This window comes from Carya illinoinensis, chromosome 8 (assembly GCF_018687715.1).
Source record: "Carya illinoinensis cultivar Pawnee chromosome 8, C.illinoinensisPawnee_v1, whole genome shotgun sequence".
NCBI lineage: Eukaryota > Viridiplantae > Streptophyta > Magnoliopsida > Fagales > Juglandaceae > Carya > Carya illinoinensis.
The window spans coordinates 7,771,791-7,843,879 of NC_056759.1; the positions used below are offsets into that span (position 1 = coordinate 7,771,791).

Genomic DNA, 72,089 nt, shown 5'->3' on the forward strand with positions numbered 1-72,089 from the left:
CAGATTAAAAGGAAAAATATAAAAAGAAGAAAAGTCAAAGTTTAGATTCTCTACTCTTTAGTAATTGATTTTTTATTTTAATAAATCACGTGGCATCACATGGTGGTATCACGTCAAGAATGTAATCTAAGCAGTAAATTTTAAATAACAAAATATGATTATTCTTTTAAATTATACTTTTCTCATTTGAATTATAATTTTTATATGTTATATATCATATTATTATATCAAAAAATGTAAATTGGGTACTATTGGCGTTGATATTTTCACCTCTATTGATTTTGATATAACATTGGAAACAAAAAAATATATATTTTGACCTCTTAACTATAACTCATTTTATAACATGATCATTAAAGTATCGTAATTTCATTTTATAATCATAATTTATGGTTCATTTTGAAGCTCATCATTTAATTCGAGCAAGGAAAAAGTAAATAAAAAAACGCATACAAATGGTTGGAAGAGATTACTCAATAACTCAGCTAATTTGATATTAGAGTAGTGGATTTTGATGTTCTATACATGGAAACTTTTTGTTTTTTTGGAGGGGAGGCAAGAGTCCGAAGCCCACCACAGTGGCTGTAGTGGGCCCTTTAAGTCCATAAAAGCAAGGCTTATAAATATTTATAGAATGATCGATAAAGGTCTCGACAACACAAATTGGATAGGCCTGCTAGGCTGCTATCGTTAGTAAAGCATGCACAATTTCATTGAGTGCTAGCTGTAGGATGGTCATCAAGTAAGCAATAAAACCGGTGTTAAATTTTAATTTGTCTTTTGCTTACCACAGTTATTTAGAAAAATCAGCAAATTTATAGAGTTCTATGCCAAATTTCTCTCTCATTATTGTACCTTTGTTTAGATATATATATATATATATATAAAAGTAATATTATATATCATACTTCTTTTTTATTTTTATCACACTATATAAAATGATAAATGTGTCACATCTTATATATTGTAATGAAAATAAGATGATAGTATAGTATATATAATTTTTATTTTATTTCAAAAAAATACACAAATGTCAAATCCAACTAAACTATTAAGCATTAATAATCGATTTACAATTGTCCCAAAACTATTAGATTTGGTATTCACCTCCAAATTGTTAATCAATTGCATGAATGTTAAGGACGTGTTTTACCCCACCAATTACATGGATGATCTGCAACAAATAAAGCGGCGGCACAAAGTGCCCAATGGGACTCCTATACTTAAATTAGATGTAAGTAATCTCAAAATCCGTATGTCAATGAATCAATTATGTGTTATAAGTATTATTTAAGGTAATAATAAGTACTGCCATCTGAGTCTATCTTTGATTATTTCGAATAAACTAGTAGGACAACTTCCTGATAAGATGGAGGTGCTGTCTATTCACCATATTATTTATCCTTCACGCGTCTGTTGGTTGAATCCCTAGACTTGCAGCCCTCGTTTCAAACAACTAAGCTTGACTCTTGAGGCTTCAAATTTGGACCTTCCAACATATGGGCTTATCTCTTTGGCCCTAAATATAGTTCCTCTCGTTATCTTTCTGTCCCTACCAAAACCGAGCTATCATGGCCTCCAACTCATCACATAAGCTTGAAGGAAGAAAAAAACAACTCATAGAATATGATGGAATTGAAAGCGCCACTGCCTTTAACAAGATTTCCTTTCCCCCTTGAGAAAGCAACTTTTCTTTCCACATTTACAGTTTCTGCCATACTCTATGTTTAATGACTTGGAATGCTCAGTTCTTTGATCTTCCCACAAAAGGTGGTAACCCCAGATACTTGTCATATTGCTGAATTTCAGAATTATCCCATAAATTTTTAATCTCTTCTCGGGTTTCACTCGGCACATTATCACTAAAAACCATGGATGTTTTCTCTTTATTAATCCTTTGACCAGAAAACTACCTCATATTTTTCCAGAATTGCTTGAACCCTCCTATTCTCTTCAGATTCAGCCTTACAAAACACCAAACTATCATCCGCAAACAGTAAGTGAGTGATATTCGAAGCCCCTCTGCAAATTTTAATTCCTGAAAGTTGCTTCCTCAATCCAGCTTCCTTTAATAAACTGGTTAAGCCCTCAGAACATAAGAGAAAAAGATAGGGAGACAATGGATCCCCCTGTCTAAGACCTCTTGAAGGGGTTATAGGACCCTTTGGTTCACCATTAATAAGCACCGAAAAGAAAATTGAACTAACACACAGCATAATCAGCTTTACAAACTCATCATGGAAACCCAACACCTCCATGATAGATTTTAAAAAACCTCACTCCACCCCGATCATACGCTTTACTCATATCCAATTTCAAAGACATAAAACCCTGTTTTCCTGACCTCTTTTGCCTCAAGTAATGAATTAATTCATAAGCTATAAGAACATTATCCGTAATTAAACGTCCCGGCACAAAAGCACTTTGACATTTCCCAATAATACTAGGTAACACCAATTTCAGCCTATTTGCAATAACTTTAGCAATCAACTTATAGGCCACATTACCTAAACTAATCGGCCTATAATCCGTTACTCTAGTTGGAGACTTTTGCTTTAGGATCAAAGAAATAAAGATATGATTAAGAGATGATGGAAAAGAACCTGAGTTGAGGGCATTCAAAACAACTACAGTCACTGATCCACCCACCGCATGCCAATATTTTTAGAAAAAAATTGGCGACATGCCATCTGGACTCGGAGCCTTTGAAGGGTGCATCTAATGTAGCACCGCCTTAACCTCATCTTCAGTATATGTTCTTCTTAAATCATCATTCATGTGAGGAGTCACTCTTCTCCTTAAAACATGCAGAAACTCTAGAGAAACATTTGGACTTGAAGAAGTAAACAACTCTCTAAAGTAATCAAGAATTACATTATCCATGCTGGACCGCTCATTCCACTGCCCCTGCTCATCTTGAATTCTTCTCAATCTATTCTTTTTCCTCCTTTGAGATGCTTTCATGTGAAAATACCTTGAATTTTGATCCCCTTCTCTTAGCCATAGAACCTTTGAATGCTGTCTCCACATCACTTCATCCCTCTCCATCCAAATCTGAACCTCCTTTCTAGCAACATTTAATGCTGAAATATCAAGCCCTCTAACATCCTCATAAACATGTTTCAATTGCAAATTGGCTTGTTGAAGCTTTTTCTGGACATTCCCAAAACTATTTCTGTTCCATAACTATAGCTTAACACCACTCTCCCGAATCATCCCCTCCACATCCTCCATAGTTGATTGAGAAGTGCCCATCCTCCATTGATCTTGAATAATGGCTTCACACTCTATATTTCCAACCCACATTTCCTCAAATCGAAACAATTTTTTCTTTTGAATTACAAACTCGGACTCACCTTCCAAATCTATCCAAATTGGTAAATGATCAGAATAGGCCACTAGCCCGTGATTAACCTTTGCATTAGGATAAAAATTCCGCCAAGTGTAATTGGCAAGGAACCTATCTAAACGTTCGTTAACACAGGAATGACCTTCCCTTCTATTCGACCATGTAAATTTATAACCATGGAACCCCATATCACATAGCTCACAATCTTCCACCACATCGCGAAAAGCAGCAAGTTGACTTTCTGGCTTAGGATTTCCCCCCTGTTTTTCGTGGTGAAACATAGTCTCATTTAGATCACCCATAACCAACCATGCCTCCCCATCCAAACGTCTAAGACTCCTAAGAAGACCCCAAGTTCTATGACGCAATTGAGTTTTAGGGAACCCATATATGGCCGTTAAATGCCAAGAACCCCCAACAACCGAATCATCGCTAACTACAGCATCAATGTGATATGCAGAATAGTTAACAATTGAAAGACCTACATCCCTTCCCCAAAACAAAGCAATACCCCCTTTTCTACCATTTGTACCCACTGCTAAACAATTCGAAAAACCTAATTTGAACTTACAGTTTTCAGCATCACGAACACTAAGCCGAGTCTCTTGAAGAAACAAAACATCGGGAGCTTCCCTCTTCGTTAAGTCGCAGGGGTGACGAATGCCATGTGGGTTCCCAAGCCCACGGGCATTCCAAGCTAAGATTTTCATGGCTGCCGGCGGTGTTGTTCAACAGCCACCGCCGATAGCTTAGAAGTTTCTGCCACCTTCGTTTTTCCGAAACCAAGTTCATCTTCGCTCCTCAGAGGATCACTCTTCCTTCGCACTTGCCGCACAGCTTCAGTCTTAGCAGTCCCTGTTTTCTCTTCTTCATTTCTTTCAAAAGTACAGCTTCAATTGTAAATTTAGGGCTGGTCGTTTCAGAGCAAAACGACATTTGACGACGCCATCTACGTGCACCCGATAAATCAGGCTTCCTCAGCATTTCATTACTTTTCATGAGCTTAGGCCCAGATATGACCTGGACCTCAACAAGCCCATTCTCAAAAGCCTCTCTATTAACCCCATTAGCCTCCCCCCTTCCTCCATGCACCCCATTATCACTTCCCATAACCGTTTCCGTTTTAGCCACATCACAAGTTTTAATATGTAACGGACTTGCCTGGAAATCAGCCGGCCTCGCCGCTATACTTCCTTCAAGAGATTCGCCGCACTGTGGACTCGTTCGCTGTTGTTGGAGCAGGGTCTTTCGACGAACTAGACGGGACAAAGGATTGTTTTGCAGAGTCCTTCTTCATGACCCCTGAGGAACGACCCCACATTGTAATCTTCCTATCACTGAAACTTCCTGCCTATAACCATATCCCATATGGTTGAATCGCCTCCTGATTTTCCATCCCAGGACTGACCTCCCTACAATGACACTCTTTGTCTATGTGGCCCATCCTTCCACACCAGTAGCAAAAATTTGACAATCGTTTGTAAGAAAATCGGATCTAGACAGACTCTCCATCTCCAATAAATAACTTGGACCCTCGTAAAAGAGGGTCATAGACATTGAGGTTAACCCTCACTCGGAGATACTCACCCCATTCCACTTCACCCTTATCCAAATCCACCTCTTCAACGACCCAATCTTTTCCCCAAGTTTCCGACCAACATGAATGTTGCGAGCCATAATCGGAAGGTCATGGAGTCTGACCCATAATGATGCAATTTCCATTTTGATCTGTTGAACTTGAAGCCGTCCATCTGCCTCTGCTAGCAAAATCAGATGCTTATCAAAAGTCCATGGCCCCTCCCACAAGACCTTCTCTGTCTCTGTTGTCCTCAAATTCTGCAAGAAATAACGTTGCCGAGAGGTCTCAGAAACGAACACCCTTGACGGTTCGCCAAGCTTTACGCATCATACCCTTAAGCGCTTCCCTATTAAAGTATTTCTCCGTAAAGAGTTTTATAAACAAACACTTTCCTCCTCTAGGAAACACTTCCTCCAGATTTTCGGGCTCTATACACACATCTTCACTTTCCTTCTATGTTAAAGAAACCTTTGTATAAAGAACTGGAAGATCATCTTCCGTAATCATCTTGGCCGATAAGAAACAGAAAACTGCACTAGGCAGTAGAAAAACCTCTACAAAGGAAACTCTAGGAGAGGAGCACTGTTTATTTCCTTCTTGATCTAAATATAGTTCCAATGTACCCAATTTTCCCCTTAAAATGAAAAAGAAAAAAAAAAACTAATTTAGAATAGTAGTTACAAATAATAATAATAATAATAGAGAGATTTATATATATATATATATATTTTAAAAACCACTTTCTTTTTACATTTTCGTAAGAATGTTTTCCCCGAGTTGCATGGGTACTGGATGATAATAGTATACTGCATCACGGCGAATAGTTGGGGGGAAAGAAATATTTCGCAACTAACAATTATGAAAAATTCTACTCAAACTCTTACTATTCATACAACCTCCATACATTATATTTTTTTTAATTTTATTTTTTTTTCTTTTATTAAATATTTAATATATGAATAATGATTAATCACAATCTGACTTCTCTGTGTTTATATCATAATAAAATAGCTTTGATTACCAATACCGACCTCATCTTTGTCATGAACCAATATAACAACAACCTCGGTTAGTAACGAGTACAACCAGGTTTAAAATAATAAGACCATTGAAAAATGTTATAGGTTTCGATTTCTCGTAATTTAATATTGTAATTTTAGAAAAATAGACAAATTTTTTTTAAATTCAACAATATTACACCTCATATTTTTTTTTTATTTTTTTATATCTTTTTATAATAGGTGTATAGCATAGGTTGCTGAGCAGAATAACTCTTTTATATTATTAATATAATAGAATTTGATTATTAGTAATATTCGATTTAAATTTTTGATAAATCAAATCTTATTATATCAATTATACAAATTATAGGTCCTCCACATCCCTTTTTTAGTAGAAGGACTCTAATAAGTTTAAAACGCTGGTTTAATAATGGCTATTTGGATTATAACCATTTTTCTTTCTATTTATCAAACGAGTTGTATCCTCTGACTGAGTCTAACATACATGAGGACTTAGATATACTACAATTCAGTTTCAATTTTCATTAATTTTGCCCACAACCCTTAAAATATAGGATACTAACTAGTAAAGAAAATGCTACTCTTCTTGCTCGTAGCTCCCGTTGGAAGTTTGACTTTCGAATAAGATATTTCATTGATTAAGGTTAAGTTAAAGTTGCCTAGATTGTTACTACTACCCTTCGGCCGCTAGAGAGAGAACCTCTAGCTTCTCTCTAGAAAACCAGTAAATCCAGCAACGAGTCCGGGGGCAGGGGGGGGGATGGGAGCCTCGGCTCCATCCTCCCTTCCTTCCTCCCTCTTTCTTTCTTTTCCTTTTTTGGTTTCTTAGTTTAGATTTGGGAGGATGCTCTTGTTTTGATGTTGAATAAGCTCTCGGGTGAAGACCGAAGGTGAGCTGTATCGCCGTGACTCAAGTACCGTGGCCGAGCCCTTATTTTCACCCCTCTTCGGATGTATATGGCGACGTGTGGTGGTCGGTTTGGCATCTGGTTTTGGGGTGAGTGGCAGAGCGGTGGTTCTGGTCTATTGGGATGGTCCCTCGCGGACGTGCAACCCGCTGTGGGGTGGTTGGGTGATTAGCGTTTGCTCTGTTTTTTTGGCTTAAAACAGGGGTGGCGTGGGTTGGGGTTGTATCACAGAGGGCTGCTCCCGTGGTGGTCAGCCGCTGGGGTGCTGGGGTGGTCTTGGGTGGTTAGCGGATGTGCAACCCGCTGTGGGGTGGTTGGATGGTTAGCGGTAGCTCTGTTTTTTGGCTTAAAACAGGGGTGGCGTGGGTTGGGGTTGTATCACAGAGGGCTGCTCTCGTGGTGGTCAGCCGCTTGGGTGCTGGAGGGGGAGGTACGTGAGAGGTCCGGAAGTGAGGGCCGACCAGTATACCGGGGCACGACTGAGCAGAAACTCATCGGTGTGGCGTGGAGGATGCGGTGTGGGCTGATCTGAAATCTTCTATCATGAGAGCAGTGTTTTGCTCGTGTGCTATTGGACGGTTTCTGGATGATGAATCTTCAGTGATGAAGACGGGCGGCGGCAGTAGATGGAAGAGATGAACCCTAACGGGTTGGGCCCCCACGTGCTAGCTGGGCCTTCGGCTTAGGCTGGGCCTTTAGTTTATTAGACCAGTCCAGTTTGTTTTGTTTTTCTGTTTTTTCTTTTATTGGTTTGTTTTAGTTTTATAATAAATAAAAAATAGACTAGTGTCCCATTTTCTCTTTTAGAGGAATATGGGTGTTTGTCCTACTCCTCTTTTGGAGGAATGTAGGTGGTAGTACTCTTCCTCATTGGGAGGAGAGAGTGTGGTTGTACTCCTCCTCTTTGGGAGGATGGAGCTTGGGTGTACCTTTCTTCTTTGGAAGAAAGGTCGTTTTATCTCTGCTTAGACAGAGTGCTTTCTCTTTTGACTGCTGTCAGGAGAGGAGGTGTAGAAGTTTTAGACAATATCCGTCACAAAGTAATTTGTTGGCGGGGGAGCCCCTAACAGTTGAGTAGTTTTGACTGATAATATGGTTTGTCCTGTATTGATTAGTCACAGATGTAACTTCGGTTTCAGTGAATGAAATTAAAGTCTATTATCAAAAAAAAAAAAAAAAAAAAAAAAAAAAGTTGCCTAGATTGTTACAAATTAAGAAATATTTTCGCGTCTGAAATCTTTTAATTATTAATTTTGCTCAAGAAGAGTTAATTAAAAATGACAAATAATGTATTATAATCTCTTAAATTTTAATTTAGTTGGAACTTAATTTAAAGTTTCAGACAGAAAATCCCCAAAAAAATATATAAATGCCAATAGCAAAACCCAAATACTAATTAATTTGAGTGCCCCTCGTGAGAATGGTTCTTGTTGTTGAATTCTTCATCAAATAAGATTTTGCAGGATGATTATAATCACGTTCTCTCGTGAGAAGAAAAACTGGTTTTAAGTTTAAAAGTCTTAGCTTTTGCCATGGATACAAATTATATGAGAAATTAGAAAAAATAAAGAAATAAATAAATCAATTTTGAAGCCTTTCAAAACTCGAGGTAGTTTTCTCCGAGTAATTGGGTAGATTACAGACCAACCCAAACTAGAAGTCAAGTCCAAGTCCCAATACTTGCTAATATTATATTGCTTACTTTTATTATTACATGTTTATAATGTTTTTGTTTTTTTTTTTTTTTGGTGGGATACGTTTATCATGTTTTGCGTATTGGCTGGTTCGACGCTGTAATTATAAAGTAGATAGAAGGAGAGTGGGTGGGGATCATGTCCTACGCCTCGTTATATATAATTCTTGCAGCAGCTAAAAAACAAAACACAACCTGTTATCCTTGTTCCGAGTACACCGTGTTAAATATGTTTTGTCACGTACAGTTGTTAAGATGTATTTGAATATATAAAATATATGAAATAAGTTAAAAATATATTTAATTTTTTTATAAAAAATTAAAAATAATTAATTTAAAATAAATTAACATCGATTTGACACTTCATAGATATGACGGATAACAACAATTAGGATAGTGCAAATAACCATTTTAATCCATTTAAGAAAGGAAAACACTAAGGTCATCTTTGGCCAATTTTTTTTTTAATAATTAAAAAAAATTGTTTAATATTATTATAAATTTTTTAAATATTTTTAAAATATTAAAAAATAATTTGATAAAACAAAAAAAAAAAAAAAATTTATCTAACGGTGGCGACCACCAATAGTGTCCTTTAAAGAGAAGCAAGAACATAATGGGATCTTTAGAGTCAAAACGAAAAAGGTCGCCACGTCACAGTTTCAGATCCGTGACCCACTCCACTTCATCTACACACACAAAATCGAAAATTTTGGTCATTTCCACTTGAGCCCTTCGTCTACCTCGATCCTGATCTCACTTCCGTTGCCCTACCTCGATCCCTCGATCTCGATCTCACTTCCGTTGCTCCCTCTCCCTCTCTTCTCCTGCATGCAGGGAAGCCGCCCCTCTCTCGTATGAGCCTCGAGCCCTCTCTCCCTCTCTCACTTCCATAGCCCGCTCTCCCTCTCTCACTCTCTCAATTTTATAGCTGTCTCTCACTCTAAACCCGTTCTGAAATCTGTGATTCGAAAACATACGTACGTGCGTGCGCGTTTAGCTCATCTCCAAAACCCTACATCACGGTAAGTTTTCGCACAACCTCAATCTCTTTGGTTACCCATTACATAAAATCTGTGTTTAAGTTTGGCTTTTCAGGGTAGAAGAGAGACATTGAGATGGGGTTTCAGTTGTTTAATATTTTATGTATGGAAGTTGTTTTCTCTTAATCATTTATTGAATGTAACTAAGTTTTTTGATTCTGCCCACTAATTGTTTGATGGAAATATTGAGCGAAATAGACATTATGTGTGTCCATAGTTGTGCCAATCACTATATGTGTTCTGGTTTGGTAACCGTAGGAAATAAGTGTATGGAATTTCTCAACCTTCGAAACTATATGGAATTTGTCCCAAATACTTTTTTTCTGGGTACTTTCCATAGCATGGAATTTGTTGAACACGAAAGCATATTGAATCTATTAATACTTTATGGATTTTTGTTTCTCATTCTGACATATGCAAAGCAGATTTTATTTATAAATTTTGGTCTTTCTCATATTAAAGGATTGAACATTTTTTCCTAATGTTTTTCAACTTCCAACTTTACGTTACTTTCTTGTATTTGTTTATGTTACTTTGTTGTATTTGTTGCTTTTCTTTACATGTTTTTCCTTAGATTTGATAACTAAAGCTCTTGGTCGAAGGTTTATTGTTATCCCCAAGTGGTAGTTTATCTTATAAAGTGTTTCCACTTGAATGTTCTTATTAGTGCCAAAGCACTAATCTATTGCTGGCTCTTAAGTTCCCATCAGTAATAATGATATCTATTCACTAACAAATTGGCGATTCCATATATTAGTTAGTTTATATATCCTAGTTTGATCTAAATCTTAGCTACTGGTGTTGGCAACACTAACTAACTTAAGAGTACTAGTTTGCTACAAACATAAAATATTCATATATGTTGTTTTGAATCCTAGTTTATCCTTAGTAGATAGCCCATAAAGTTTAGATATGTGAAACAAATACTTTCATATGATTTTTCAGAGGATCATTTATTTTTTTGACTGGGCCCAAGTATCTAAAAGGTGAGAAAGGTTTTTTGGAAAATTCTTGTTGCAGGCAAAATGGTGCACCCATGCGCACTAACACTGACCTGGTATGGGACTAGTTTAATGACAGTTCATTTTCACCCTTCTTCTTCTTCCCCACTTACCCCTCCCTCCTAAATGTGGTGAAGCAGAAAATCATCATTCTGCGACCAAAATGGAAATGAAAGTTAGTAATGAAGACAAAAACTTAATTATCAAAATAAAGAGGAAGAGGAGCCAAAGCTCTATATGTAAAAGTTTAAAACCGTTGATGCTATATGAAAACCCAAAGACAAAGCTCCATATCATATAAATTGACATAATTTGAAAAAAGGATAGTAATCCAAGCAAAACAGACAAAGAAATTGAAAAAAAAAAAATTTCTGATAATCAAAACCCCATTATTTCCATTTTCATGCTAGAGCTCAAACCAATCAGTTTTTCATTTTCTCATTTATTCCTATTAGAACAACATAATCAGTACCCATATTTTGGTATCCAACATTGTTCTCGGCTCTCTTCTTCCGGACCTCCATGGACCTTTGCTTTTCCAACCTTAAAGTGAAGGTATTTTTTTGGTTTGAATTTTTAGATTTTGTGGCTACTATTGAATACAGTTGGCTTTCTTGATATAAAGAAAACCTTGTATGTGGTTGGAATATGAGCACAGTTGGCTTTGTTGATATAAATTCAATCTTCTTCTTTCATTTTTTTTTTTTTTTTTTTTGCAATGACTACTTAGGAATGTAACTGGTACTTAGGGATGTAAACCTGTGATTGAATAAAGCTGTGACATAGAATGTAACTACCTGGTTATTGCTTTCTCGCAATTATTCTGCATGAACACAGTGTTATGGTCATTTTACTTACTTTCATGAACTGATTTAACATTTGTGTGCACTAGTTTGAGATAGATCACCTATGGCATCGAGCGCATCATCATGTGTAGTTGATGATGATTTCGAATCACCAACCTGTTGGTGTAGCTTGAAAGCCCCATTAAAGACATTTCAAACTAACAAAAATCCTAGTAGAAAATTTTACGCATGTCCGAAGTACAAGTACAACACGGTAAAACATCTACTTTTTAACCTCATTTGTGTATTGCTTTTTAACATGTCATACTTAGGAATGTCAAATTGACCTTTTGTACTACAAGGAGAAGCAAACTGCCAATTCTTCATATGGGCAGATATATTTCAACTCCTAGAGGAGAAAACTCGCACAAGAGATAATGCAGTTCGAAAAAGGGAGGACGATGTGTTGTTATGCAAGTATAAAATTCAGAAAAAAGAAAATAAACTAATTGAGAGAGAGCGTGTGCTTGACAAGCAAGAGGAGAAAATTATGCACATGGTCTTACAGAATAGATGTGCATGCATATCTTTGTGTATATATTGGGAAATCTCGATTGTAATAATTTTGGTTGGCTTAGACCATAAATGTATTTAAGTCCAAGTTAATTGTATAAAAAGATAGTTCGGATTAATTAGTTGTAAACTTTTGGTTGTTAATAGAGATATCAAACGGGTACTAGATTGAGATCATTTTGGTATGTAAGATATGGATTGATCAATATCTTGGGATCGATCTTGGATGTTGAACATCACCCAATGTATTTTGGAATTAATTAGTTGTAAACTTTTAGTATGTAAAATAGATGGTTATTGGATGTTGGACATGCAAGATATTCATCTGTACATGGTACTTTATTGGCAAACACCTGGTTTAGAAACAACCTGATATAACAAATAAATCACAACAGCATATTTTTGAACCAAAATAATCATTGCTTTCACAACAAACAACCTGATATAACAAATAAATCACAACCATATATCTTTGAACCAAATAACTCATTGCTCTCACAACAAACAACCTGATATAACAATTAAATCACAACCACATATCTTCAATATATAAATTTCTCCAAGCCATGGGAAATTTTAAACATCCAAAATAATAGTCGACATACATCACACCACCCAAAATTCTCTAAAATACATCACACCCCCTTCATGCCAAAACATTACCCCATCAGTGCAAAAAATAAAAAATTTACATTACATTTCGCCCCCTATCAAAAAATGTACTAACAAAATTACATCACAACCTTCCAAAGTTTAGACAACCATTATCTAAAATAAATTCTTAGTAAAAATTACATCACAAGTTGAAATTGTTGTCAAAATACGTAACGAAACCCCCATCATCCATGCACTTGCTTGCAACGAAAACCTCACTTATCCTCATTGTCCGATGCCGTTGGGTGTGCAAAAGTATTGCACTGTGTTAGAACAACCAGACAATCATCCTTAGTTGCACTAAGTACCTAAAGAAATGTATTTTAAAGAAATACACACCCATTAGGAAAAAATGATCAAGAGCGGCATAAGCAATATAGAACTAATGCATCAACCCAAAATGTACTACCTAATCAGTTTCTGAAACTTCTGATATCTCGCCTTCCTGTGATGCATCATCAAATATTTTTCTCTTCATCTAAATAAATTTCAAATAAAAAAAATACACATCCGTTAGAAATAAATATACTTTCAGTCAGAGAAAAAAAAGTATTAACATTATATATAATTTATTACTGGTTGCTTCTTTTGCTTTATTGCTGCCTTCTCCACAGGTGGAACTTTCCTTTTCATTGGTGGCCTCACTTTCCCTCGAACAACATGCGGACTTAAGATTTTCTTACTCTTGTCCGTGACTATAGTCTCTTTTATTTTACTTGAACCGGACTCAAGTGTTAATCCTTTAAATTTATTCTCAAACTCATCCATGTGGCTTTTTTTGCAGTAACATGGTCATCAGTAGTGCAAACACGGGTAGCTAATTTTAGACATCGTTTAACCACGAACTCATACCTCCGTGAGTCCGCATTCGATCACAAGTCATCGTAGCTACTTTTTACCACAGTATATCTCCTCTTTAAATCTTTCCTCCATCGATCCAAAATGTACTTATCCAACAATGCATGAATCTTATTCATCTGGCAAATGTTCAATGTATGTCTACACAAGATCTCCCTCATCTCGAACAACGTACATGTGCATTTGACATCAACCTCCTCCTCGTTAAAGTAAACAGTATACCTGACGCTCTTGACATGGTCATCATCAGTGGTAATTTCATCCAAAACATCGTAGGTGGAAATGCTCCCCTCCTTGCTAATGAGTATGCAGTTACATAAAATCATTCTCCACACCTTTTTTTGGACCTCTTTAAATTTTACACTCATATAGACCGCTTGAAACTGCTTCTCAATGCTGAATGCAGATGAACATGGGATGGTTTGGTTTGAGGAGTTGAAATCAGCTGTCGTCTCGAGCTCCACCTTCTTCCTGAGAGTATTGTCAAATTGGTCAACAAATTCTTTCAACGTCGTACCAGAATGCACAAACCCATCGAAGAAAGCGTTCATACTTTTTGACCTCTGAGTTGTGCTCATGTCAGCCCAAAATACTCCCTTAAGGTACGCCGGTACCCAGAACAACCTCTCATTGTACAACCCTTGCAGCCATGCATTATCACTAAATTCATACTTCTCAATAAGTTGCCCCCACTTCATCTCAAGTTCTAAGCATGTCTGTGAATCATATAGTGCACTCTGGATGGAAGTCTTCAATCCAAAATTGAAGGCAGCGTGAGATCCCAATTTTTCAGGTAACTTTCGCATTATATGCCATTGACAATATCTATGACGAGTATCTGGGAATACAAGAGCAATAGCATTTTTCATTGCTTGGTCTTAGTCTGTAATGATCGCTTTTGGAGCCCGATCATCCATGCACTCCAACTATGCTTAAAACAACCAGACAAAAGTACTTGTATCCTCACTTGAAAGCAACAAAGCCCCTGAGTTGGTGGAATTGGTGTAGAAGGCCTGGGTGGCCTTTTATCTTCTTCTTTGTCCATAACACTATTAACAACTTTAATTTTTATATCGACATTACAAGAAATAAATTAGAATAACTAATTAATACATGCATCACAAAAACGTAGCTCCACATATAGTTAGAATAAGTATTTCATAGTAATGTGAAGTCCTAAACATTAATTAGTTAGGTCTACAATAATTAGAATTTAGTAATTTATTTTACAGGCTGCAAAGTACAACTTTAGATATGTATTTTTTATTTTTTGCTTGATTTTTGGTTTTTAGCATTACATACTCCTGGCTAAATTTCTCAAATTACCTTCAGAGCATTAATTTTTATAACTAATTAAGTCATATTACACCACAATCTTAGCCATAATATTACAATCTGAAACTTGAATTAACATAATTGAAGCCATATCTCAGAAGAATTCAAGCCATAATTTGACCCCACAATCAACATATTATAACACGGTAATATCAGAATTCATGCAACATTATCAGAATCTACTTCATAATCTCACATCACAATCTCAAGCTCAATCAAAATTGTTGAATCCAATGTTTCAAGTTTCATGTGATTATAAATCTACACATGGATTTTGATAATAACAAATGAATTCAAAGAATAAAAGAGTTTCAAGCTCAAGTTGTTCACACAATGGAATCAAGCACATCAAAGAACCAAGCATGAGCAAGAAGGAAACAAGTCTACATTAAAGTCATAGAATAATGTTGTAAATCTCTTAAAATTTGAAATTAGGATTAATGCTCAAAATTAATATTTTATTATAAAGCATTAAAATACATTTTCCACATGTGCATGAATATTTTTGAAAATTAAATTTAAAAATTTTGAAAGATGATTGATTGTCATCTTTTGCATGTGCATGCCTTGATTAAAGGGTTGAACTTTGAAAATATTAAAGATGATTGATCGTCATCTTTCACATGTGCATGTTTTATTTGAATATTTTCAAAAGTGATTGATACTTTTTTAGACTTATACAAAAGGTAGATGATTTTGTTTGAAAAATTTGAAAAGTAAAGTGTGCTCATTTTGTCATATGCAAAAAATAAAAGATTAGGTTTGAATTTTTTGAAAAATGAAAGTGTGCTTCTTTTTTCATATGCTAAAAGTAAAAGATTAGGTTTGATTTTTTAAAAAGTGAATAATGTTGTCTTTGACAATTGAAAAAGAAGAACATTTTATTTGAATTTTTTTGAAAAAGTGAATGATGTTGTCTTTGATATGTGAATCTTTTTAAATTTGAATATGAAGTCTCATATGCCTATAAATAGATCATTTGAGAGCTTCACATTCACAACACCAAGAGCATACAACATTCATTCAAAACTTTCATTCTCTCTTATCTAAACATTGAGCACTAATTCTTGTTCATTTTGAGAGATATAGTTTGCGCTGTATTGTTCTTATTTCACTCATTGATGAGTGTTTTCTGATAACCTACCCACTATCAGCTTTTGTATCAGAAAAAAGGGTGTGTATAACCCTTGTGCTTGTAGAAAGTATTCTACACGGGGAATAGTTGAATCACCATGTGTAAGGTGATTGCAAGTGTAGAGGGTGTTCTACACGGATCCTTTGTAGCGGTGTTGTTCAAAAGTGTAATAGGTTTCTATCTCCACTTGAAGGAGGTTGAATAGTGAATTTGGGAATCCTCAAGGGGTAGCTTGAGGCGAGGACGTAGGCAGTGGGGCTGAACCTCGTTAACATACTGAGTTTGCTTCTCTCTTACCCTTACTCTTTATATTTATTGTTATTTCATATTTTGTTTATATTTTATATTATATATTTGATTTATAATTGTTATTTTTTTAATACAACTCAATTTACCCCTCTCTTGTGTTAGTCATCTGGGCAACAAAAATTGATAACCATATTACTTTTGTCTTAGTTTAGTTTTGAGTTGATAATATAGCAAATTCAAGGAACACCCAAACAGAAGTAAATCACTCTCGGAATCCAGGAGAAAAAAAAATTACATAACAATAAAAAATACTCTCCAATAAAAAATCCACCACCACTATCAACCATCACTACACTTTTCCTATCAACCATCATCAGAATCCATCAGAAACCAAATCCAATTGAGGATGGTTAAACACGGCACGACTAGTTAGCATAATTACCTCACAGAATCGGTGACCTCGAGCGCAGCTAGTAGACGGTAGATCAAACAGCAGCCGGCAGACCAAATGGTAGCCAATACGATCAACTTGAGACCACAGACAATTTTGGGTTGGGCGACCGGGAGGGGCGACGCGTTGGTGGGACCTCGAGCTCAGCCAGTAGATGGCAGACCAGACGACAGCCGGTACGATCAACTTGAGATAATGGACAATTTGGGTTCGGCGAGCGGGAAGGATGACGCGTTGGAGGGAGCACACAAATTCAAAGATTTGGGGGGATTACGTTCATTTTATCTTACTTGGGTTAAACGACAATATTTTACTGTAGCATTTTTGAAAAAAAAAAGTCTAGGCTGACAGAGTGTGATGTAAGTTTAAGAGCATAACTCTCTTTTTAAAGATCATAGGCCCATAAGTCAAATGGTATGGTATGGTGTGTGTACTGTTTACATGTGCGGATATATAGTGGCGTGCGAAGACCACGTGTGACTTTGAGCGGCTTAGGTGCTGCATCGTATTAAATTTTATTCGACGAGGTTGTAAATCTACACGTTTTGAATCTAGTGGTGGCGCACATTTATCACATGGGTAGAGATCCATAACTCTGACACCAACTAGGAAAAATAGAGGGAAAAAAAGACAAATGAAAAACAACTAAAATACTGATACAATATAATAGGTAATGATATACCATTAAATCATTTACAATTTATAAATAATTTTAAATATAATAATATTTTTAAATTATATTTTAACATATTAAATCATCAATAAAATCAAAATAAAATTTAAAATAATATTATTTTTCTACATAATTATATATAAATTATAAATAAAAATAGGTTTATCATTTTTTCAATACAATAGGAGAGAATAGGGAAGACCGGAGGAGGAGAAGCTGAGTTTTCTTTCTTTAGAGACAAAGGGAGAGAGGCTTCCCTCGGTATTATAGAAAGATTTTACAGACTGTTCTTGTAGTGCTGCTTTTATTTCACTATGATGACATTGATGAGGCAATCTTATCCTACTTTTATTTTTTTATTTTATTATGATAATACGAAATAACACATTAATATTTAAATATTTTAAAAATATATATAAAAAATGATCTAATGGTAATTAAAGTTTTAAACAAATAAAAGAATTATCCAATGTAATTAAAATGTCACATTTTGCTACAAAACCGATGACACTAAATCCTGCACCCTAGGCTCTAGCATCCTACAATACTCGAACACTATCTCTCTAATTCTAGTGATTTGACATGTTACTAACTGAATATAATTTTTGATTTAAAAATAGCCTTAGGCGTTACATTAATCTTATTTTGATTTTATATTATGGTACACTTACAATTTTACTAGAACCATTACATATATGATACCATGTATCTCTTTCTCATCAAATTCTAATTTCGCCCCTGCCTACACTATACGGCTAACAGATAATAGTATGATTTGTACTTTGTAGTAATTAACTTTTGGGTCAATTAATAATGTCATCTCTACGCCTCCCTAAATTATATATGAAAATGATAAAAATGTCTCCCTCGTAGGCATCGAAATCGAAGTGACACCACTGATATAAACCATATGTATGAATATGACGATTTCATGTAACAGTAAACCGATCAATGATTCTGAGTTTGACATTGGCAAATGATATATTTTCTCATATCAATATCAAGTCATCGTTTAGTTATAATTCAGTGGAAGGTGGCTAAGAATTTCTAGGAAACAGAAGATTTCGTTTGACAAGAATTCCTAGACGTAAGGAGGCGTAGAGATGACATTTGGGTAGAAAACGGCTAGGAATTTTTAAGAATAAGAGTTTTACTACATATAAATATAGTTTATCACTAATCTGTGTACGAATATTGATTTATTCATATTTAAAATTTAAATTAATATTATTTTTAATAAAATATACTTTTTGACCAATCACATCACATTGGTGCACAGATTAGTGTATAACTCAATTATATTTTTCCTAAACTTATATTAGTAATTATAATTTCAAGAGTAATATTAGATACGGACAATTTTAAAGTGTTAATTTCAGCACACTCTTTTAAAAAAATTAGGTTTATTGTTGAGAAAATAATTTTTTATGTAAATTTTAAATTTAATTACTTTTTTTTTTCAGAAAAAATATAAAAAACTATCCCATACTAAAAAAATAAATAGAGAGGTATTATAATCATAAAAAGATTTTATAAAAATAAATTTATAAATTGATATATATCTTTTTACAATATATTAAATATATTTTATAATAAAAATAATTTTATAATTTAAAATATTAAATCACTCTAACATTGTATATCTCGATCTGTTCATGTTTTTAGAATCTAGAATTTTTAAACGGGAATATCGTTTCTCTATGGATTGTGGTGACGGGTTGCCCAGCAGGCATACGACTAACACAAATCTGAAGATTCTTTATTTTATCATTTTTTTATAAAGATTTTTTTCACATATTTAATTATTAAAAATAAAATAATATATATAATTTTTAATTATTTTTTTATTTATTAAATAAAAAATAAATTAAAAAATTAAAATCATGAGCATTGTGCAGTAAGAACGAGGCCTCGCCTAATATTTTTTTTCTCGAATCCAAATATTATGAGCTGGTTTAGATTCAGATATAATATGAAATAATTTTATATAAAAGATAAAAATTAAATATAATATTATTATAATATTATTTTTTAATATTATTATTATTTTAAAATTTAAAAAAATTGAATTAATATTTTAAAAAATTAAATTATTTATTATATTTTATGTAAAAATTTAAAAAAATAATAATGATAAGAGGAACGAGCGGAGATTATTTTTCGGGACAACGATACATACAATCCATAAAATTGGACTCATTTGCAATCCAAACATTGGAAAGATGGAATCGCCCCCATTTTATAATAAACTTGACCCAAATACCATTATTAACAAATCAAAAACTCTCAAAATCCGGAATGCGTTGGTTCCCTCGCCCTCTCTGTGCCGTGCATCTAGTCCTCACCATCGACGACTCCTTCATGAGTAATAACATTCATCAATAATCTGAAAGCAAGTGGAAAAACTTAAATGCGTTCATGCGGAAGTATAACTAGGGTTTCAAACGGATAGAGCTGCCCGTAAATAATTTGAGATCGACTCATATAAACTCAACTCAGACTCAGTTAATTTAATAAATGAGTTGTTCGTGAATATTAATATTGGTTCGAACATTAAATAAGCAAAACTCGTATAATCTCAACTAGATTCGATTTAAGCTTGTGAACAACATTCATATAATCTCGATTTGACTCGTTTTGAGCTCGTCACAATACTCATAATATTTATATATATTTACATTTATACTTACATATATTCTTTTATTATATATATTTTATATGCTATATATATAATTTTTGATCTTTCATATAAGTAATATATGTTATTATTTTTAGTTTATGTATAAGTAACATGTTTTATTATTTTATAATAATAATGTACTAAATTCATAAAAGAATTATTGAGTCAAATATAAAATGTTTATACAAATAAACAACTCTAATTGATTGCGAGACTTTCTTAACTAATCATATTTTGATTTGGCCATATTTAATATTATATCAAGGATAATTGAATATTTTAATATTAAATTAATAGTTTTATTATGTAATTTTTTAAATCACTTTAATGTATTAGGTATTCTTGATACCATATATATTGGAAAATGATAATGAATCAATGTTACATTGATATTTGATAGGCTTTATATTAGTTAAAATTGATTAAGACAAATAATCTCATTTATTTATTAAAAAATAATAATAATCTCACTGATTGAATTTCATAAATTAGTAGCAGGATGTGTCATATCGTCGTCATCAACATCAAAAGGGCAACATCAAAAGGGCAAGAAAACTCAGAATCATCAAAATCATCTTGGAAAGACCTGCTGGAGCTCCTGGAAAATAAAATATGTGGTGAGCTGGTAGATGATATCTTCATTCCCAAATATTTTCTGGTCTCATCTCTCCCAAGAGAAAACAACTGCAACAGGTAAAAACAAATCATAAATAAAAGAACATACTTTTATTTTTAAAGGATAAAAGAACATACTTAACAACTTAGTGTGATGAAATATCTACCTGCTCAACTGTTGCACTAATCTGATTTGGATCCACATGGTTATCCGACCTCAAAGTACCGGACCTTGTACTTTTAATGGGAGGAGATGGAGGCAAAAATTGCTTGTTGGACAATGCTGGCGAGTTAGCAAGCTTAGTGGCAGGTATGCTTACTGGGGCACTTCCACTGTCCTAGACTTTTCTGAGAAGATGTATCAAGATTTTTATCTAGGAGACACACTTATCACTCTTTTATCACTAATTTATTATTTGTAATATATTTTTTTTAAGTATTTTTTTAATATATTTAATCATTAAGAAAAAATTTAAAAAATATAAAATTTTATTAATAATCACTTTGTTAATTATTAAGTAAAAGAAAATTTTTTAAAAAATTAAAAAAATAATAAAATAGTGATAGAAGGGTGATAAATCTATCGTTATTCTTTTATCTTAATGAAACGCTCCGTTTCATTTACCCGTGAAACATGAGCGTTTTAGTTAGGCCTGCAATGCCGTCCACAGACGTGGACTGCAAGAAGAATCAATTCTATTTTTCAATCTAAACGGACCTGCATGTACAGAATGCAGTAGGACAGGACATTTCAACAACCAAGGCTTTGGTTCTACTCGAACGGCTCTATTTAAGTATCGGAACCACACAAAGTCTTTAAAGTCGAAGTCGTCTCTGTGCGTCTCTATCTCTCTCTCTCCCTATCTCCTTTCTTTCTGCCATGGCTCAAACTACTCCAAACCACACACAAAAAGTGTACGGATGGGCAGCTCACGATTCCTCCGGCAAGATCACCCCTTACATCTTCACCCGAAGGTATAACAACTCGAGGAATTCTTTAATTTATTTTCCTTAAATGAACCGCATATTCTCACTATTTCTCAATGTTTTCTCCGTTGCTGATCATTAATCAAGTATCTTCCATATGAATTTGGCTTAAATATTTGTTGGCACGCAGAGAAAACGGCATAAACGATGTGACCATACGGATATTGTACTGCGGGATTTGCCACACTGATCTCCACCAAGCTCGGAATGACTGGGGCATCACCATGTATCCTATCGTCCCCGGGTAACGTCATAACATCTATCTATATATCCATCTATCCATCTCCAGTCTCCACCCTCTAGCGCGCGATCGATTGTTCTGTAATTTGTAGAAGAACCTAACATTATTATTTAACTACTCGTATATGCTATGGTAGGCATGAGATTACAGGGGTGATCACCAAGGTGGGAAGCAACGTAAAGAGGTTCAAGGAAGGAGATCGAGTTGGGGTAGGGTGCTTGGCTGCTTCGTGTTTGGAGTGTGAGTTTTGCATCAACTCTCAGGAGAACTACTGCGACCAGATGCAGTTTTCATATAATGGAATCTTCTGGGATGGTAGTATCACTTATGGTGGCTACTCCAAAATGCTAGTAGCAGATCACAGGCAAGTGCATCCTCTACTTACCGAAAATTAATACTAATATTAGATAGGGAAATATTTATATAAAAGGATTAGGAAAAATTAAATCCACAATCCCGTTTTTAAGACCACCATTTCCATTCATGAAGTACTTGGCATGCCTCACAAAAAAACAAAAAAATGGCCCGAGAGATTCTCTGATAAAGTCATTTAATTTTTTAAAAATCTTTTTTCATATTTTTAAATATTTTTTTAAAAACAGTACACATCATAATTAAAAATATATATATATTTTTTAACTACTAATAAAAAAGGTGTAATCGGAAAAATGTTTGGGACCACCCTTGTGGTTCAAGCATTGAATGAGAACAAAGAAAATACTCCATGAAACCAAAAGTGAGGTCACATCAATGGATTGGTGGAGAGACCACTATACACGAAGTTTCTATATAGTCTGTTTTTTTTTTTTTTGTAGAAAAGTTGGATTTAGTCCTGTGATAGAATGAGGTAGTTTTAGTTAATAATTAAATAAAATATTATTAAAATATTATTTTTTAATATTATTATTATTTTAAAATTTTAAAAAATTAAATTATTTATTATATACAAAATTGATATATTTAAGATTTGTTATTCGACAAAATAATTAAAAAACAAATAAACTAAACGAAATATATAGCTTTTGTACTTTGTCATTATTTCACAGGACAGCAAGATCTGTCCTCGAAGTTTCCCGTCTACTTCCTCGTATGTTCCTCCCCATGCCAGCGAGCAAATGATAGTATATATTTTCTAATATTAGTGCTAAGTTAGTTGACTGAAATTGACTGTTAGGGAGGACTGGGAGTTAGCTTGCAACTAAAAACATATATAATAAAATACTCCTAGGGGTACATATTCTTCACACTTTTAAATGCATTTGTGCTTCAAATACACATCAGCTTCGACCAATTTCTTTTTTATAAACTATATTTTATATTTCTGAACTTTATTTTATAAACTATAATTCATTATTGAAGTTGGCAATTGTTATTCTAAACTGCCAACTTTTGATAACTTGTAGTATAGTGCTCTATACAATAATGAACATTAATATAATCTTTCACATAATTTTAATTTTTAATGGTCTAGTTTGACTCAGGATGCATATATATACAATTACCAAGAATATGGTAATCTAGGACATCAAGTATAGATTAGGGTAGTTAGCTTAAATAAAAAAAAAATATATTGTAATTCATGATGCAAAATATAATCTCTTTTTATATATACATGATATGATCAATTCATGAAGATGAGAGAAGTGCTAGTCATAAAAATATTTAACAAAAATAATTCTATAAACTGATACGATTTTATATAATATGCCGTTAAATCTAATTTATAATAAAAATAGTTAATTTTATAATCTAATATACTATATCAAATCATGTCATTTGTAAGTATATTAATTTGTAGAATCTTTTTGTGGGTAAAGCATTATTACTATGATGAAATTAAGGTTGACCAACAATATTCTATATATATCTATGTATGTGTGTAAATAATTATATTGACATATATGTAAATATTGTAATATTTGGCATGAAGATATGTGGTGCACATTCCGGGAAATCTGCCCATGGACGCAGCAGCACCCCTTCTATGTGCCGGAATAACCATATTCAGCCCCATGAAAGAAAATAATATGGTGGGGTCGCCGGGGAAAAAGATGGGTATAGTAGGTCTGGGAGGCCTTGGACATGTGGCTGTGAAATTTGGCAAAGCATTTGGTCACCATGTCACTGTCATCAGCACCTCTCCATCCAAAGAAAATGAGGCTAAACTGCGTTTGGGCGCAGATAACTTTCTATTGAGCACCAACGCCGAACAAATGCAGGTTTTTATGGCCTTACTTTCTCTCGAGATTACATCCCTGCAATTGCTTTCGGAATTTTTGAGATTTAGATTGAATTATATATACTTATAATATGCTGCAGCTTCTATGCATTATATTTATGAGAAATGTTTTAGTCTTATCTACAAATTGAAATAACTTGACGTGATATGTTAGATTGTAAAATTATTTTTATTATAAAGAAGATCTAACATATTATATAAAGCCATATTAATTTATGTATTATTTTTTTAGAATATATTTGTGACAATAGAACTTCCTTTTATTTAATGATATATTCAAAGTGTTTATGATTTTATCACGATTTCAATCCAAGTAAAGAAGTCGTGTTGTTTGGATTGAGAGTCTTTAAACTCATTTTATCTCATCTAATTATTATAATTTTTTTAAATTTTTACACAAAATAAAATAAACAATTTAAAATTTTCAAATTTAAAAACAAAAATAATATTTTATTCTATTTTTATTTTATTTCATCTTATCTCAACTCACTATTCAAACCTCTCCTCAAGAATCTCACAAAATTTCCTTTCCTACTACTTGTTATGCACGGGAATTTTTGCAGCTGTAATAATATATTGAGTGATGTTATATACAGTCACTTTTATGTATTCTTTGTGCACTCTACTGATATGATTAACTAGATTAATATTTTTTTAATACCTAACCAATCATATTATAATAATATATAAAAGAGTATATAAAAATAACTGCACATAAAATTTTTATTTTATTTTTGATTCATTAGTCTTGCTGGTCGGATCTAGGATTCCTATCCTTTGTTTCTTATTTTTATGTTGGATTTTTTCCCCCATTCCTTTCCTGGACTGGCGGTTGCATTTGTCCTCAGACTCTTATCTACTTTTTGCAATTGTCTGGGGCAGGCGGCTCGGAGGACCCTAGACTTTATCATAGATACAGTATCAGGACATCACTCTCTGGGTCCCATCTTGGAATTGCTCAAAGTGAATGGGACATTGGCTGTTGTGGGAGCACCCGATAAACCCTTCGAAATGCCTTCTTTTCCTTTGATTTTTGGTAAGAATTATGCTAATTTTTCAAGGCCTGGCCTTCCTTGTGATGCACAAGAAATAATAGGTCAAAATACAAATAAAAAAATAAATTCTCTTTGTATTTATTTTACAGGAAAGAGAACAGTAAAGGGCAGTATTATAGGAGGAATGGCAGACACACAAGAGATGATGGATGTTTGCGGGAAACATAACATTACGTGCGACATCGAAATTATCACACCCGACCAAATCAACGAGGCGATGGAACGCCTCGCTAATAATGATGTCCGCTACCGTTTTGTCATTGACATTGCCACAAACTCATCTAATATTTAAAAAGGTTACGTGGTAGGACTTGGGAGCATTGGCTGATGATGATCTCCTGATCTGTTTACTTGTGGTCTTGTTCTGTATAATAGAGTAGGCGAGCAAAACTCAAGCATGTGTACGTTTCAAATTAGTTCAAGCACGTCCCAAATGAATAATACTGATCGCTAGATCGATCGATCTCACCCTCAAATAATAAAGGCTAAATTACTTTTAAGGTATAATATATTTAGATTAGTACTTTCTACATGCTGTTATTTGTGATTGAAAAAGTTTAGAATTAATCTTAGAGCATCCTCGTCTGGTTCTCCATCCACATTCCTATAATTTAACTCAAAATCATATTTCTTCAAATTTATTTTTAAATTTTATTCATATTCTAAAAACCTCATATATCCTATTCCCTATCTCTATCTCTATTCTCTTAAATAATATTTCTCTATTCTTTTTTTATTATTTTTTTTTCTCTCTTCCATTTACAATCTTAAATACTAACTCTTGTATCTTATTATCTTTTTTTTAAAAATCACTTTCTACTAAATATTTATATGATTTTGACTACTCAATACAGTATTTTTTCAAACCAAAATTTGTATTATAAAAATAGTTAAGTTTTATAATAAATTAATGCATTTTCTAACATGATGACAAATTTTTTGTGAAGAGTACTATTTATCAATTTCTCTAAGAGGATCCGTAGTCACGTATTGATGATATAATTTTTTTAATTGGCTGTAACGGTAATATTTTTTGTCCTTTCTCCAACAATAATATTTTTTGTCATTTTTCTAACGGTAATATTTTTTGTCATTTTCCCAACGGTAATATTTTTTATTTTTTCTCTAACAGTAACTTTTTTTGTCTTCTCTCAAACGGTAACATTTTTTGTTTGTAGTGTAACGATACTTTTTTATCTATAAATACGCATATTGTTAACATTCATATTCTCACAAACTCAATTCTCATTTCATTTATAGAACATAAATTCTATTCTATCCTTTGATCTCCCACTCCCTTCATCAAAATGACTCGTACATTCTTTCGCAAATTATTGACATACGTATCCTCTGAAGATGATAGCGATGTTCATACTGAGGAGGTCGATGGACAGTCATCGAGGCATCGTGGCAATAGCCAACGTCGTAAGTTTATTCGGCGTGATCATGCCTAGCGCCTATTTCGTGATTATTTCGCAGAGAATTCAATATATCCCTCGAATCTATTTCGAAGGAGATTTCGGATGAGCCGTCCCCTATTTCTTCGTATTCTAAATGAAGTAGAGTTTTACGAACCGTATTTCGTCCAGAGAAGAGATAATGCCGGAAGACTCGGTTTATCTTCTATACAAAAAATAACCGTAGTACTTAGAATGCTGGCGTATGGGGTTACTGGAGATTTTATGGATGAATACATACGTATTGGTGAAAGCACCGCAATGGAGAGCCTAAAAAAATTATCTGAGACAATAGTAAGTGTTTTTTCAGATGAATATTTGCGGTCTCTAAATGCTAATGATATAGCCCGATTGCTGCTGGTTGGTGAACAACGAGGATTCCCAGGAATGCTCGGAAGCATTGATTGCATGCATTGGAAGTGGAAAAATTGTCCCACAGCCTGGAAATGTATGTACTCTGGCCATATCCATGAACCAACTATTATTTTAGAAGCAGTTACTTTATATGATCTTTGGATATGACATGCATTTTTTGGTATGTCCGGTTCACATAACGACATTAATGTGCTAGAGAGATCTTTTATTTTTACAGAACTTGCCCAAGGGCGTGCTCCTGCAGTCAATTACACTATCAATGGCAACGACTACACTATGGGTAATTACCTTGCGAATGGTATTTATCCCAAGTGGCGAACTTTTGTGAAGACGATTCCATCACCAAGAGGGAACAAGAAGAAAAATTTTGTGAAAGCACAAGAATCCGCAAGAAAAGATGTCGAGTGTGCATTCGGGATACTTCAACAACGATTTGCTATCATTCGTGGACCTTCCTGAATGTTCAAAGTGAAGGAACTAACAAATATAATGGAAGCATGTATTATTTTACATAATATGATCATTGAAGACAAACGTAATGATAGTGAGAATTTGAACATTGAGTATGATCAACTTAATGATGATCTCCCAAAATTGTCACGCAATCATACAATTGAGCTTACGGACTTCATCCAGCGTCATCATCATATTAGAGATAGCTCGGCATATCATCAACTCCAAGAAGATCTAATTGAACATCAATGGCTATTATATTCCCAACATTAGCCATGTCGCATTCAAACTATGGAATTTCCTTCATGTTATTTACTTTTATGTTTAAGTTAATTTACTTTGCATTTGTATTTTCTTCATGTTATTTACTTTTATATTTGAGTTAATTTGTTTTACATTTGTATTTCCTTCATGTTATTAGTGACTATGTTAATGATAAAACTCTTTTATTAATGTCTTTCCTTGAGTATAATCGCGCAATCTATATTTGAAAATTTTATTTTTAATTATTATTAAAATTATAATAACATATTACTTGCACAAAAATATTAAAGGACACTACAACAAATGCTGAAAAATATTTACACAGGTTTTTTACACATCTATCATTGTTCAAAACATAAAATAAGAAATACAACTGTAAATGGTAATGTTATCAATCAATGTTCAATTTTTAGAAGTATTGCGTCTCGCTATGATTTCCCTCTGGAGTTGCTGGAAATATAACCGCTGCATTTCAGGCATGACACTCACGTCCATCATCATAATGCGCTGATCTTGATCTTTCAACGCGAGCTCCACTTTCTGTGCCTCCAACCTCAACCTTTCGTCCTCTTGACGAATTTTATTGACCTCTTTTTCCCTCTCAATTACCATCTTCTCCGCTTCCAACCTCAGTCGTTCATCCTTAATGCGTAATTTTTTTTCCTCTTTTTCTTTGTCATACTCCATCTTCTCGGCCTTCATTCGATAAAACTCTTTCTCCTGAGTGCGTGACTCCTCCAAAAGAGTATACTTCATCTTTTTGAGTTGAAAATTTTCTTCTGCTTGCCTGCCTTGAGCCTTTTGTTTTCCTTTCTCAGCTTTTCTTCCAATTGGTCAGTCCAACTCGATAACTTCATTCTCCATGACTATATCTGCCTCCATATCAAAAGCTGAATCAATTGTAGCGCCAGAACATCGAGTTGGGTCGGGGATGGGGACATCGTCTTCCTTCGCTTTGGATCCTCCTTCGTGGCACACCAAATCCACTTAGGTTGGTCCTTCAACAGGTGCCAACAATGTTCGAACTGGAATGAGCATTTTTCTAGCAACTGGTACATAATCTTGGCCTTGTCAAACTTGCATGGAAAAAAAAAATACAATGTTAAACTAATGTAGTAGACAAGAAATTTTAGAGTAAAACAAGTAAGGATTTGGAAATTCTACCTTGTCTTGCTCGGTCATGCCACTTTAATTTAACCCTTCAACTTGGACTAGTTTCGTACAAAATTTGTTTGTGGCCTTTTGGATAACCGACCACTGATGAATTAAAGACTTTATTGTCCGCTCATTTGTGGTTTCTTTAAATTGCTGGAAGTATTCAAAATTTTTTTTCCAAAATTGGGAATGTTTTTTATCTATTCCCTGGACGGCATCAAGGCTACAATTTAGCCATGCAAAAACAAGTAAATTGTCTTCTTCGGGGGTGAAGTTCGCACCCCTAACTGATTTCCTAACCCCTATAGGCTCGTCAGGAGGGGTGAAGAGTCATCAAGGGTTACCGGAGAGGTTCCACTTTGCCCACTGTAAGTGGGGTCGAGTTGAGGATCTTGATTAAAGAGGTTGGTGAAGTACATATGTCCAGGGTCTTGTGAATCCATTTCTAAAAAGCATGACATGTTAGAACAAGAAAGGACTAAATTTGGGTTTTAGTCGAGATCGCCGGCTCAGGAACTGAATGGTGATGGGTTGGAAATTTGGCCACCCACTCATGGCTGCAACAACCGGTTGCCAGTACTTGTTGGCCGTCCGGGTTACCTAACCATTGAGGAAATGAACATAAATTTCATGTATGTCCACCAAGCTTTGTCATCATCACAGCCAACTGGGGTTAGTTTTCACATTACTTCTATATCACAACATAATACAAAACAACAACTAAATAACATGCAAATCATAATACTGCTAAATAAGAGCATCCCATCTGGTCACCTTATATTGAATATATTAATATTTGTGGTTCAGAATGGTGTAAATATTGACAGCATGCGTAAGATGTGACTTACATCGAATGGCTGCAAAACCCCACCCGAACCCCGATTGCCTTTTGTGGAAAGTATCACAAACTGCAATATGGCCATTCGGTTGAGGATTACCCCGCCATATCAATGGGGCCCATTAACACTTATGAATTAATCCGTACAATAACACCATCATCACAGCCTAATAATAGCCCCTCTCCCAATAGATACGAAACACTGCAAATGTCCAAGGGTCACAGAACAAATTACCCTCTGGAAAGAGGAATGAAAGTGCACATAGCTAATAACATAATTTGGGAAAAAACAAATGCAACCATACAAAGCATAATAATTATTTTTAATAAAAGTGACACAATAATTATTTTTAATTATAGATATAAATATGATCTTAGAGTGTGGCATCATTACTCAATCTGAAAATAACATTTTTGAGACTTTCAACTTGATCAATATTTCACAGAACAATAAGATCTAGCAATTTTTTCATTACTACTCGCAATCAATATTTCAGTGTGAAAAATAGAGAAGGTAGTTGCATCTAGTACTAGTATGTGCTGAGAGAGGTCTAAGAAATCAAGGCTGCAATGCAGCAAGTGCCTACTTCATCAACTAATAATTTAGGTCCCATAATTGTAGAACTAAAGAAAAGACCAATCAACATCCTGCCAATATATGACAAATTGCAATCCTGTAGTATCTATAAATCTTTTTTTTTTTATCAGTTAGAACTAAACAAAATTGAAAAAGCAGTGATTCTACACGACACTACACCTAGAGGGGGGTGAATAAGTGTAATCCAATTTTTATGGCCTTTTGAAAATTAGTCAAACAAGCAGTTAGTAAATGAATCAAATAACACAAATAATCAACACATGATTTGGCTCGAGTGAAGTATCAAGTGAAGGTCGAGCGGCACAATCTGCCTGAGTTCACTCGAGTTCAGTGTCGAGCGAGTGTCGAGCGACACACTCTGCCTGGGTTTGCTCGAGCCCAGTGTCGAGCGAGGGTCGAGCGGCCCACTCTGCCTGGGTTTGCTCGAGCTCAGTGTCAAGCAGCCAACTTTGCCTGAGTTCGCTCGATCTCAATGTCGAGTGGCTTAGATCGCTCGAGCGTCCTGTTGAGCGAGGGTCGAGTGAAGACATCTATTTTGACCAACAACGAGCACACTTCAAGCATGCTTCAAGCCTTTCCCCAACAATACTTGTTACAACCTTGTTTTACATAGGTTTTCACAAGAATATGTCAATACACTCATTTTTCCCTCAACAAAAATAATCACAGGCATCTTATTTCCACAATATACAATCTGCGATAAGTAGTTTTATAACAAGGAGGGCGTAACTACCATAGCAATTTGCAATGATTTTCTTAACACAATGGTTACTTAAACCCAAAGCAGAGATTGACACATCAACATGTGAGGTCATAGGTTTAACTAATATGTCCATATTTAGAGCAATGGTTTGGTTCAAAACTCACACAAAATAGGAGAAAATATCTGTAAAATATGAAATAATGTTGCTACCAAAAAAGTAAAAGCTTAGGATTATATATTAAAAAAAATGAAGAAGAAGTGTATGGATTTAAAATAAGGATTAATCACCAATTAGTCTGTCAGTTCTATGCAAGTTTCAAAATTCTCACGTAGTTTCATAATTATTATAGATGGTACTCAAGGTTCACACATTTGCCAACAATTATCCTACCATTCATCTGCTATCCAAAAACCTAAAGGAACACCATGTTAGACTTATTAAAAGCTCAACATGTGTCCTCAGCCATGTCAGCTCAGACCCAAGAATACAAGATAGCTTAGAAAATAAAAACATAACAAAGTTAAAAATAAAATCAGAACTAAAAAATTGAAAAAAAAATGAAAAAGTGGTGGGAACAAGACCCTACTGAGTGGTGCTGCCAAAGAGGGGAGCGGGTTTAGAGTACTTTGCCATTGCCTCCAGTAATGGTAGGCTAACATTAGAAGAGAGAAAGATAAGGCGCATCTTGATTCAATTAGAAACATTATTCACAGGGAAACATTCTTCAATGCTAAAATGAATAAATATGTCAATTCAAATACCTTAACAAAAGCAAAAATACACTGATTCTTACATTTCCTAACATTTGATTGTCCAACTACAACACAAATATATAGGACTGCTGATTAATCATTAAAGTCCCATTAACGCTTTACGTTTGTTTGAAACAAGTGATTATATGTTTCGGACTATGTCAAAAAGTTGTGGTCAAACAATTATTGATTGCCTTTTATCTTTTATCTTTTGCAGAGGCAGCTTGAAGTTTTGTCATTTGCTTTTCCTTCTATTTGCAACAAAGAAAGAAACCCAAAAGAAATAACAACTGCAATTAGTACTTGGAAACTGAAAAGCTCTGCACTAAGATGTCGCTGTGACAAAATCCATGAGATAACAACCTATAGCTACACATATAATCCTTCACTATAGGATAAGAGGTTAAACATGCGAAGGGAGCTTTACATCCAAGCCAAAAAATAAAGATCCTGGTACAATAAACACAACTTTAAAAAAAAAAATTGAACCCAAAATCTTTTCAACAACAATTACCTCTCAACCGATCCAATATTTAGTAGAAAAAAGCTCACCAAACCATAAAATATACAATTATAGAAAGTAGAAAGAAACCCATGTGAAAAATAGACTAGTATAGTAAATCGCGTCCACAATCATTCTTGAGAAAACCCACGCCCATCAATGGGAAATCCACCAAAAATTGCTCCCCCCAATTCAAGCAAAACACATACAGTTAAAATACACTAACCAGGTATGCATTTCTCTCACAAAAATTGATCATGACATCGGGCGGAAGAACAAGGGTAGCCAGAAACAGAGAAGGGAAGAGAGAGAGAGGAAAAGAAAAATAGAAGAAAATGAGGGTTTTTGGTACATACGATCTTCAAAGAGAAAACGTTTTTTACTTACAAAAATTTGGCAATGGAGATCTGCAATCAATGGTGCTGAAGTGCAAGGGAGGGCCAACCGTTTCAGAGAGAGAAGACGCAGGATGAAAGGGAGAGCGCTAGAGCCAAGGACCGATGCGGATGTACAGTATTTCAACAAATATAGGAATTTCTTGTACATACCAGAATGAAGTTCGTAAAATGGGGATTGGGATGGAGATGGGTTTTTGATGAAAACCCTAAATTATTCCTTAAATTATAGGGAAGAAATCCATATGCAGAACCGAATAGGGATGCTCTCTTAGAGTTGGAATTATATTTTAATACAAGAGAAATTATTTTTACAGTCATGAGTTACGTAAGTGCTATGTAATTTTTTTTTAAAAAAAAAAGTAAATACGATATTCACATGAAAATTTTAATTTTTTGAAATGATAGATCCAACTTCCTAAAACGAAATGTATAGCATTTACACAGCACATAGTTGTATGTAGCATTACACTTGATATAACAACTCTGCCAAATTCAACGAATTTATCAAGGAAAAAAGATGATACAGTACATAATTGCCACGTCAAAATATAAAATAGGTGACATATTAGTTATGATTTTTTTTCTTTATCATGTGAAAAATAATATTTACAGTCATAAAGTCTACAAACATCACACACTCTTTTTAATAAAAGTGAGTATATATGGATCTCAAATGAAAAAATGATTTTTTTAACATGGACCTTATTCTTTATTAAAAGAAATATACGATACTTATACAACTCATAATTATATTTAATATTATTTTTTATATTATATTCTTATTTCAAATAAAAAAGGTAGACAAGGCTATTAAACACATGCTTCAAAATTCTAAAACGTACATCAAGGCCGGGTGTTGGCTACAGGACTTACAAATCGATTTTAACTCCTGTATAAGTGCAAGTATATAAAAGCCTTTTATAAAAATATATTCATAAATTGATTTGATATATTAAATTTAATAATCCTTACAATCTTGCGGATCATTTTAAATCGTATCAATTAATTATAACATTTACTTATAAAAATTTATGTATAGACTAATATTTTTTTCTTCTTTTTAATTCTTTCTGGTTCATTTTGATCAGTTTCTCAAGAAAAGAGTTTGTTATTTGCACATTTTAACGTCTATATGTTGGAAAAGAAAAATCTATGACACTTGAACGATATGTGTCCACGTGGCTAAATACTAATCTCAATTAATTGGTGTCGGTTTTGAAGAGATGGAGTGGAAGCAAGGATGTCTTCGAATTTAAGAGCTAATTTTAAGCCTCAAAGCAATGGTATAATACTGTATGCTAAAGAAATCAAAGCTTAAGGGAATGTATTACACACACCCTGTTAGGATTTTAATTTCAAAACTTCATTAAATCTTATATCGTTATATCAAAGACATGTAAATATATAAAGAAAAATTATGTTCATACACCATATATATGTTTTTATTTATTATTTTTTCTCTTAGTATGTATAAGATGTAGGGATGATGAATATAAGAACTCATGATATATAAAATGTATCTTACAATATAAAATATATCATTTCATTTATAAAATTGTCTTACAATTAAATCAAATCTTATTACATAAGTTATGTTATTGACGTGTTCTACGCTTGCAAATAGAAGAACTTTATTTATAGTGATCTTTATAAGTTAAAAAATTCTATTTATAAGCTAAGGTAGATAATCTAGTAAAATGTTTATATGACACAATTTAATTTAAAAGAAAAATTTTAAAATTTGAATCTTACAAATCAAATATTACTATTTAAATTATACAGATGATATGCTCTACATATCGATTTGAGAATAGAATAACTCTTATAAATTTATCTAACAAAAAGTGATGCTTTTAATATTAAAAATAATACTTACAAGTTTCATGACATATATGAATCAATACTTGCAATTTTGCTTATATATACATATTTATGTGTAAACTATTGAAAAAAGTGAAAATTTTATAATTTGAAATTTGAAATTCAAATTAAAAATATATAATATTACGCGTAAAAATTATACGTACGTGTACCACAACTCATCTTATAAGAATCAAGTCAGGTGTCATAAATTAAGGTTAATCAACAGGGAAAGTTAAGAGCATGTGAACGTGTCAGCGACTCAGCATTGGATCCCAGCCTGATTTGGCGAATAATAACTGGATTTAATCCCCAAATCAGTTATCAACTAACCTGTATCATCAACAATCACTTTCATTTATTGATCTTAATTGGAAAATGACAGACCAAATTAATCTAGAACATCATGATCAATGGAAACATGACACGAGTTCCATCTACAAAAGTAACAAAACTTCATGCGAAGCACACGGTAGAGAAAATTAGCAGCAGTTTCTACGCATGTGCCCAACAAAAGCATTCTTTACAAGCAGAGAGAACTCACCGTGTGAGCGACGTTAACGTGGGACCAAAGCCGTATCCAATGAATTAGGCGGTGCAATGACGGCCAACTTCTTCCTTTCTTTTGCTTCTCCATGATCTCCAGTATCTTAATCATTACAAAAGCTCCATATAATAAGTACACAAAGACGCCAAAACTTCAGAGTTTATTTGATATCTCAAGACAGGATCTGTTCCAACTCGCACCTTTTGATTTCTCAGTTTCTGCTTATTGTATTCTTTTAATGACCCAGATGAGAAAGATTGGTTGGCCCAAGTTGAAATTTTCCTTCGGAAGGGCAGGTTTGATTCTATCTTATAATCATCTTCTTCTTTTATTCCGTTCATAAGGTTTTTCAAATCCTTCTCAATTATTTATTGGGGAAAAGGTTGCTGTCTTCTCTTTTAACTGTTATTTTGTGTTTTGGTCACAGGCCGAGCTCTGAAGGAAAGGGCAAATAGCTTGTCAAGCAAGTTAAGCGTGAATGAAGAATACATGGAAGCTTTCAGAACCGAGTCTTACATAGACATATGGAGCAAAGTTCAAGGTCAGCTGGGAAGAACAAACAATGTTAGTACTAGCAGTAAACTCTCTTCATCGCCTGCTCTTCCTCTCTATCTGCATCTCTCCGAATATTTACTCGAACCAAGTCAAGAAACCCTAGTGGAAATGATAAAAGGCATGAATCTTCATTACCTTTTAATGGATTATTTTGAAGCCAGCTTTGAAGCGTGTAAAGTCTGTGAATTACTCCTTCAAAGCATCCATCAAACGCGTGCTAATTATAGAAAAATCAAGCTGGGTAGAAGTGGGCATGATCATGCTGATCATTATGCTGATAAGCAATATTGCCAGGCTCTCCTCGGTGAGCTTGCTGCAATTGCAGTGTCAAAAAACCCATTATCGAATATTAGTACAATGCAATTTCGTGATATTCATGATGGCCACATGGCATTGTTCCATAGACTAACATCAAAATACAGAACAATCAAAAGGGGAGCAAGCTTTCATAGAATTTGGAAGAGGGCTTGTGGGATTAGTCTTTTTATTTCACAAACTGCAGTTCTGATTCTGCTGCTGATATTAGCACTCCATAGCATGGTTGGAATCGCGGCAGCACCAACGCTACTTACATTTTCCTTAGGTTTCTCTACGAAGAAAATGAAGGGGGGTTGTGGAGGTTTTAAGACTAGATCATTGCTTGATAGACTTGGTGAGCAACTTGATGTTGCAGCCAAAGGGGTTTACATATTGATCAATGATTTCGATACGATGAGCCGGATGGTTAAGAGGTTAAACGATGAGGTAGAGCACCAGAAAGCTGTTGCGGATATGTGTGTTAGGAATGGGAAATGTGAACTATTAAAGGAGGTTGTGAGGGAATTTCATATCCACGAGTCAAGCCTTCTGGACCAGTTAGAAGAGCTTGAAGAACACATCTACTTGTGCTTTCTCACAATAAACAGGTCCAGGAGGCTTGTAATCCAAGAGATAATGGAGGCTCACCAATGACACAGATCATCTTCATAAGCAAATAGATGGTGACCATTCTTGTTGATCCATAAGAGTCGATTCGAGATTAAGATTGTTGTACGTGGAATAGATTTTGTTAATCCACAATGATGACAGATCCTGATGTTTAATTTGTTCAAGTTCTTTTCGAGTCTTTATAATTCTTTTGTATTTAGTTAATACTAAGAAAAATGCTATATCTACCGAGAGTTGGGTTCCCAATTTTTTTTTTTTTTTTTTCACTTAATGATTAAGGAAGTATTTTTTAATAATGTTGTGATTTTTTTATTATTATTTTTAAATGTTTATGATGATTAAAAAAAATGCATGATAAAAAAAAGAAAATTAAAAAAGAGAAGAAAAGAAATACACTTGTCGGGACATTGTTTCGGTCTCTGTAGTGCCGCTCTAGTACTAAATATGGCTCCGAAACAAGTCACAACTCATATCGTATTCTTCATGTCCGGCTCCACACTTAATTTTAACCATATTACGTATTTTGAGACAATAATTTCAACAGAAAACATGGAAACAAGAAGAAAAAAGCTTCCCTGACTAGGATTTAGAATGCCGGGAGAATTAGCATCATGAAGCTTGTCGCCAGTGGTGAGGTTACGTGGCATGGCCATCAAATGAACTGATGAAGAGGAACACAACAAATGCAAACACTTCCATGGGGCAAGCTTCACTCAGTTCTTTCCTCCGATCTCAAGGCTCCGTAAAGTAACGACATGCTCGATGATTTAAAATTCCCAAAACCTCTTACAATGCCTTGGCTTTGAGCCAATCTGCTGGTTACGGCATGATAATGGCAACGTTCCCTTCTCTATCTGATAATTGAGTAACCACCATCTCTTTTAACGATAAGTAATAAGCAAACATATCGGGAAAATCATGGAAGGTATGAGAAATGACCATGTCAGCCATTTTTTAGCTAGATCAGCTTGTAGACACACAGTCTGTGTACTTAAGCCAGTCTCTGAAACAATACGACAACCACCGAGCCACCACTACCAGCCACCACTTTGCATCTCTCAAAGGTTTAAAGAAGTATTCACCATCCTATTCCCTTGTAGCCGAGATGCAAAGCAGCAGCACAAGTCAAGCCAAGATGCAGAGCAGCAGAGCAAGCCAAGCCAAGAAACAGAACAGCAGCAGTAGACCAAGTCACTGTCTGAAGATGATGGAAAGACTCCCACTACACTGCTGCGATCATGGAGGCAATTGGTTAGAAATGTTTTCATACATGCATAGAGTACGATATAATGTCAGAATTAGTTGTGCTTTTTGTTGTCTTTTTCTTTCTAATATGCCGCAGTACACATAAAGGAGTTGTATATATATACTGCATTTTTGTATTCAGTTTTCCTCAATGAGAAAGGAGCAAGATAGTTCTTTCCATTCCCTCTTTTCTTCACTCTTTTAACATGGTATCAGAGAGGGTCTAGCGATCTTCTGTCACTTCATCATCTCTTAGGATTTTTCACAAACACCTTTGCTGCATATAACTTTTCCCTTCATTTATCATCACTAATGGCAGAAACTGAGCCCTCTACTCACAATATTCCCATATCTCCTACAGAAGACCCAATGAAACCTTTCTACCTTCATCATAGTGATAACACTCATACTATTGTTATCTCACCTCCACTCACGGGATCAAACTACATCTCATGGAGCCGTTCTTTCACCCTAGCCATCTCAATCAAAAATAAGTTGGGCTTTCTTGATGGGAGTATCCCAACTCCAGAACTAACTGACCCTCTATACATCCCCTGGTTACGCTGCAACAATTTAATCCTTTCATGGATTCTTAACTCCATTTCGAAAGACATAGCTTCTAATGTCTTTTACATCAGCTCTGCAAAGGAAGTTTGGGAGAAGCTTAAGACACGTTTTTCTCAACCTGACAATGTGAGAATATACCAGTTACAGCAGCAGCTGGGAACTATTATTCAAGGAAGACAATCAGTTAGTGAGTATTTCACCCAACTCAATGCCATTTGGGAGGAGCTGCGCAACTACAGACCATTGCCATGCTGTTCTTGTAGACTCTGCACATGCAAGGCACTCAGCTCTGTTAGTGAGGTACAAATCTCAGATTATGTTTTCAAATTTTTAATGGGTTTGAATGATTCCTATGAAGGCATCAGGGGACAGATTCTACTTATGAGTCCTATTCCCTCTTTAGACAAAACTTTTTCTATGATTTTGCAAGAAGAGAGACAAAGGGAAGCATGTGCTATAGTGCTACCCATTGTTGAACCTTCAGCACTAGCAATTGTCAACAATCAAGCTAAGAGAAGAGAAAAGTCTGAAATTACCTGCCAACATTGTGGGAAAGTTGGTCATGCTCAGGACAAATGCTATAGGCTTGTTGGTTTCCCACCAAACTTCAAATTTACAAAGTCCAAACCAGGATATTCTAGCAGCAATGGCTTACCCTCAACTCATTAAGCAAATCAAGCCTTCTCTCAAGGGATTCAAGTTCAACAAAATGGTGAGACACCACAACTATCATTGCTTCAGGATCAAGTTCAGAAACTCATGGCTCTTGTCAATGGTGAGACACTACAGCTCAATCATGGTCAACCATCTTCCTCCCTAGCACCTGAACAGTCCAAACCATCTCACAAACACCACTCAAACATGGCAGGTATACCATCCTCACACTCTACAATTTTCTCAAATTTTGATCAAGGTCATTCTAGTCCGTCTCTACATTCTGTTACACATTTAGCACCTTGGATAATAGACACTGGCGCCACAGATCATATGATCTGTTCACCTTCATTATTCACCACCATCACTTGTACCACTCAAGCCCAAGTCCAATTACCCAATGGTGCTAAGGTAGCTGTCACACACATAGGAACTGTGCAACTCTCAAATGAAATCATACTCACAAATGTTCTTTGTGTCCCTACCTTCACTTTTAATTTATTATCTGTCAGCAAACTCACTCACAACTCTCCTCTATGCATTGTGTTTTTGCATAATCATTGCTTTATAAAGGTCCTTTCTTCATGGATGACGATTGGACTTGCTAAAAATTGTCATGGTCTTTATTACCTTCTACCCAGCTCTCTCGGACTCAAGATTTCCAGCTCAAACTCTAACTCTCTCATGGCTTAACCGAACTCTCGGGTCTGGCATGCAATGAAACAGCAAGAGTTTGATGTATGGCACTTTAGACTAGGGCATTTGTCAAATCAAAGGATGTATCTAATTCAATCCTCATTTCCTGATGTAAAATGTAAAGACCAAAGTCATTGTACTGTCTGTCATTTGGCTAAGCAAAAGAGAACTCCATTTCCCACAAGCACTACTTGTTCTTCTTCAAACTTTGACTTAATACATTGTGACATTTGGGGTCCCTATTCCCAACCATCCTTGCAAGGACATCAATACTTCCTTACCATTGTTGATGATCACAGTAGAGTAACACGGGTTCACTTAATGAAATTTAAATCAAAGGCCAAACAAATTCTGCAATCCTTCATTAAAATGGTAGGCACCCAATTCAACTCCAAGGTTAAGCAAATTAGAACAGACAATGGTATGGAGTTTCAAATGCCAGATTTTTTCAATGACAATGGGATTCTTCACCAAAAAACATGTGTTTACACCCCACAACAAAATGAGATTGTGGAAAGAAAACATCAACATTTACTCAATGTGGCTAGAGCCTTACTTTTTCAAGCTTATCTTCCATTAAAATTCTGGGGTGATGCTATATTAACAGCCACTTACTTAATCAATAGGATCCCGAACCCCATTCTGAAAAATAGAACTCCATATGAAATTTTGTTTGATTCTCAGCCTTCATATGCAAACTTGAGAGTTTTTGGTTGTTTGTGCTATGTGTCTACCCTCAAACATAATAGGACCAAGCTTGATCCAAGAGCTAAACCATGCCTATTCCTTGGTTACCCAGCTGGAGTAAAAGGTTATAAGGTCTATGACTTAAATACTCACACTACCTCCATTTCTCGGGATGTGATCTTTTTGGAATCAACCTTTCCTTTCCAAAAATCTGATTCCACCACTGATTTAGATCCCAACTCCTCAAGTCTCACATTGCCACCACCTCTTCCAGACATTTCCTTTCCTTCCTCTACTCTTCCATCCCCTCCCACTCAAACCTCTTTTTTTGATGAACCTGCTGAACCCGAATCTAATGCCCTTGAATTCTCTTCACCTTCACCAAATTCTTCTACATCTTCTCACTCAACACCTACTGATTCAGATTCTCTTCCCATTGATAATGCTCCTCCTCACACTTCTCCACAGCTTGTTCCCCTTCGGAGGTCTGATAGAGTTAAACATGCACCATCATATTTGCATGACTACCATTGTGCTGCTGCCTCATCACAAGATCACATGCCTTATTCTTCCACCATTCATCCACTTGCTTCTCATCTTTCATACAATCATCTTTCACCTTCTCATAAGTCTTATGCATTGTCTCTTTCACTTATCCATGAGCCGAAAACCTATGATGAAGCTATTGTTTCTGACCATTGGAGAAAAGCCATTCAATCTGAACTTTCTGCCCTTGAAGCTAATGGTACCTGGACCATCACCTCCTTGCCACCTGGACAGAAAAGCATTGGCTGCAAGTATGTTTTTAAGACTAAGTTAAAATCTGATGGCAGCATTGATAAACACAAAGCCCGCTTGGTAGCTAAAGGCTACACTCAAAGAGAAGGATTTGACTATCAAGAAACTTTTAGTCCTGTTGCTAAACTCACTACAGTGAGAGTATTCTTAGCTTTAGCTGCTGTCCATGGTTGGCACTTGCACCAACTTGATGTTCATAATGCCTTTCTCCATGGTGATCTTGATGAAGACATATACATGGACATTCCTCCTGGTTTTCAGCTCAAGGGGGAGTCTTATACCAAAGGAAAGAAATTTGTATGCAAGTTACACAAGTCCCTTTATGGCTTGAAGCAAGCCTCTAGGCAATGGAATTCAAAATTCACCTCATCTCTCATTTCCATGGGTTTTCATCAATCAAAATCAGATTATTCATTATTTACTAGAAATGACAAATCTGGTTTTGTGGCTCTTCTTGTATATGTGGATGATATCATGTTGGGAAGTAGTAACTTGGCAATCATTGACTCCATCAAAAATCATCTTCATACTCAATTTAAGATTCGAGACCTAGGAACTCTTAAATACTTTCTTGGGCTGGAAATAGCAAGGTCATCTGCAGGCATTCATATTTGTCAAAGGAAGTATACTCTAGAAATTCTAGAGGATGCTGGACTACTTGGAAGCAAGCCTATTAATACTCCAATAGAGCATAATCACAAGTTGTCTCATTCTTCCATGGATTACTTGAGTGATGTTACAAGCTATCGTAGATTGATTGGGAGGCTCATCTACTTGTCCATTACCCGGCCTGATATTACATATGCAGTCAATGTTTTAAGTCAATTCATGGATAAACCTACACAAGAACATTTGCACACAGCCCATAGAGTACTTTGAAGGGGTCAATTGGGCAAGGCATTTTCTACTCCTCTAAGTCAGATACACACCTCAAAGCTTATAGTGACTCGGATTGGGCAGCTTGCCCTGAAACACAAAGGTCAGTGACTGGTTTTTGTGTATTTCTTGGAGACTCGTTGATTAGTTGGAAGTCAAAGAAACAACTCACTGTGTCTAGATCATCTGCTGAGGCCGAATATAGAGCATTGGCTCACACGAGTTGTGAAATTGTTTGGCTCACTTACTTGTTGAAAGACTTTCACATGCATCAAGAAAAATTAGCTCTTCTCTACTGTGACAGCCAATCGACAATTCACTTGACTAAAAATCCCATCTTCCATGAGAGAACTAAACATGTGGAATTAGATTGCCACTTTGTTCGGGAAAAAGTCTTGGCTGGGATCATAACTATGGTTCATGTGGCATCAAAATTTCAGTTGGCAGACATACTTACTAAGGCATTATCATCTTCTACTTTTCATTTTCTGTTATCCAAGATGGGTGTTCTTAATATCTATATATGCCCATCTTGAGGGGGAGTCTCAAAGGTTTAAAGAAGTATTCACCATCCCATTCCCTTGTAGCCGAGATGCAAAGCAGCAGCACAAGTCAAGCCAAGATGCAGAGCAGCAGAGCAAGCCAAGCCAAGAAGCAGAGCAACAGTAGCAGACCAAGTCACTCTCTGAAGATGATGGAAAGACTCCCACTACACTGCTACGATAGTGGAGGCAGTTGGTTAGAAATGTTTTCATACATGCATAGAGTATGGTACAATGTCAGAATTAGTTGTGCTTTTTGTTGTCTTTTTCTTTCTAATATGCCGCAGTACATATAAAGGAGTTGTATATATATACTGCATTTTTGTATTCAGTTTTCCTCAATGAGAAAGGAGCAAGATAGTTCTTTCCATTCCCTCTTTTCTTCACTCTTTTAACAGCATCCAAATGATAAAACTTATATCTATTGTATGAGTCAAAATCAACCACTTTCCAATGCCAGAAGATATCTTGTATCCTTTTGTCTTATAGTGATCTCCTAGAAGATTTTCTAGACAGCTGAACCTACCAATACATTCTGCTTCGTTGGATTAGAATATGATTGGATTAAATTCTCAGCATACCAATGTGATCATGTTTGTTGAAGCACCAATGACCATTCATAAAGTATTGTCGACAGCCAAGGTTCCTCGTTGCTTTGCATACCAAAATTAAGTGCATCCAGGAGGTTTTTAATCGATTATGAAACAAACACATATGTTGAACCCAAGGTTTCAAGTTTCATGAGATTATAAATCTACACATGGATTTTGATGATAACAAATGAATTCAAAGAATAAAGGAGTTTCAAACTCAAGTTGTTCACATAATGGAATCAAGCACATCAAAGAACCAAGCATGAGCAAGAAGGAAACAAGTTCACATTAAAGTCATAGAGTAATATTGTAAATCTCTTAAAATTCGAAATTAGGATTAATGCTCAAAATTAATATTTTATCATAAAGCATTAAAATACATTTTCCACATGTGCATGAATATTTTTGAAAATTAAATTTGAAAATTTTGAAAGATGATTGATTGTCATCTTTTGCATGTGCATGCCTTGATTAAAGGGTTGAACTTTGAAAATATTAAAGATAATTGATTGTCATCTTTCACATATGCATATTTTATTTGAATATTTTCAAAAGTGATTGATGCTTTTTTAGACTTATACAAAAGGTAGATGATTTTGTTTGAAAAATTTGAAAAGTAAAGTGTGCTCATTTTGTCATATGCAAAAAGTAAAAGATTAGGTTTGAATTTTTTGAAAATGAAAGTGTGTTCATTTTGTCATATGCCAAAAGTAAAAGATTATGTTTGATTTTTTTGAAAAAGTGAATGATGTTGTCTTTGACAATTAAAAAAGAAGAACCTTTTATTTGAATTTTTTGAAAAAGTGAATGATGTTGTCTTTGACATGTGAATCTTTTTAAATTTGAATATGAAGTCTCATATGCCTATAAATAGATCATTTGAGAGCTTCACATTAACAACACCAAGAGTATACAATATTCATTCAAAGCTTTCATTCTCTCTTCTCTAAGCATTGAGCATTAATCCTTATTCATTTTGAGAGATATAGTTTGCGCTGTATTGTTCTTATTTCACTCATTAAGGAGTGTTTTCTGATAACCTACCCACTATCAGCTTTTGTATCAGAAAAAGGGTGTGTATAACCCTTGTGCGTATAGAAAGTATTCTACACGGAAAATAGTTGAATCACCACGTGTAAGGTGATTGCAAGTGTAGAGGGTGTTCTACACGGATCCTTTGTAGCGGTGTTGTTCAAAGGTGTAATAGGTTTCTATCTCCACCTGAAGGAGGTTGAATAGTGAATTTGGGAATCCTCAAGGGGTAGCTTAAGGTGAGGACGTAGGCAGTGGGGCCGAACCTCGTTAACATACTGAGTTTGCTTCTCTCTTACCCTTACTCTTTATATTTATTGTTATTTAATATTTTGTTTATATTTTATATTATATATTTGATTTATAATTGTTATTATTTTAATACAACTCAATTCACCCCCCTTCTTGTGTTAGTCATCTGGGCAACAATTGGTATCAGAGCTATTTGACCTGTACTGTTCATACAGGCAGTTCACTCATGGGAACTCTCGCTTGTGACTGTGTCACCGAAGCAAGACTCTCCGACCATGAGTGACGGTGCACCGGTAGAGACGGTGGCCGGCTAGTCTGGTAGGTACAATTGTTAGGTGACATAGGTGCGGCCTATGATCAATAACAATTGGTATCAGAGCTAAGAGCTTTATTATAAGATTAACTATCTTTTGAGTTAAGATTTTATGGCTAACATTGCAGCTTCATTTGGTGAAGGTCAATCTAGCAGTCGGCCTCCACTCTTTTGTGGAGATAATTACTCATTCTGGAAAGTTAGAATGAGAATATTTCTTCAAGCTCAAGGTAGAGAAATCTGGAAATGTATTGTAAATGGACCTTATATTCCAACAAAAGTGGTTGATGGAGTAAAGGTCAAAAAGGAAGAAAAAGAGTTTGATCGTGAAGACGATAGACTTTATACTTTAAATTTAACTGCTACGAATTTATTATATAATGCTCTTAATGGAAATGAGTTTAATAGAATAATGAATTATGTTACGGCAAAGGAAATTTGGGATAACTTGGAAGTAACTTATGAAGGAATTTCGCAAGTCAATGAATCAAAAATTTATATTCTTACTCATGAATATGAAATGTTTAAGATGAATGATGATGAATATATTTCTAGTATGCACACTCGTTTTACTAACATCATAAACAGTTTGACAGCTCTTGGCAAAGTTTATTCCGAGGTGGAGATAGTAAGAAAAATTCTCAACTCTTTACCAAAACGTTGCGAATCAAAAGTTACAGCGATTCTTGAAGCTAGAGACCTCAAGAAACTCGAAATCAATGAACTCATCGCGTCACTTATCACCCATGAGTACACATTGAAAAAAGAAGAAGAAGAAGGAAAGCCAAAGAAGAGCTTAGCACTTAAAGTTGTTCCTCATGAAAGTGAAAATGATGAAGATGAGGAAAATGACGATAAAGATGAAGAAGTTGCGATGATAACAAGAAAAATTCGGAGGTTCTTGAAGAAAAATAGAACTCCTCCGAAAAATCCTTCAAAAAGTTTTCCAAAAAAGATTCAAGTAAAAATGACACTTTAATTTGTTATAAATGCAATAAACCTGGTTATAGCAAGCCAGATTGTCCTCTACTAAAGAAAGATCGAAACAAGGGCAAGAAAGCAATGAAAGCTACATGGGATGATGATTCAAGTAGCTCAGATAGTGAAGCAAGCAATGAAGAATCAGCAAATTTTTGTCTTATGGTTAAAGATGACATTGAGGTAACAAATCTTGATAATATTGAAAATCTTTCATATGAAGAATTGCAAAATGTTTTAGAAGAGATTTATGAGGAATTTGAAAAATTGGGTATCAAGTATACTGCTTTGGAAAAAAAAATTCTTTTTAACAAACGAAATTAAAATTTTAAGAAAAGAAAGTATCATTTTGAAAGATGAAAATCTTGAATTGAATAAGAAGAAAACCGATTTAGAAAATATTATTGAAAACTTTACGAATGGAAAAAGAAATTTTGAAAAACTTCTTGGTAGTCAAATATGTGTTTTTGACAAGGCAGATTTGGGATATATGCCAAAACAAAAATACAAACGTTATAAAAATTTCTTTGATAATCATTCTACATCAAAAACTAATATTCAAAATTCTTTTCATAAAAATAATTTTGTCAAAAAAGGATATTATTATAATCATTCAAGTTTTTCATATATGTCACATGCTATTTGTAATTTTTGTAATAGAAATGGTCATAATTATCATACTTGTCATATTAGAAGAAATCATACAATGACTATTAGGGCCATATGGGTATCTAAAAATCTTGTTTCTTCTAATATTAATAAATAAAGGACCCAAAGAATTTGGGTACCAAGAAAAATCATTTTAATTGTTTTTATAGGTATGCATGAAGTCATCCACAAGCAAAAATAAGTGGTTTTTAGATAGTGGATGTTCAAAACACATGACGGGAGATAAGACTAAGTTCTTTGATCTTAGATCTAAAGAAGAAGGACACGTGACATTTGGACACAACTCGAAAGGGAAGATCGTGGGAATAGGTAAAATTGGTAATGAATCTTCTCTCATAATTGAAGATGTTCTACTTGTTGAAAGTTTAAAACATAATCTTTTGAGTATAAGTCAATTATGTGATAAAGGATTTACAGTTACTTTCAAAATGGATAAATGCATTATTTTGAATGATCATGATTGTAATATTTGTTTTATTGCTTTTAGAAACAATAATGTTTATACAATCGATTTTGAAGAAATTACCTCACAAGATGCTATTTGCTTTTCAGCTCAAAATGAAACTAGTTGGCTATGGCATAGAAGATTAGGTCATGCCAATATGGAACTTATTTCCAAACTTTCAAAAAATGATCTTGTGAGAGGTTTACCAAAAATAAATTTTTTTAAAGACAAAATTTGTGATGCATGTCAATTTGGTAAACAAACAAAAACTTCTTTTAAAACTAAGAAACATATTTCCACTACTAGACCATTGCAACTGATATACATGGATCTTTTTGGACCAAATAGAGTTGCAAGTTTAGGAAGAAAATATTATGCATTTGTTATTGTTGATGATTTCTCTAGATATACTTAGGTCATCTTTCTTGCTCATAAAGATGAGGCACATAATGCCTTTACCAAGTTATGCAAGAGAATTCAAAATGAAAATGATTATACTATTTCAAGTATCCGAAGTGATAGGGGAAAAGAGTTTGTTAATAAAAATATTGAAACATTTTGTGATGAAAACGGTTTTGTGCATAATTTTTCTGCTCCTCAAACTCCTCAACAAAATGGGGTAGTAGAGAGGAAAAATAGATCTCTTCAAGAGATGGCAAGAACAATGCTCAATGAGAACAACTTGCCTAGTTATTTTTGGGCCGAAGTGGTAAGTACTGCATGTTATGTTATAAATAAAGTTATGCTAAGGTCTAAGTTAGATAAAACCCCCTATGAGCTTTGGAATGAGAAAAAGCCCAACATTAGTTACTTTCATGTATTTGGATGCAAATGTTTTATTTTGAATGACAGAGATAATTTAGGCAAATTTGATGCAAAATCTGATGAAGGTATCTTTCTCGTGTATTCTACTAATAGTAAAGCTTATAGTGTATTCAATAAAAAGACTTTGACTGTACAAGAATCTATGCATGTAGTATTTGATGAATCTAATTCTTCACTCTCCAAGAAATCTATTGATGAAGAAACAGGAGGTATAAATAATACGGAAAGTTTCAATCTCAACAAAGAGAAAACAATAGAGGAAGTTCAACATATCAGGAAAGATCATCAAAATTTAATACAAGATGCAATCAAACAGTGGAAATTTGTGAAAGATCATCCAGTAGAACAAATTTTGGGAGAACCTTCACAAGGTGTAAGTACTCGATCATCTCTTAGAAATATTTGCAATCATACTGCTTTTCTATCTCAAATTGAACCCAAAAATATTGATGATGCACTTCTTGATGAATTTTGGATTCTAGCTATGCAAGAAGAGTTGAATCAATTTGAAAGAAATGATGTTTAGACACTTGTTCCTAGACCCAAAAATCATACTATTATTGGAACAAAATGAGTTTTTAGAAACAAGAAAGATGAGTCCGGAGTCATTACTAGAAATAAGGCTCGACTTGTAGCCCAACGTTTTAATCAAGAAGAAGGAATCGATTATGATGAGACATATGCACCTGTCGCAAGATTAGAAGTTATTTGAATGTTACTTGCATATGCTTGTTATAAAAATTTCAAACTTTTTCAAATGGATGTTAAAAGTGCTTTCTTAAATGGTTTTATAAATGAAGAGGTATATGTTGAGCAACCTCCAGGTTTTGAAAATCATATTTCCCCAAATCATGTTTTCAAACTCACAAAAACACTATTTGGACTTAAACAAGCTCCTAGAGCTTGATACGAGAGACTCAGCGGTTTCTTGATTGAAAAAGGTTTTTCAAGAGAAAAAATCGACACAACTCTTTTCATTAAATATGAAAATGATGATATTCTTTTGATTCAGATTTATGTTGATGATATAATATTCGGTGCTACTAATGAAAATATGTGTCAAGTTTTTGCTAAAACTATACAGGAAGAATTTGAGATGAGCATGATGGGAGAACTTACATTCTTTCTCGGATTGCAAATTAAGCAAGCAAAAAGTGGGACATTCATCAATCAATCAAAATATATTAAGGAATTACTGAAAAAGTTTGGGATGGAAAATGTTAAAGAAATTGGAACACCAATGAGCCCATCAACTAAACTTGATAAAGATGAATCCGGTAAGCCAGTTGACTCGAAGATATATCGAGGTATGATTGGTAGCTTATTATATTTAACAGCCAGTAGACCAGATATTATGTTTAGTGTGTGCTTATGTGCACGCTTTCAATCATCTCCGAAAGAATCACATTTAATTGCAGTTAAGCGCATTTTTAGATATATTAGTGGTACAATTAACCTAGGGTTATGGTACTCTAAGCACACATCTTTCGATCTAATCAGCTACACAGATGCATATTATGCTGGCTGTAAAATAGATCGAAAAAGCACTAGTGGAGCATGTCATTTTTTAGGTCATGCACTAGTTTCCTCGTTTAGTGAAAAATAAAATTTTGTTGCACTATCTACTGCTGAGGCAGAATATGTTGCTGCGGGTAGTTGTTGTGCTCAAGTTCTCTACATGAAGCAACAACTTGAAGATTTTAAACTCATGTATAATCACATTCCAATCAAATGTGATAATACAAGTGCTATAAATCTTTCAAAGAACACAATACAACATTCTAGAACTAAGCATATTGAAATAAGGTATCATTTTTTTCGAGATCATGTGCAAAAAGGCGATATAATATTAGAATTCACAAACACACAAGATCAGTTAGCAGATATTTTCACAAAACCTTTACCAGAAGATAGATTATGTATGATCAGAAGAGAAATAGGTATGATACATGCTATGAATATCTCTTAAAAGATAGACCAGATTCAATAAAAATAGAGATAGATTTTTTAAATACTTTTACATAAACTTGAGATTCTTAGCCTCATGTTTGAGACGCTCATTCTCTTCATACAATATCATGTCATTCTTATCCATGGGAACCGGCAAACAGAATGAAGAATCTAATAAAGATTTTAACTGTTTATTCTTCTGCCAAATGATTCCTTCCCTTATGTGAGACTCTTGAACAATTCGTTGAAGTACAATAATTTATTCTTTGAGCTTTTCAACTTCGTGATTTTTGGCTTGTAACTGAAAAAGCAACAATAGAGGAAGAGTAGCGAGTCCCAAGACTCACTAAGTCATAAATAGTATCAGAATCTGACTTATTAGTCAGATTATTATTTTCTTGCTGCAACATGGCACCAATGGTAGCTGCAGAAAAAACAGGAGGTTGAGATGCAGAATGTCTCATGGATGGATCTAGAGAAATGTTAGAAGAATGAGCCATTGAGAAAAGAATAGAAGGCTTAAAACGAGAATGTTGAAGGAATGCAGATGAGTTATAGAGATGAGAAGAAAACTTGATGCGGATTGGATGAACTTCAGGATTGATTTTATAGAAATAGCATAAAGAATAAGACAAGCTATCATTCAAGTCAAAGAGCAATGTATTTTTTTCCTGATCGGTGAAAATGACATTTTTAGAAGGTCGGAACCTTCAATCTCGTTTGTCAACAACATCAGGCAATTTTTTCAAATCTCCAGCTGCACTTGTCGGGTCACGGACGGATGAAATTTATTTATTTATTTATTTAACTATCTATAGTGTCTACTAACGTACCGTTTTCTTCAGGTCTATTTACTTGCTGCCGATCCTTTTTAATGATGCCAAAAGGGAGAGAAGTTTTAGACTAGAACATTAATGTTGTTTAAATTGCTAAACTTGTTATATATGCTTGGAATTATATTTATACTTTTGCTTGAAAAACTAACGCATATTTTCAGGGGGAGCTTAAGTATTAATACAGGTTTCAAGTTCTATCAAGTATTTGTCATCATCAAAAAGGGGGAGATTGTTGAATCCAAGGTTTCAAGTTTCATGTGATTATAAATCTACACATGGATTTTGATGATAACAAATGAATTCAAAGAATAAAGGAGTTTCAAGCTCAAGTTGTTCACACAATGGAATCAAGCACATCAAAGAACCAAGCATGAGCAAAAAGGAAACAAGTTCACATTAAAGTCATAGAGTAATGTTATAAATCTCTTAAAATGTGAAATTAGGATTAATGCTCAAAATTAATATTTTATCATAAAGTATTAAAATATATTTTCCACATGTGCATGAATATTTTTGAAAATTAAATTTGAAAATTTTGAAAGATGATTGATTGTCATCTTTTGCATGTGCATGCCTTGATTAAAGGGTTGAACTTTGAAAATATTAAAGATGATTGATTGTCATCTTTCACATGTGCATGTTTTATTTGAATATTTTTAAAAGTGATTAATGCTTTTTTAGACTTATACAAAAGGTAGATAATTTTGTTTGAAAATTTTGAAAAGTAAAGTGTGCTCATTTTGTCATATACAAAAAGTAAAAGATTAGGTTTGAATTTTTTGAAAATGAAAGTGTGCTCATTTTGTCATATGCCAAAAGTAAAAGATTAGGTTTGATTTTTTTGAAAAAGTGAATGATGTTGTCTTTGACAATTAAAAAAGAAGAACCTTTTATTTGAATTTTTTGAAAAAGTGAATGATGTTGTCTTTGACATGTGAATCTTTTTAAATTTGAATATGAAGTCTCATATGCCTATAAATAGATCATTTGAGAGCTTCACATTGACAACACCAAGAGCATACAATATTCATTCAAAGCTTTCATTCTCTCTTCTCTAAGCATTGAACATTAATCCTTGTTCATTTTGAGAGATATAGTTTGCGCTGTATTGTTCTTATTTCACTCATTAAGGAGTGTTTTCTGATAACCTACCCACTATCAGCTTTTGTATCAGAAAAAGGGTGTGTATAACCCTTGTGCATGTAGAAAATATTCTACACGGAAAATAGTTGAATCACCACGTGTAAGGTGATTGCAAGTGTAGAGGGTGTTCTACACGGATCCTTTGTAGCGGTATTGTTCAAATGTGTAATAGGTTTCTATCTCCATCTGAAGGAGGTTGAATAGTAAATTTGGGAATCCTCAAGGGGTAGCTTAAGGCGAGGACGTAGGCGGTGGGGCCGAACCTCGTTAACATACTGAGTTTGCTTCTCTCTTACCCTTACTTTTTATATTTATTGTTATTTCATATTTTGTCTATATTTTATATTATATATTTGATTTATAATTGTTATTATTTTAATACAACTCAATTCACCCCCCTCTTATGTTAGTCATCTAGACAACAATATCGCAGCAAATATACATGAAAACAGAGTTTGTTCTCCCTAATTACCATATAGAAAACTGGCTAATAGCTGCAAACTACTGTTCATTTGGATGTCGAGAGTATAACATATGCTTTACACCCACAGTATCACAACTCATGCCTACTCGTTTAACTCTATCAGCTACTACATTCTCAAATGCCATTGCTGAAGCCTGAAGGTGATCAAATCTTGTATAATTAATTGGGCAGCACCCTTCTTGGCTTATTTCCCAACAAATCTCTTACTTAGTAGAAGGAAAATACGTGACCGCATTGTTTATATCATCCAGAAAATGAAATGCAGAAGCAAATGCCTTGCAGGTACCTTGTTTCTAATAAATGAATATTGATAGGCTCTATCTCATTATGTCATGCATGCTTCGTACCATATTAAAGCAGATACCGATGGAAAATCTAGATATCCAAATTCTGTAATATATGCGGCTAAATTGCTGGATGGAACATAAACCATTTTGAATAATCCAAAAAAATTTGTATGAAACTCCAATTCCCCATTAATGAAACTATCACAATAAGATTCATATTACAAGCATATATATTTCGTAAATTTAAAATTTTCTACAGGCTGAAGCGCATTTTCAGTGCGCTAGCTTCTTATTGGTGTCCCACAACAAATAATGCAAAATCGACACAGCCCCCCACAAAAAGTTGTGAGGATGGATCAAGCATAATTCCTTGTTTTTGTTCAAAAATGCAAACAAGTAATAGCCTCGAGTTCTTGAGTTTGCTCCCCATCTCAACCACCGACCAGAACTGTTATGTGCTACCCACCTCAACGACCCAAAAAAAGAGTGGCGGGCTGCTTCAGTAAAATGGTAAGCACGCCTCTGCCGATGGGGTTCCCAACCCCAAAACCCTCAAACCCTGAAGCTGTTTTTCAGCTTAGAATTGTACTTCGCTGGAGAAGGTTTGGCCAAAAGCCCAGTTGGAAGACACAATGTTTTGGAACAGTCTGGTTTCTCCATCTGTAGTGGTGACTTTGAAGGACAGAGGCTGGCCATTGAGATAGGCATTCGATTGCCAATTAGCTCCCCAGTTTCTTGACATTGCCATCCAGTTAGTATTCGAGCCTTTGATGGACACAGATTGAATAGATCCAGCTCCTGCCACATTACTGATCAAAACCAGCTCAAAATAGTCCCTTCCATTGATTGTGAATCTAACACCACCATTCTTCTGGCAGGGAACCCTGCACCATCAGAATCCAAAGAACGTTAGCTAATATGTTAATGATGTGTACAAACCTTTACTCTAATGCTATGTTAAAATATCACTTGCTCCAAATGCTTGAGCTGATGGGAATAAGTCAATTAATTTTTTTACGTTTTAAGTTAACAGAAGTGAAAGAAACAAAAGTTGATACCTTTGGAACAACACAGGCACAATCCCTCCGCTGTAAATGCCAATCTTTTCCCAGGCAGGTTGAGCCATATCAAAATGCTGGAGAGGAGGGTTGCACCAGCCTCCATTGTTGCTTGGAAGATCATAGTTTGGAGGGCAGAAGTTGGTTGCAGTGACTGTCACAGACAGTCCCTTCTTACACCACTTAGAGTCAACATTATAATCACAGATGATCTTATAGCATTGCCCACACGAAGCTCCATCATTGAACAATGCAGTACTTAAGGCTGCAGTCCCGGTCCCATACCCGGTAGAATCCAAGTTCCCATAACCACAAGCTCCTCCTGCAGCAAAACCATGACTCATTAAGATTCAGCCCCGTGTGTCTTTCAGAAAAGAGGAAAATGAAAAAGTATGCTGAAATGAAGTTTTACATACCCATAGTTCCTGAAGCATCACTGCCACCATAAAAGGTAGCATGAGCTTTAGTCCACCCGGAAGGCGAAAATGCATTGACATGGATGGCAAAAAAGCACAGTCCAGAGAAGATTGCTAATACAGAAATGATTTTCCCCATCTTTTGCTAGCCCAATGAAGGAGAACAAACCGAGAAAGACGGAGGAAAAAGTTGGGAGTTTTATCTATGGCTATTGTCATTTCCAAGCACAAAAGCTTCCTCTATAAATAAGGGACCAGATTCAAAAATGCTAAAACTTTACATGTGAACTCTGCAAGTAGAGAGAGCTCATATGTTTTATTTAATTGAATTTTATATTGGGACCTGAAGATTTCTGAGCCTCATTCAATTATTCCCATGTTCTCTAACTCTTACCTCCTGCACCCACATGCTTTCCCCATCAGAAGGGCCGTGAATAAATCGAAATCCACACTCACAATGTTCTTTTATTTTTTTGTTTTCAGATTTGTCAATGTGTCGGTTGCTGCTACTCGAAGATAAGATGAAATATTTAATGATTTTGTGATGGCATATTTTGGTTAGATCATAGCACACAACTTCACATGGTACTACCTTGAGCCATATGATAATACATGGCATTATTCTTCATGTGCCAAGAATATGACCCGCTTTGACATTAGGGGAGAATGATTATATTAATGGGTTTATATTTTATTCCCATTAAATATTTTGTTAAAAAAAAATAAAAAAAAGAAAGACAAAACTATCCTTCATAAGTGGATCTAGACTTGTAAGGAAGGGTATATTTCAAGATATAACACAATGAGTAATTTTAGGACCATATTTCTCTTCTATTTATTTATAAAAAAATTTATTCAATCATCTATTTTCTTATCATCCCATAGCATTAGATAATAGGTTCACAAGTGAATATAATAAATAATCTTCAATCATCTAATTCCATATTATGAAATGATGAAATAGCCCTACTTTTTATTTATTCCGACGAGTATAGTTCAACGAGGTGGAACGACTACAAAAGTGAATTACTTCGTCGGTCCTACAAAAGTGATTTTACAAGTTAATGTGTCTATCAATTTTCTCATGAGTTTAACTTTTGAATTGCCTTTTCTAAGTCTCAATAACCGTCTTGCTTCCTGAAGCCAAATTGGGACCCCTAAAGTGAATTTCAGAGCATATTTTCCAGTCGGCCAAGGTATCAAATGCTCCTTTTATCTAAGTTTTAAGGAATATAATAAATCAAATTTATTTATGTGTCATTGGGATCTACCATTGAATCAAAACTTGCCATGTGGTATATTATCATGATGATCGTCAAGCAAAGCCACGAAAATGGCCTGTTTCGTAAGTATATAAAAAGGAGACACAACTGGCCATGATTAGGCAGCCATAAGAATCTTGAATACAAAAATTATTTTACTGAAATTAAAGGAATTTGCATGCATAAGAAGTATTGAATTTCTTGAGACAGCTCGCGCATTCACACCTCAAAGGTGGCTAAGTTCGTTAAATAAATTATAAATTCTTAAAGCATTAATAATGAATTGAGTCGTACAGCGCATGACAAAGTAGACCAAACGAAAATGCATTAAAATAAAAATTACCTTTCAAAAAAATAATTAGAAAAGGACATAAGAGGAGTAGAGACCCAACAAGATTTCACCATAAGAGCCACTCTAGACGGTGGCGAATAAAACCGTATGCGACTTGTATTGTTTGGAAATTGGATCTTGGAGTTGGAGATCAGTAGTAACTAAAGAACGCAATGCTATGGCGCATATGACATTTCGGTGGTCAGTGGATTGTAGATCGGACATATTCTGATCTACAGAAAAGAAATATATATATATATTAAGAAAAGAAAATAATATAGAGGGAGGTTGGATTACCATAGATCCAAAGAAGAACAGAAGTTTCTAATTCAAGGTGGTACTTAATCCCATCCCGAGAGTTGCGAGACGATAGATTTTAGATCTTGAAATTTGAATGCAAAATACTGTGTGTACTTACAATTTTAACTAACATAACTGTTCTTTTTTTATAGGTCACTAACATAACAATATGTAAAACAATGTGCTGACATGTCAACTATTGTTACGGTGAAAATTATGAATTTGAAATTCTTAAAAAGAAAACTGATAGATAAAATTATAAATACATGTATCCTTTGCTTTTCACTTTTTGTATTCCATTTAAGTGGCGTGAGAACCTGACTGCCAAATTGCTTTACGAAGGATCTACTGCTGCCACTAACAGCATTAACGGGGCCACGATTCTATGAGGTCAAGGCCATATTCGATCACATGCTGCGGTACAATCCCCAATGACAGTGAAGAACATAAACTCTCTCGCGCGTGGTATTTTCACAGGACTTAAGCTTTAAAACCACCAGCGTCCCACTAAATCTATTTTCTTCTTTATAAAACAAAGAACAAAATGGTGCAATCGACACAACAAAGAAAGCAAAGATTGTGCCTAATTCAAATCAATGTAACGAAACTGTCCCAACAAAAAGGATGATAATAATAACAATAATAAAGTATTCTTCGAGGAAAATGAAATATTCATGGGGATCTATAAAGAGGAAACAAATGCATATATTAGAAATGTACAAGGCTCTTTTCACAACACAAAACTAACATCCAATGTTAAAAATCATCATCTTCTTCACAGATATTCATGTACCTGGCAAGTTCTTGCTCCTGCTGTTGCCTCTCTCTCCTCTCTTCAGAACTTTTATTCTCCATGTACGTATTCGGAGGGGACCCAAACTGCTTCATTGTACATTTCAAGACACAAAGCAATCCCCCGGGAGTTCAAAGCAACTGGTTAGTCTGTGACTCACTAGTGGAGTAAATATCTCCAGTTTCCTTTGATACCATCCATCCATTTCCATAATCCAAGGTGGATGCTCTCAGAAATCACCAACATAGCCAGGAAGTGTCTGGAAAACCACGTTTGGCTGCGCAAGTTCTTCGCCCTCACCCTTCACATTTATGAAAAATATATACACACATGCATATGCCCCAATAAATAATGTACACATACACCTATATATATAGTGTGTGAGGGAAAGGCCACCATGATCAAGAACTTTAGGAACCCCTATTGCAACATCCCCAGCATATACATCCAATTTTCAAGTGTGAAATGCATAATAAGAAGCATTAATTTATCCTAAGAAAATTTTAAAACAAAACATTAATTTGACACCAAAAACTCTCCAAACAAAAATAAAAGAATGCGGCTCAATCAAAATGGAAAATTACAACTGTCCAAGCATGTCACCTAAATCTACAACAAAAAGGGTTTGCCTCATTTGGGAATTCCAAACTTATAAGTCTACAGCACTAACATATGAATATGACCTACAATAAGTACTAGCACAGGACCATAAATGGTACTAACAAGAGAGAATGAAACATAGATCAGAAAGTTCCATAACTCGAGTCATTTCCAATGTGCTCTTGGAAGCCCACTCAATGTCTCATGCAGCTGCCTGGATCGGTCCATTGGATCTAAAGCCACGGCCCCTTCCACGATTTCCCCTCCCACGGCCTCGTCCTACCACAGAGCAATTCCATCACATTAAACAAAGTAAACTAGATCACCACAAGAATGAATAGAATTGAACAGGGCTGTCTCCTTCTAGTTTACTATCAAATCGTCTGGGAACACAATGCATTGAAACTTATCCAAATTCTCGAGTTATCACTTATAATCCATTAAACAAAATCAAACAGATGAGACCAAGACTTTCTCTCATAAAAGGTTTGCCTCTGACTTGATAAATCATGATTGCAACAAAAATGAGGCAGTTCTCTGATAAGTCCAAATTAAGGCAGTACTACCGTTCACAACTAAAGATCACAAAGGACATTTTATAGATTGTGATGCAATCATGGCTTTAACACGTCTCACTTTAAAATGTCTCTGAACAGAGTGGGGCAATCACAAACAACGTTCTACTCAAAGTTCAATTAACGGCTGACTAATAGAGAGAAAAGGGAAGGGAGTTAAATTATATGACTTCTCTTTCATCTTTAGGGTCTTTGGAAGCTCCGAGTATTATTCAAAACTTGCGGTTAAAGGTAAGCCATCAATTAGTTATCAGATCATGCAGCAATTAATCATTGCCAAACACATTTGCAAAATGCTTATGGCGGTAAGTATTTCACAGGGAGGGTTCAGGTCCTTTGTTCTCCCAAGAATGAACGAGTTTCCACAAGAAAGAAAAGGAAATTGGCCAAACCCACACCCATTTCAAAAGGAAAATGCAAGGTGGTCCACTACAGGAACCTATTCAACTATACCCAGAGTATTAAACCAAAAAAAAAAATTACCACGGCCTTGAGCAGGTGCTTCTCGATGGTATCCTCCCTCTTGCTGTGTATCAACTTGAGGTCCACCATACCATCCCCTTCCACGGCCACGGAAACCACGTCCTCTTCCACGACCCCTACCCCTTGCATTGCCCCGACCGCGGTCCCAACCTCCATCCTCATAATCAGCTGCCACAAAACCATTCCCTGAAATAAATGTAAAATCCCTATCATGAAAATGTCGCCATGCTACCAAAATCATTAGATACTTATAAAAAAAAATCCTTAATATTTCAGAAAACTGATGCCAGTACTATCTTCTGTTGCTTATTTATAATGTGGAGAAATGGATAGCACAGCCAGCATCATTAGTTTTAACAGAGGAAAACAAAAAAGGAGATCTCTCTAAAAGTCATTGTTTGATTCCTGCTCACCGCCTTTCCATTTGCAAAACCTATTTGAGACAACTCTCTTGAACTTGACACACACACACAATTAGTCGGCCATCAATTAACAAGAATCAAAATCTTCAGCCAAAAAAAAAAAAAAAAAAGATAAGATATTATGATATTGAAAGTGCGCAAATAGATATAAAATGTGATGTACCTCTAGCTTTTGCCCTTCCTCTGCCACCACGGCCCCAACCTCGACCATTAGGTGAACCCTCTGCAATGTACAAAGAAATTGAAAAATTCAAATATGTTAATATCAAAAAGATAAAAAGGATAATCATGGTGTGGAACTACCTCCATCATAATCAAACTCTGTAGATGGCTTCACCAGCTCTGCGGGTAATGGAGCCTGGTACCTGAGAACATAGGTAATCCATAAGTGATAAGTGACGCTAGATATCTGCAAATGATCACAGAAAATTCGTCTAAAAAGTAGATAAAATCCTGCCTAACAGTGTTCAAGCTAAAGCTCAACCTCCATTAACACCTTATCTTTCAAAATCAGTCCAATAATCCCATAAGTACAAGTTATAGAAGTCCAGCTTCCCTTCAAAAATAAATATCTACTCAGATTCTGACTTGTAAAGATTAAAAAGGCCTCGTGCCTACCTCAACCAAACCACGGTAAGATAAGCAAAGCAACTCATGCTTCCATTGCCACCAGCACAATCCACATGTAACTATCACATAATAGTTTATAAACTGCAGCATATAGATGCTAATAGAGAATTTGATATGGTCTTCCCAAATGAAAGGGACACGAAAAAATTGTTGATGGCACTTACAATCACCACGCACAGCTCACACCACAAATTTAGCACACAACACTTGAAGCATTTAATGAACTCAACAATAGTTCCAACATATCAAAAACTTGGGACACTTCTAATTTCTATGTTGCAAGCATATCGACAAAATTCCATAAATTCACATGAAGCACCTGCCAATTTGCATTCAATACTAAATGTCAACTGGTAAAAACTCACCCAACAGAGGATGTATTCAGTTCATTCTTTGAAAGGGTTATTGTTATCATTGACACATGCCTCGTGGTTTCCAATCTGTGATAAACACAACAGAATAAGTCATTGGAACATCTATGATCATACCAAGAATAGGAATCTAATCCCTTTCAAAAAATTTAAATGCAACATTTCTTAAAATAAAGTTGAAGCTCGTCTTACGGAAGGAGGCCTTCCTCCAGGGGCTCCCATGTATCGGTTATATCGGTGGATCCAATTGAAGTATTCTGATGAAGGCCAACAATTCTTCTCTGCATGGAAATAAAAAGATCATATTGAAGCATATTCATCCTAATTGGGAAAAAAAAAGGGTCCAATTCTCAGCCCACTGATAGGCAAATTGTAAGAACAACCTTAATTAACTCCACAATTGTCACTGTCTTGTTGATGGCTCTTCCCATTGCCTTGAATACAATTTCACTTGAACCTTTTTCCTCCTACAAATAATATAAAAGGACAATCAAGGGATTAAAGACATAAACTAAATAAAAAAAAAAATATTAGTGGAGAAAATGAAAACATTATTACCATGAAACATAAATTCATCAAAATAAATGTTTGACGAAAGGTCTAACTAAAAAAATGTAAGCCCTAACAAAGAAAACCCACATACTTGGAAGGCTAGCACAACCATTCCACATTGTGTTATGAAAAATCAATCTCTCGGTCCCCTTGGTGGTTTTAACTGGATCAAAATTCATTTCATTTGAGAATACAAGATTGGGCCTAAGATTTTAGACCAATTTCCAGCGATTAATGCTCTTTCTCGAAGTTTCCAAATATTGTTTTCACTTCTGTCGTAGAAATTCACATGCCGTTTCTCAAATTGTTCGATATTACCAAAAAAAAAATCACTTAAACCCAAACCCAACAACTTCCCTCGCGCTTCAGAGTCAATTCAACAAATAGCAATTTGACAAATAGTTGCCCTAAAAGGCCCCAAACAAATCTATACAGCGCTTGTAAAAACAGCCAACTAATCAGAGGTTTTTCACTACAAAAAGTTCAACGATATAACCATGCAAAGGGAAATTGGAGAGAGTGTGAGCGAGAGCAATACTTGAAGCAAGCTCATGGCATAGGTGATATAGTTGCGCATCCTTCCCTGACTCGTAATACGAATCTCATTCGCATCAATCGGCGTCTCAGCTCTCGGCTTCTCGACTCTCTGGTACCGATCCATCTTCACAACCAAAAAACCAAAAGCACATCAGAGCCAAGCACGGAAATAAAGAACAGCTACCATTACGAACAAGAGATTTAAGGCATGAAACAAAGAACACCTATCAGTAAGAACAGAATTTGAGGAAAAGATCAACTAAAGGAAAGAAAAGTGATTTCGTAGGAAGGGGTAAGAGAAACAAAAAACAAAGTAGTTGCGAGTAGGAAAATCTAGGATTTGGATCGATATGTTGGGTCTGTTACCGTGGTTCGTTAGGATAAGTTTGCTCCACCAAGAAAGAGCCCTCTTCTACGGCTTCGTTTCTTCTTTTACGCCCTAATCTCTTCCCGACACATTTCGCCCTTTATATACTCACACTTTTCCCAAACTGCCCCAACCAAATCTTTATCCAGTCCATACAGTTTTTCTTTCTGGTACATCCTTGAAACTCCTTTGGATGATTGAAAATGATATCATGTGCCCCCCTCGATTTAATCTGTCTTATTTTATTTTTTTAATATTTTTTATTTAATGGTTAAAGAAGTGGGAGTTAATGTATTGGAATTTTTTATTTTTAAAAAATATTTAAAATAAAAAGTGAAGATAAATATATATATATATATATATATATATATATATAATTTGTGTTGAAGGCTTACCGAGTAGAACTACCCTTAGATAATATTATAGCTTTTAGTTTGAAATTTATAGGAGTAGAACTTAGGTAATAAATTGTATAATTAAAAAATTGCTTCTTATTTTTTAACTATATGTCTAAATACTTTTTAAACATGTTATCTTTCTTTTAAAAATAGTATAACTGTAATCAATTAGCATGGTCCAAAAGGCTTTAAGATAAACGGGAGAAACTCATTTCTTCTTTCTCTCACGTAAAAAATCAAGAATTCGAGATTTAATTTTCACCAGAGAGAATGAAGCCATCTTCTTTCCCTCATTCCTCCTTTTACTCATTTTGTTTATCAAGGTAATTCTTTTTATTTAATTTTATTTTACTTCATTTAAAGTCGAAAAAGACAGATCTATAGTTTTTTTTTTTTTTAATCTTAAAGCATTTTGAAAATTGCAATAAAATGCTTAGTTTATTTTATTTTATTTTCTGCTAATGCCAATATGAAGTATTGAAGTTAGTCCTCTAGAGTGCCAAGAAAATATTCAAAAAAATCCACATCACCCTTTCAAAACAGTAAAACCTTCTCTACAAAGGCTAACAATGACCTAGAAGCTCCAGCTCAAGACCCATATAATGCTGTCAGGATGGTGAACTGGTTAAGAATTGGGTTGACGGGGAAAGAAGCCGACCATCTAATAGTGGGAATTTATTCTAAATACATTAGAAACAGAATATGCATATGAAATAAGGAGGATAAGAGTGGCACATATTAATATTAATGGATAAATGGTGATCAAAGGAAATTGAAGTCATGAGGTTTACTGGCTTCCGGGTATGTGATAAGATGTAGATGATTTCACAAGTGGAAGCTCTGCTGATGTAAGGCTACTGGATTTTAGATTTCCCAGTGCCTTGATCTGAGAAACAGAGCAACCCAGTGAGAATCAATAGATTCGATTCATTGTGCTACTCTTCGAACAAAACAAATAAACTATACCGCGCCACGGTCCAGCCCAATAATATATATATACACACACTAGGTAAAAGTAATGTGCAACATTTGCTTAGTTTATATTTAATTTTTTTTTAATTTTTTTGTTAAGAACTAATTTTTTATTAATAAGGACGTAATAGTTTTAATTAATTAAATAACGATATAATGTTTATGTAATTTATAAATAATTACACACCGTGATATATTATAAAAGAAGAACATTAATAGAAACTATAACATAGTCCTATAAATAAATATCGTCTATAATTTTATGAAAGTTATTTGAGATAATTTTAATTATAGGACAACGATCTAGCATTTTCCTCATCTTGCATTGCTTTAATAGAGAGAACATTAAAATACCTATGTTTTTTCTCCTTCAGTTTCTCTGAAACTATATAAACTAGAATCTTCTGAATTTTTTTTTATAATTTCTCTACAATGCTTTTAATATACGGTCGATGTTCCTACAAAATAAATTTTGAATAGCTTTGCATAATTAATAAAAACCGAATTTCTTTTTTAATTAACTCAATATAACCAAACTCAATTTTTGAATAAAAATTTTAAAAGATACCTCTCCAGAATGTTCCATCAACTCAACTGATGAACAACCAAATGCCTCTTTTGCTACTTCACCAAATATAGTAGCAATTAGCTTTCCAGTATTATCTCCAATTCAACATATGCCCTAGCACTTTAAATGTATTGAATATATTATTTTCAATTTGAATAATGTTCAATTCTAAATTAAATTAGACATCAATTATAAATTAAAATTATAAGATACATATCGTGGTTTGTAGACACCTTGGCTTTTGCAATATATATAGACGAAGCTTTCATCGTATTTATATCCAGTTCTTTTATTACAGCTAACACATGACATGTAATAAAATACTTGGGCTAAGTCAATCACATTTATCTTATCCTTTATCTAGAATTTTCCTTTCTATGTTAAATCATAATCAATTTTTAGAATGAATGCTTGTATAAATATTTTAATTTATTACTGATAAAATAATATTTACCACTATGGGTTGCAAACCCTTCATCAACTCTGCAATATCACAATTCTTTACAATTTCTCGAGTACCAACAAATGACAGAGGGGCAGATGGGTATGTCAAGCATCTTATAATGATATTTTTAATTATCAAATCATTATTCTCTACCCTTAAAATTCAAAAAAAGAATAATAATATAAGGAAATGAACAGGTAAATTACATAAATCACATAATTAACTGTAATATAAATGCATTAATATGTAATTGTTAATTTGCGAGAATTACCATTGCTTCATTGTAGCTGCTTTAGAAAGAAGATGATTGATTGTAAAGGTACTTGATAGACGTGATGACAGAGATAATCGTTTGTTGAAATTGAGATCAATATTAATGCAAGTATATACAATATGGAAAAATATCTAAGCTTCTTAATTATTATAAATACCGTTATATGATTCAATAGATATTTTTGTTCCAAGTATTATTAGTTTAACTTCAATATTTTCTGACATTCGTTTTGGACAAATCGACTCCAGATAGGCAAATATATGGGGTTCAAATTACAAAATTGAAATAATTAAAAGAATTAATAGAAATTTTCTAAATTAATATTGGAATTCAATTTTAAAAGAAATTAGAAGTTACAAGAATTTTTTTACCTTTCATCAATAAGATATATCTCCTGATTGTTGTTGGTCCAAATGCTATTGTTACCTCTTTAGTTTGTTTAATTTTAATTGTAACAGTTAAAATATCTAAATATTTAAATATGAAATATTAATTTATTGATAATTAATTTATAATAAATTTAAAGTAAATTACCTATTTCTCCAATCGACCCTTTATAAGCCTCTAAGTCCTTGAATGGGACGATCTCATATTTTGATGCCTCTATTTGCTCTTCATTTTGTGGAACATCTTCTATTATTATTCTTGAGTTCAAAGTCCATTGATATTGATATTCTCTAATTTTGTAATTTGGATCAACTGATTTGACATATGCATTGCTGATATAATACGACTACAAAATATTTAAAGTGTTGTCCCGGGAGTCAATATTAGTTCAAAACATTGCTGTCTGCACTTGATTTCTCTGGACTAACAATAAAAATAATTGTGATCAATAGTGTATTATATAAAATTATGATGATTATTTTACTGCAATAATTTTTTTAATAATTTTATTTATTTTTAATTTTTTTAAAACAAAATATGTTATTGAAAGATAAATAAATAAATGCAACATCATTAATATTTTTATATAATATGATAGAATTTAAGAACCTCCAATTTCAAAGAATATAAAAAATTGGAAACATAATATATACTAACAAATATTATACCTCTTGATTAATTAATGTTAGATTTTAATACTTTACTGTTGTGCGTTGGCTTATTCGCTTAGGTCACTTCTCTGCAATGATCATCTTAATTTTTCAGTTATTTGTATTTGAAGTGGTATTCTTTATTGATGCATACACCATTAGCAATTTTTTTCCTTTTCAAATACAAAAATATCATATGCATAAGTATAATAAATCTTAATTTAAATTCATGAACTATCAAAACAATTGACAAAGACATTTAATTATATGACTGAATATTAGACATAGAGAGATTAATATTATAATAGACAATAAATCAAAACTATATAATTAAATTTAGTTACCTGTATAACATTAATTCAAACATGATAATATTAGTAATTCTGTAAACACAATATTTTTTATGCAGTTCTTTTCACGTTATTCAATGGACACTGGTCGTATTAGAATCCTCACTGCAGATGCTATCTTCACCCTTGATAAAGTCACATATAATTGACTATGTGAAAAAACTGGTTAACGTAAATAAATCACAACATAATCCAATGTATGTCCTTATGACTTATTTATAGTTATTGCGAAACTTAATCTTATAGGGAACTGACTTCATTTGAATGGAAAACTATTATTTTCATCAACATTTCGTAATAATGACTTCCTTGTAATGAGCACTCTTTTTTCGATATGGTATCCAACTGCAATTTCTGCATCTATGAAATTTCAATCAAAAGCCCGACAAATTAAATGGGTTCCATTGCATAGCCTTTCTGAAGGATTAATGTTTCTAAACAGTATGATGAAACAATTTTTCTTGAGTAATAATTTATAAGGCGGAAATCCATTTGGCGTTAGAGTATTTAAGAAATCTTTCATAACTGATTATTCAAATGCATCTATTCTCTCACTAAAACTGTAATATCGCTGGACTTCACTTGGGAACCTATGATTTAACAATATATTTATTCCATCAACACAACCGTTCTTTGGTATTAATATGGCTTTATTCATCATAATTAAAATATTTATTGAATATTCATGAATATTGTGGAAAATATCTTATATTAAATGATCTAAAGAAGTGTTATTATCATCATAGGGAACAAGCATCCCATTCGAGATTTTTATGGTTTCATCAACTGTGTTTAGTGGCATTCCGTTGCCTACTTCTAACACATAATCTGAAAAAACTGGATCCAATTTTACTCGCATATTTTCAATTAATCAGAATTTGGTCAATGTAGGCCACAAATAGGAATAAATTAAACTAGAATTAACTTGCTCTTGTCTTGTTCCTTTACGAACCAAGGGTAAAACTTGTCAAAAATCTCCATCGAAAACAACAACATTTCCACCGAATGTTACATCTGAATCATTGATGTCTCATAGCATTTTATCTAATGCTTTTATGTGTTGTTTTCTTGTCATTGGAGCCTCATCCCATATTATTAATTTGGTTGCACGTACTAGGTTTGCCAAGGCACTTTGTTTGATGACAAAACATGTGCTACTTTTGTTAGTATCAAGTGGAAGCTTAAAACATAAGTGTGCTATTCGACCTCCCGGAAGAATAGATGTAGTAACACCTGATGAAACAATTGCAAGTGCTACTAATTTTTTTGATCGTACTGTTGCGAGAAGTACCTTGTACGTAAATGTTTTCCTTGTCCCACCTAGACCATCTACAAAGAATGTAGTATTTTGGTTTGCAAATACTTTTTTCAGTACTGCCTTATAGACATGTTGTTGTTCACTATTAAGAGATTTTGATGCGGCAATATATTCTTCTGTAATTTCAACAGCCAATTCATCATCGATGTCTCTAGATTGAAATTCTTTTTCATCAAAGCAAATGTCATCATCAAGAAAATGGTAGGAATTAATGTCTTTCCCTATTGATTTAATTGTAAAAGAGATTGAGCGCAATACTTGGATTCTTACATTTGATATAGAATCTTTTGTTGATTTGAAATCAACTGACATATCTTGCTCAAAATGTTCCCAAAGCTCCATCGGATTAGTTGGATTACAATAAATCAATATTGTTGCAAATAACCGTCTCAAATTGGACTACATTTAATATAGAGATGTTTCATGTAAACAATCTTCTAAGCTACTGTCTCTCTGTAGCAAACCATGCATTTGTGCTGCCTCGTGAAATGTTGGGGCCACAACACTATCAATTGTCCTAAGATATTCAAATGACAAACGTCATTTTACATGGTTTAGCAATATCCGCAGATAATTCCTCTCACCTTCAAATAGATTTATTGTAACAATACGACCTATAACGGTTTTCTTTTTCTCAGGAGTTAACTCTTTGTATTGTTGGCTCCAAACATAATATTCTGGAAATTCTTTATACAGTAATCTCCTTGCATTCTCATATATTCGATTTAATGCAAAAAATTCTGTTAACATTGATTTTCTAGAACGATCTAAATTAACAACATGGATTATATCGTCATTTACTCAGAAAGTCACTACGTGTTGATCCTCCATATGTAAATATAAACTATACACTGTTGGGTATATTTCATTGATAATAAAACCATATATTCTCTGCATAGTTTTAAGGGGTGCAATCTATCAGACCGATTGGAATTGTTGAATTTCATTAACTTGTTGATTATTTTGTTCAAAAATCAAGTTGAAAGCAACACGATCATGCCCTTTATAAATATACTTATAAAGATATTTGATTACTTTTTATTGTAGAACAAATCTCGATATTAATGTAACAGTCAAATGTTGCAAGCAAATATAGATTGTATGGAACAAGCCAGCGATTATCTAAATTTTATCCTCTGACTTTGACAGTTATTTCATTGTTTGAACACCTATATATTGGGAAGCAACCATTTCCAACAGTTATAGCAGATGCATAATTTTTTGAATAATTACTTTTGTAACAACATTTTTATTTTCATGCAGACATTTAATGGATTCAAGACAACTTTTTTTTTTTCATGCAAACATTTGATAGATTCAAGACTCTACATGGTCTATGCATCATATGGTTAACAACAACGTTATGTAAGTGCAAGTTTGTATTTTTACCAAGTATATCTGTTTATACAATCTAATCAAAAGATTCAGATGCATAGACTTTCCAATACTTTTGTAAGATAATTAAAAAATGCACGTGTGGAATACCTCTTTTTTGGTGCTCATTAACGTAGACATATGCTGAGATTTTACCAAATATTTGCCACTTGAATAATTGATCTTTTAATTCTTTTAATTTTGCATGAAAGACTCGAGCAACCAAATCAGGTCGATTTTGGTTCACCTCATGCAGATTTAGTTCATTTGTAATTTCTTACTAGTTTGGATTGCACGCCATTGTTAAGAAAATGTTTGGTTTGCCATAACACTGAACTAAAACCATTGCTTCTATATGTCTTTTTCTCACGTCTCTTAGACCTCCAATAAATGACGAAGGTAATATAATTCGTTTTCCAATATTAGAAGAGTTTGTTTTCCCAAGGATAATGACATCAACAATACCTTGATATAACTCTGATCGAATATGTTGTTGCTTATTTCTAAAATAATCTAATATTGACGTCTCGATCTTAACACACATATCTACTACAAATTGTTGTAATAGTCGACTAGAAAGTAGCAAAATTGATCTAACATTCTCTCTTATTTATAATTTGTAGCAATAATATTCACGACATGAAACAATTGGATCCTTCATTTTTCTATTTAATGCTACAAAAGTTGAATGTGAATGAAATGTTACTAAACTTGACTTACATACTAAATGAAATTTTTGAATATTAAGACTGCAATCTAATCTCATTGTTCTCTTACAAGTAATTCTTCTACAGTCACTGATTGTTTAGGATTTATTGATCGGTTTGTTTCGTTATATGTAGATCTACTTCCTCTACTAACTCTTTCAATCCCTTGATGAAAACCAATATCGTCAAAAGAAAATAATAACAGGTATTGCAATAGATCATAACACCCAAAATAGTACTGAACTATATGACTTCCACCAAAATGGTTAAAGACAAAAATGCCATGTCCTCTGAGTTGATTCTCATCATCATTTTCTACCCATATTGCTGCAACTTGTGAGGATGTGGGGGCATTGAATACACGTTGATCTAGGCCAGCATTTGATCTTATACTAATTATTTGATTTTTCAAATCTGGCAAATTACCAAGAGAGTGGAAAAAATAGAATACGGATTGATGCGAAGAATATCAATGAGTTGAGTTACAATTGATGGATCAATTCTGTTTGAATCAGAATGCAATTTTCTAATTCATACTCTATATCATAGAAATATAACTGGAGATAAGAAGGACAGTCATTTGAAGGAAGCAAATCATTGATCTAGTGATAAATCTGTCCCTGAGTTCTGAAAGTATAAATCCCTCTATTTCTCCTGCAAATATCTTTATCAAATTCACTCCAAATGATTTAAAAACGAACTTGTTATTATAAATTCAAATGTATATCCTAAAATGTGTAGATTTATCTATGTTGAAGGTAAACACTGCATAAAATTGATTAGAACATCATATATAGCTAAAGAAATTGTCCCATCAATACAGAAAAAGCTAGTTGTTTCATGGTGGAATCACTTTACTCTACAATGTATGCAGCTTAGTACTAAGGGCAGAGAATATGCTTCAGATGGCACTACCTTCAATAATTGTCTAAATCCAATAGAACCATAATACGTTTGACATATTTTGTTAAAAAATGAAAATAAGGCAACAGACGCAAACTCATCATATTGTTTGAATTATCTAACTAAGGACACTACTGGTACAATAGTAAGATGTGATGACTGAATTAAAAGAACAACCTAATTTTATATTTGTTTCTTAACCCTACAAGGTGTCGATATATTTGTTTCATACCTCAACTCCTCTCAAACAATATATGGATCCTATTTGTATAATATATTTCGAAATCTTAGAGAAAAAGAATACAATGATGATTAAATAAGAAATATCAAAAAATGATTAGAGGAGAACCTATTGAATAAAGAGTTGATTAAATGATTTTGAGACATTGTTTATGAATGAATTTGTCTCTGAATTAATGACATGGAGATCAACACCAGGAAGAACACATACTTTACGAGACGAATCTATTTCAACGATATCAATTTGAACATCAGAATTTTGTTGTCTCTTTGATACTCTTTAAACAAGACTAAAGTCTTGAATGTTGTCTGTATATTGGACATCATTGTTTGAATATCGCGCAATCGACATAGTCATTTGATCACCAACATATTTATTGAAATCATTATCACCAACTGATGTGGAATCATTTATACGAATCGAGTTGTTTTTGGATGCTCTTTGTTTAGCATATCTTTATTTTTATTTTCTACGAATCTCTTCCTTTTTCTTTTCTGGTAAAATCTCTATATATGATTTTTTTAAAGTTGTTTTCCATGATCTTCAAAAAATAGTTTACAAACTTAAATTTTATAGAAATTTATATTTTCTTTTGTAAATTTAAAAAAAAATTATTTACGAAATCTTACCACTTCTCATTATGTTAATGAAGGAAATGATTGTTTCAATTATTAGATACTGCTCTACACAAGCAAGATGAAAGAATAAATAACAATTATTTCCTACGCTCAATTAAATAAATAATCAAATGATAAAATACTATGAAACTGGAATTTAACAAAAGCATATTTCAATATTACATAAAAAAATGTTTAAGAAACTATTTGTCAAACTTAATTTCCTATTCCAAGCAACTACCAACTATTTCTTTACTAATTATTTTAAAATATTTCTCCACTAATTTTTTTATTTGGATGTTATGGTTTTTTAGTTTTTTTTTTTTTTTATTGTTGATTTTTGGGGGAAAGATGATGGTTTGAGTCTTGCGAAAGAGATCTATCAATGTGGCATGTGATTTGTGTCAGTCGGTTTCTTATTGTATCTAAATCATGGTTAAATCTGTTTTTTTTTTGTTCTATTTTTTTTTAACAGTTAGCTGTCACATAATAAAACCAAGTATCTAATATTAAATTATAAATGAAAAAACCATACACATAAGCTAATGGATAAATGAATAAGATGCATACATCTAAAAAAATGAATAAGATGCATAAACAAATCTTAAATAATTAAACCATATAAACAAATAATTTAACCATAAATGAATAAAGGAATGCATAAAATGATAATACACTAAATAACTATCTTGGTTAGTATAAATAAACAATTAAACCATAAATGAATAAATTAAGACATTAAACCACAGCAAAACAAAGAAACAGAATACTTAACAAAACATATACTTACAAAGTTGAAAGAAAAAAATGCTAAGCTCCGAAGCCCACCATCCAAAACCTGAAAAGAAAACACCAAAAACAGAAGATGAAGTTACAATTTGATTTTTAAATTACATTTTAATAAACAAATAAATAGAAGAACATGCAAAATAGAAAACATGAAAAAATGAATAAAATATAATTGAAAGTATGATCTCGAATTTGATGGGTATAAAATTATACACACAGACATACAAGTATGTATGCATATACAGATATGATTCAGCACTCATTATTTTGTGTGGGTTACAAATTAGTTTTTTTTCATAGTACTTGAATTTTGATGTTGCCAATCATACTTTTGCTAACTACTGGAAAAAATAATTAGAAAGAAACTTAATTCTTATTATTCTATCGTGTATTTATATGCATCATGTAGTCGGTTCTATTTTTTTCCTCCTTTTCGGGACAAATGCAACACTTACACATGGATGGAGATCAAGGCTTGTTTAATTTATGACACTGTTAATGGAAAAATTGTTAACTCTATCTTAAGTGGCTTTATACATGGAGAATTTGATTTTCGATTTTTCAAAATTAGGAATTGTTAGTTATATGCACCAGATATTTACTTGGATTTCTTTATTAAACTTTAGTAACTTATTGATAGAAAAGTGGTGCAAAATATGCAGATCTTGAAGGCAAACAGAATTTTTTTTCTTCTGATAGTTAACATAAAACAGATTAATAAAGATACGGATGATTACCTTAAACCCAGCAAAATTTGAATACCTCCCAATAGCAGAAAAGATCAATACAATCTGAAACTAAAATAGAGTGAAATTTTGATTTTGGGATTTAGAAGAGAAGATAAACATAAACCATATATTTAAAGAACTAAAAAATGTTAATTAATATAGATCAATACTTTCAACTAGAGTAAATCCCTAGTAGCTTCCAACAACACAAAGATGAATACAAACTCAAGGAGAAATAGAGGGGATTGCTTCGACTGTGAAGGTGTGCTTGATGCGTTTGTGTGGTTTA

At 33.9% G+C, this 72,089-nt stretch overlaps 5 protein-coding genes across 5 annotated transcripts; 2 read left to right on the forward strand and 3 right to left on the reverse strand.

The window, feature by feature from the left end:
* Positions 1 to 13,479: 13,479 nt before the first annotated feature.
* LOC122274357 (protein FAR1-RELATED SEQUENCE 4-like) lies at positions 13,480 to 14,334 on the reverse strand. Its single transcript, XM_043083402.1, has one exon. It carries the CDS (start codon positions 14,332 to 14,334, stop codon positions 13,480 to 13,482), a length of 855 nt encoding a protein of 284 aa, XP_042939336.1.
* Positions 14,335 to 21,399: 7,065 nt separating this feature from the next.
* LOC122317778 (probable cinnamyl alcohol dehydrogenase 6) lies at positions 21,400 to 25,655 on the forward strand. Its single transcript, XM_043134780.1, has 6 exons — positions 21,400 to 21,578; positions 21,721 to 21,834; positions 21,968 to 22,195; positions 23,762 to 24,050; positions 24,953 to 25,106; positions 25,215 to 25,655. Exons 1-6 carry the CDS (start codon positions 21,484 to 21,486, stop codon positions 25,415 to 25,417), a joined length of 1,083 nt encoding a protein of 360 aa, XP_042990714.1. The 5' UTR covers positions 21,400 to 21,483; the 3' UTR covers positions 25,418 to 25,655.
* Positions 25,656 to 35,071: 9,416 nt separating this feature from the next.
* Positions 35,072 to 36,743, forward strand: LOC122319214 (UPF0496 protein At1g20180-like). Its single transcript, XM_043137172.1, has 2 exons — positions 35,072 to 35,324; positions 35,456 to 36,743. Exons 1-2 carry the CDS (start codon positions 35,117 to 35,119, stop codon positions 36,532 to 36,534), a joined length of 1,287 nt encoding a protein of 428 aa, XP_042993106.1. The 5' UTR covers positions 35,072 to 35,116; the 3' UTR covers positions 36,535 to 36,743.
* Positions 36,744 to 52,534: 15,791 nt separating this feature from the next.
* Positions 52,535 to 56,931, reverse strand: LOC122318834 (expansin-A11). Its single transcript, XM_043136516.1, has 4 exons — positions 56,543 to 56,931; positions 53,857 to 55,682; positions 53,441 to 53,762; positions 52,535 to 53,266 (listed from the first exon to the last, which is right to left on the reverse strand). The coding sequence occupies exons 2-4, from the start codon at positions 53,993 to 53,995 to the stop codon at positions 52,960 to 52,962; spliced, it is 768 nt and encodes a 255-aa protein (XP_042992450.1). The 5' UTR covers positions 53,996 to 55,682; positions 56,543 to 56,931; the 3' UTR covers positions 52,535 to 52,959.
* Positions 56,932 to 57,077: 146 nt separating this feature from the next.
* On the reverse strand, positions 57,078 to 61,238 carry LOC122318835 (ribonuclease P protein subunit p25-like protein). The gene is made up of 9 exons (XM_043136517.1): positions 61,079 to 61,238; positions 60,714 to 60,836; positions 60,007 to 60,090; positions 59,816 to 59,904; positions 59,618 to 59,692; positions 58,926 to 58,987; positions 58,786 to 58,845; positions 58,201 to 58,386; positions 57,078 to 57,421 (listed from the first exon to the last, which is right to left on the reverse strand). The coding sequence occupies exons 2-9, from the start codon at positions 60,834 to 60,836 to the stop codon at positions 57,345 to 57,347; spliced, it is 756 nt and encodes a 251-aa protein (XP_042992451.1). The 5' UTR covers positions 61,079 to 61,238; the 3' UTR covers positions 57,078 to 57,344.
* Positions 61,239 to 72,089: the final 10,851 nt, after the last annotated feature.

Excerpts from the sequence above, each read along its gene's own strand:
- LOC122319214 (XM_043137172.1), top strand. The coding sequence starts at position 35,117 with ATGATCTCCAGTATCTTAATCATTACAAAAGCTCCATATAATAAGTAC. Across the intron at positions 35,325-35,455 it reads ATTTTCCTTCGGAAGGGCAG|GCCGAGCTCTGAAGGAAAGG; the intron begins GTTTGATTCTAT and ends TTTTGGTCACAG.
- LOC122318834 (XM_043136516.1), bottom strand. The coding sequence starts at position 53,995 with ATGGGGAAAATCATTTCTGTATTAGCAATCTTCTCTGGACTGTGCTTT. Across the intron at positions 53,763-53,856 it reads TGATGCTTCAGGAACTATGG|GAGGAGCTTGTGGTTATGGG; the intron begins GTATGTAAAACT and ends GTTTTGCTGCAG. Across the intron at positions 53,267-53,440 it reads GTGCCTGTGTTGTTCCAAAG|GGTTCCCTGCCAGAAGAATG; the intron begins GTATCAACTTTT and ends CTGATGGTGCAG.
- LOC122318835 (XM_043136517.1), bottom strand. The coding sequence starts at position 60,836 with ATGGATCGGTACCAGAGAGTCGAGAAGCCGAGAGCTGAGACGCCGATT. Across the intron at positions 59,693-59,815 it reads CTGGAGGAAGGCCTCCTTCC|ATTGGAAACCACGAGGCATG; the intron begins GTAAGACGAGCT and ends TGTTTATCACAG. Across the intron at positions 58,846-58,925 it reads AGAGTTTGATTATGATGGAG|AGGGTTCACCTAATGGTCGA; the intron begins GTAGTTCCACAC and ends TGTACATTGCAG.
- LOC122274357 (XM_043083402.1), bottom strand. The coding sequence starts at position 14,334 with ATGAAAAATGCTATTGCTCTTGTATTCCCAGATACTCGTCATAGATAT.
- LOC122317778 (XM_043134780.1), top strand. The coding sequence starts at position 21,484 with ATGGCTCAAACTACTCCAAACCACACACAAAAAGTGTACGGATGGGCA. Across the intron at positions 21,835-21,967 it reads ATGTATCCTATCGTCCCCGG|GCATGAGATTACAGGGGTGA; the intron begins GTAACGTCATAA and ends ATGCTATGGTAG. Across the intron at positions 25,107-25,214 it reads TTCTTTTCCTTTGATTTTTG|GAAAGAGAACAGTAAAGGGC; the intron begins GTAAGAATTATG and ends TTTATTTTACAG.